Source organism: Leptopilina boulardi, unplaced genomic scaffold, assembly GCF_019393585.1.
Source record: "Leptopilina boulardi isolate dan_hultmark-lab unplaced genomic scaffold, ZJU_Lbou_2.1 LbouV2_139, whole genome shotgun sequence".
NCBI classification, from domain to species: Eukaryota; Metazoa; Arthropoda; class Insecta; order Hymenoptera; family Figitidae; genus Leptopilina; species Leptopilina boulardi.
The window spans coordinates 57,915-130,003 of NW_026137684.1; the positions used below are offsets into that span (position 1 = coordinate 57,915).

Here is a 72,089-nt window from a genome sequence, read left to right on the forward strand (position 1 = left end):
AATAATAAGATCTTTATGGATACAGAATTGTATTTTGCATTTATATTATTAAGATACTTTCTTTAAATATTATTACTATTGTTGTAATATATTTTAATTTCATTTACTTAATTATAAATACCCTACAAGGATACTGACTGAATAAAAATAATCTGGTTATTTACTAAATATTTGGTATATGGTATTAAGAAATTTTTTGATTGTAGTGTACAATACGTACATTCAGTTAAACACCTTGTCATTACCTGCTTTTTGATTCTTATTGACACTAATTTCACAGAAATAATTAGCTGTGAAAAAACGTATTTTATTTTAAATTTCCTGAAAAGATCAACTTTAATTGACCTGGTTACTTATTAGAAAATTTGCGATTTTCTAGGGTTTAAAGTTTTCTGTTCACGGTTAACTTTCCCAAAGAAGTTAACCGATCAAAATTAACCTGGATATCCGGTTAATCTTGATTTACGCACTTGGCATTTTCCTGAAGCGCGGAGATAAAAATGACATTGGGTTTTGTCATCTCCCATAAAATATTGAACGCCGAATTGATGTGAATATTTGATAAATTTGATCATTTTTTATGGAAAATTAAAAAAAAAGATTTTTGGAAAATTTCCCGGGAGACTCCCGATAACTTTTTCACGTGGGTTATACCTGCTTAAACACCCAATTATAATAGTTATTTGTGCAACGCGGGCGCATTCTAGGGGAATCTCGACTTGTCTGATTGCCGCACGAGCGAAGCGAGTGCAGCAAACACACAAGTCGAGATTCCCCTAGAATGCGCCCGCGTTGCACACACTATTTTCTATAACACCATGTGTCAAAACCGAGACATGTAATAGTCTTGTCACAGAAATACTATCAAGCGCGCAAAAGATCTTGGCCGCGGGGGGGTTCGCGGGGTCTCCCCCCGACAAGGTCCAGGGGCAGAGCCCCGGTCAGGGGGTGCGGGGGGCGAAGCCCACCGACCACAAAAAATCCAAATAATACGAATAAAAATGTTCACAATGAATACAAGTTATTAACCACAAAAAATCTCGATAAAAATTGAGGTTAGTCAACATTTGCCCTCAGACCACAAAAAAACCAAATAATAAGAAAAAAACTGTTCACAATGTACACAAGTCATTTCCAAAAGAACATCTCGAGAAAAATTGAGGTTAGGTTAGTGAACATCTGCTGTCAACAACACGTAGAATTAAAACAAAAGTTAGTAAAAAGAGTGGAGTTTAGATTGGTAGCACTGTTGAGGAGGATGGATAGTGGGGACCAACCTGTGCTTAAAAGTAGATTTCTCCTCTTTTAGGTCGTATTATGATAAAAAAACTACTTTTAAGTCGAGGTTTTGATGACATGTGTTATAGAAAATATTTTTTAAAATTGTGATATATTTTGATTTATGGAGTCAAGAAGCATTAAGATACTTTAAAAAATCAAAGACCTAAAATTTTACGAAATAATATTTCCTCTATGAGGAAGCACTAAGAATAATACATAATAATAATAATAATAATAATATGATTAATTGGAAATATTTTCATCCAAAGTCCTTAATTTTTATTAACGTTTTATATATTACAAACAAATATATATTGGGTCGATCCACTTACTTTCTTCTGAAAGTCATTGCGGGAATATTTTTAAAAAATCTAGTTTTAATGTACGTAAGACTTGACGATTTTTTGAGTTCAGTAACCATAATATTGCGGTGAAAATTTTATATCAGTAGTATAGTAAGGGGGCTACGACCCCAGTTACCGACCGAGCAGGGTAATGTAGAACTCTACTTTACCGACGGAGGTAGTTCGGAGCGCCACCGCTAGATGGCGCCACTAGTTAGTTCCATGTGGGAAATTTGATAGGAAATCAGAAGGTTTCCCAACTTTAGACGTGTCGAAATAATAAGGCACTTTATATTTATTTAATTAATATTTAATGCAATGCCAATTACTCTCCTTATACAATCGTGTCAACTCATACACGGTCCCTGACTAGACTAAACGATTACAATTAGCATCGTCGTCGCGTTGACCACCAACCGCGCGCATGCGCATTCGTGCGCTCTAACTTCTGCTCGCGGTATGGACGAGGTGCGGTGAGGTAGAAAGGGGTTGGTTCCCTACATAGCTCCCCCCTAAGTGATAACGGTCGTCGAAAAAATCGTTTTATACATTAATTTAAAAAATTTGAATTTAATTACAGTTAACATTTTTGTAATAATTTTTCGTCGTACATAAATTATTTTGCTAAAGGAAAAAAGGAAGTCATTTTTAAATTTAATACACTGTTTTTTCTGAAATGCAAAGAAAAAAGTTATGTGAATTTAATTTAATTAATGTTAGCACTGGGTTGCAGTTATATAATACTGAGGGTACCTGTATAATTGGTTGTCGACGTACAATATAATTTCTTAATATATATAATCATGAGGCTATATCGAGCCATAATAAAATAGATTATTATTTTTTGTTTATATATCACAAGGCTATATCGAGCCGGAATAAAATCATTATCATTATTTTTTTATATATATATATGCGTAATATCACAGGGCTTTATTTAGCCAATTTAAAATAAATTATCTTTAGTATACAATTAAAAAATATCACGCGAAATTCATTTTGAATTTATATAATTAAAATTAGTCGTTTTTCAGTTCATTTTAGTTTGCTTTTGGTCCAAAAGTGACCTTCTTTTTTCTATTTACGTATGTACGCAAAATTGGTTTATTAATTTGCGGAGTCGCGTTTATAGGACTTTGCGCGGAACTCGACGGTAAATTGCTCGCTTGATTATTCGCATCTCCCACAGGATCATCGTTTATCGTGAAATACGCGGGTTTTAAGTTCTCTACAGAGACTCTTTTCGATTCGCCGTTAACGTCTATTTCGTAGACTCTGTCGGAGACGCGATTTAGAATCTTGTGCGGCCCGGAATAGGGGCATTCTAAACCTTTTTTGATAATCAAAACTTTTCTGAGAAATACATGGGAGCAATTTTCTAAATTTTTATAAAAAAAAATCTTCTTTTTGTGTCTGTGTTCCACTGGCGCTGGTTTGATTTTTCTCATATTCTCGCGGAATTCTTCGAGGAAAAAATGTTTGTCGGGTGAAAAATCGTCTGGTAAAATAAATTCTCCCGGAACTCTAATTGAGGTGCCGTAAAGATACTCGGCGGGCGACGCCCCAGAATCCAGAACATTGTTTCTTAGCCCCAACAAAACGACTGGAAGGGAAATGGTCCAATCCTTGTCAGCGTGACATTTTATCGCGGCTTTAAATGTCCGGTGCCAGCGCTCGATTAGTCCGTTCGCGGCCGGGTGATATGGCGTTGTTCTAATTCTATGTGTTCCCGATAATTGCAACAGGGCCTTGAATAATTGCGATTCGAATTGGAGGCCTTGGTCTGTTGACACGGTTTCCGGTGTTCCGTACCGGGAAATCCAGGCTGAGACAAAAGCTCGACAGATTGTCAAAGATTCGATGTCTTTTAGTGGGACGGCTTCTGGCCAGCGGGAGAAGCGGTCAATCATCGTAAAGCAATAACGAAATCCGTCGCTTATAGGAAGTGGTCCTACTATATCAACGTGTACGTGGCGGAAACGTTCTTCGGGTGCGACAAAATGAGCTGGAAGCAATGAATTGTGACGAGAAATTTTTGATTTTTGGCAACTGAGGCATAATCGACAAAAGGCTTTAATATCAATATGCATAGCGGGCCAAACGAATTTTTTTCGAATTATTCTATCAGTTACTTTTCCGCTCGGGTGCGCAGGATTGTGAAAGGTGTGAATTATTTGTGTTCTAAGAGTTTTCGGAACGAAAGGGCGTAATATATCGCCTGAAATGTCACAATAAACAGGAGTTTGATCAGGACCCCATGATAACTTTTTCAGGTTCAATGACGTGTTTTCCTTTTCTAATAAACCTTTCAACTCCTCATCATTAGTTTGAGCTTGCGATAACTCGTTCAGGTTGAATTCTGCAGGAAAAGCGATTGCTTCGATTCGCGACAGTGCGTCCGCGACCGTATTATCTATGCCGGTTATGTACTCTACGTTGTGTGTAAATTGCGACAGATAAGAAATTTGTCTCTGTTGTCTAGGGGAACTTTTTTCGTTTGATTTTGAGAACATATAGATGAGTGGTTTATGATCTGTGCAAATTTTAAATTCGCGACCTTCGAGGAAATATCGGAAAAATTTAACGGCTTCGAATATCGCGGTTAGTTCGCGATCGTATGTACTGTATTTGTTTTGCGCCGAATTAAATTTTCGCGAGAAAAATGCGAGTGGTTTCCAGGTTTTGTCGAGGAATTGCTCGAGTGCCGCGCCCATACCCAAATCTGAGGCATCCGTCACTAGTCGTGTCGGAGCTTCATTGGCCGGATGGGCGAGTACAGTCGATTTGAGCATTTCCTGTTTAATTTTCTGGAAAGCTTCGTTCGCTTCGGGAGTCCACTCAATCGGACGTCGATCATTTTTCTTAGAATCGCGAAGGTAAATGTAAAGCGGTGACTGAATTTGGGCTGCATGCGGTGTGTTTCGCCTATAAAAATTGATAAGCCCCAAAAAACGTCGTAGCTCGTTAACGTTTTGTGGTTTCGGAAAATCCTCGATAGCTTTGAGCTTTTCCGGTTGCGGTTTTATCCCGTTGGAATCAATTAGGTAACCCAAAAATTCAATTTGTTTCACGCCGAGGACACATTTATCTACATTAACTCGAAGTGCGAATTTTTGCAATCTTTGCAAGACGGTTTTGAGATGCATCTCATGCTCCTCTTTAGTTTCGGACGCGATGAGAATGTCATCGAAATATGCGAATATAAAATCTAAATCCCCTAGTGCACGATTGATGTAACGTTGGAACGTTTGCCCCGCGTTACGAAGGCCAAATGGCATGACAAGGTATTCAAACAGGCCGAATGGCGTGATTACAGCCGTTTTCGGTATATCATCGGGAAAAACTGGAATCTGGTGAAATGCCAGATGTAAATCGATTTTCGAAAAAATTTTTTTATTGCGAAGATTCGATGCAAAATCTTGCAAATAGGGCACTGGATATTTGTCTGGGATTGTGACTTTATTTACCCCTGTATAATCCCCGCATAACCTCCATCCCCCCTCTTTCTTTGGAGCCATGTGCAATGGTGCAGCGAAGGAAGCGCTCGATGGACGGCAAGTGCCGTCGTCGCACATTTCCTTGAATTTCTGCTTGGCGAAAGCGAGTTTTTCAGGCGGAAGACGTCGAGGAGGAAATGCTATTGGAGGGCCATGGGTTTCGATGTGATGATAAACATCATCGAAAATTGTGTTCGGTTTTTGAGGGGGACCCGTGACTTGTGGATACATCGCAAATATGTATGCAAAAGGTGAATCCTTGTCTATTACGCTCACGCCTGTTACCGTTACTTGTTTAAACTTGCACGATGCGTTTAAATTATTTGCAGTATTAATTAACTTTTTTCTTTTCAGGTCGACGTTTAAACCGTAGTGAGATAAAAAATCGGCTCCCAGGATCGGGTAGGGCACGGCCGCTACACAGAAATTCCAGATCAGATTATTTTTTAATCCAAAGTTCAATGTTAATTTTCTCTCTCCGTATGCGTTTATGCGCGAATTATTCGCGGCATAAAGCGCATGACTGGACGGACGTAACTTGGCTTTGGAATCTGCTGGAAGTAACGAGATATCCGATCCTGTGTCTATTAGGAAGGTTAATCCCGAGTCGCGATCTCGGATGTGCAACCTTTTTGAACCGTTTAGAGCACTGCAAACTTCTACGCGCCGCGCGCGTGTTTTTGAATCGTCGGATTCTTTTTTAGCATACTTGCAAGGTTTTCGGCATTTAATTGCGGCTTTTCCGAATTTTTTATGAAAGTAACAAACGGATTCATCGGTATCATTGTTTGAGTTTCGATTATCTTTATATCGTGGTTCGGATCGAGAGCGAAATCGATTTTGTTTCTGCGGAAACGATTTGCGTTGTGCGGTGAGCGCGTCGACTTTAGCGTTTAAATTGTTTATTTTATCGAAAATGGTTTCAGATTCTTTTTCGGTTTTTTGTGATACGGAACACGATGAACATTGGCCGGTTGCCTCCATGAATCGGTCCGCGGCTTCGGCGAGTTTTTGTAAATCAGTTATTTCAGATAATGCTAATGCTGCGCGACAGGTAGTCGGCAATTGATCTAAAAAGACTGTTTTTAGAATTTCATCGCTGCATTTATCCTGACTTAAATTTCGCATGCGACTTAGAATTAGAGAGGGTTTTCCGTCTCCCGTGAGATCTCCCTTCAGTAATTGTCTAAGTCTCGCTTCTGACGAAACCGAAAAAGATGCTATAACGCGTTCTTTAATTTGCGTATATAAATTGGGGCACGGTGGGTCACTGGTAATTAAATCGCTAATTGTCATAGTGACTTCATAATCTAATACTGAAACTACTGCTCCGGCCCTGGCACGTTCCGATGTAAATCGCGCATAATCGAACATCAACTCGGCCTGAGCAAACCATAAGTTTGGATCCGCGCGAAAAAATCCGGGTAATTTTGGTACGCGGTAATTTACTGGTTCCACGCGTGCGACAGGATCGCCTATAATTTCGCCTTCGTTCTCCATGTTCAGGATCAGGCCGTCGCCCGCTCGATTTGGTGGGGGTGAAGTCATTTGTGATTGAGGACTTTTGTATTCGTCATCCGACATCACAAAAATAAATGCCAGCGCGAGTGCAACGATTAGCACTAAGAATATTTTAAAGCAAATTCACTGAGTGTAACCGTTAATTATTTAATTAATTTTAAAAAAATTATAGGGACAATAGATGGATTAATCCCCCATTCCGCTTGTCGAGCAATTTTCCGTCGAATTAATTATTGGTTAAATTTCGCGAATTTCAAAATTAATAATAATATGTCACAAGCGCTTGAGTTTCGTTTAGAATAAATTAAAATTGTTTTATTTGTCGAAAAATAAAATTAAAATTATCTTGAGGCATCTGTTGTGCCATGCGCCATTGAAGATCGTGATTTTTCGAAAAGGGGAAAAAAATACGGTTTTTCGTCATTTAATTATCGGCTGTTGGTGGTTTTTTTCTAAATTGTCTATTCGCATAAGATATTTTACGGTAAATTGATAACTTTGAGAAAGAAAAAAAATTTTTTGCGAAAATTCAAAATGGCTACCATTTGAGCACGTGTAGACGCGCGTGAATTTTATCGATTAATTTAAAGAATTTACGTTAATTTTTCAAATAAATAATTATGGCTTTAAATTTTGACAATTAAAAATAATAAAAAAATCAAATCATACGCTTTTTTACAACGAAGATGTCCCTCGGTGTCGGCGATCCGGGATGGCGTTGATCCTCGGTGCTGGTGATGGCGATTTGACAGGCGTTGTCCTCAAGATTTTTTTTTAACTGCAGGAATTGGAACAGCTGCTTAGTTTCGGGAGGTTCCTCGTGAAAAACTCTCAGGAACTCAGCTGGATTGCAATTTCCTTGCAGGCGTAGTCGAGTCGTTGAATGCGTCAAGGTCAGGAACATAATCAAGTAAGCTGTAAACAGTGTGTGACTTTAGCAGGTTGCAAAAATCAGAAAAATAACTGGATTTGGTTTGACTGGATCCAGGATATTTTGCTTGGTACTTTGTGAGAATTGGATTGCTGCAGGAAGTGGAATTTGAGGTATTTTTGTGAAGATTGTAGACACTCCGAAAAATGGCGGCTTGGCGGGAACAGGTTCCGTGGAATTTTCCCCAAAGCGTTGGCCTCCTGGTTTTCAAGCACTTGGCGGTAGACGAAATATCCAAAGATGCGAAAGAAACTTTTTTTGGTAATGTTTTCGTCGTTGTGGCAAGGCTCGGCACAAGTTTTTTTTGGCTTCTCGGGTGTCGATCGATAATGGCGTCACTTCAACCTCGTGGCAGCTTCCTCGTGGCGAAAATTATTTCCGCGTGGCCGACTATCACGTCGGGGTCACCAATGTGGGAAATTTGATAGGAAATCAGAAGGTTTCCCAACTTTAGACGTGTCGAAATAATAAGGCACTTTATATTTATTTAATTAATATTTAATGCAATGCCAATTACTCTCCTTATACAATCGTGTCAACTCATACACGGTCCCTGACTAGACTAAACGATTACAATTAGCATCGTCGTCGCGTTGACCACCAACCGCGCGCATGCGCATTCGTGCGCTCTAACTTCTGCTCGCGGTATGGACGAGGTGCGGTGAGGTAGAAAGGGGTTGGTTCCCTACATCCAGAGGTCGCCGCTAGATGGCGCCACTTTATTTTGTCGGTACAGTTAAAGTCGCTTGGAAATTTAAAAATCTATTTTATCGACCGAGATAGTTTGGGCTGCCACCAATAGATGGCGCCACTTAATTTTTAAATTTCCCTCCGAATTCCGTGAGCATGTTAGTTTGGGCTGCCACCACTAGATGGCGCCACTTAAATTTTAAATTTCCCACCGAATTCGCTGAGCACTCTAGTACTGGCAGACATTAATAGATGGCGCCACTTGATTTTTGAGTTTCCCACTCAATTCTCCAAGCATTTTAGTACTGGCTGCCACCAATAGATGGCGCTATTTAATTTTGTCAATAAAGTTAAAGTCTCTTGGAAATTTAAAAATCTACTTTATCGACCGAGTTAGTTCGGGCTGCCACCAATAGATGGCGCCACTTAATTTTTAAATTTCCCTCCGAATTCTCCTAGCATGTTAGTTCGGACTGCCACCAATAGATGGCGCCACTTAATTTTTAAATTTCCCTCCGAATTCCCCTAGCATGTTAGTTTGGGCTGCCACCAATAGATGGCGCCACTTAATTTTTAAATTTCCCTTCGAATTCCCTGAGCATGTTAGTTTGGGCTGTTACCAATAGATGGCGCCACTTAATTTTTAAATTTCCCACCGAATCCCCCTACCGATTTAGTACCGGCTACCACCACTAAAAATTTTGCACATGTTTTAATTTGCTGCTGAGTGATCGCACCTTGGTTTTTCAACAACTTTGTTTTGCGAAGTTTGTCTGCGAATTCCCCTTCACTCTCTACGAGTTCAACCGGTGATTCCCCTGCCTTTGACAAAGCGCTCAGAGGTAGGAGAGATGAGTTTCGCGCGACTGAGGAGAAGTAGTAAGGGACGTTGACGTAGTGGGGTGCAGTGAAAGGTGGGGGTATTGGGTATAAGTCGCGGGCCGGGGAAATTCTCAAGCCACTTCTTTTCACAGGTGTAGCAGAGTAGTTCTACGAAGGAGAGTTCTTGTTTTAGGATATTTTTTATTTTTTTTATTTTCAGCTCTATTTTTCTAGGTTTGTCTCTTCTATTTTAGGTTTATCGTTTTGAGGTTATTTTTCAGATTTTTTTAGTTTTATTTTCAGCTCTTATTTTACAGAAATTTTTTTTATTTTTATTTTTTCAGTTTTTTTTTAAATTTAGGTACCGTGTGTTTGTATAGTTTTGGTGTTTGTCTTTTTTTTAGCTTTTTCAGGTTTTTTTTATTCTTTTCTTTTCAGCATTTGTTTCTTTTACTTCAGGTATTTATTTAATTTTTTTTATTAATCTTTTTTCAGCTTTTTTTAAATTTAGGTATCGTGTGTTTGTGTATAGTTTTGGTGTTTGTCTTTTTTCAGCTTTTTTTTTTTATTCTTTTATCTCAGCATTTGTTTCTTTTATTTCAATTTTTTTTAATTTTTCAGCTTTTTTTATTTATTTCTTAGGTTTCTTTAGGATAGGTTTTAAAAATGCCAAAGTGCAAATTATCGAAAAAAATCGCGACAACGAATTGAAATTGGTGATTACAATGAAGTATGTCAGGAATCTGATAACTTTATAAAATCGCCGAACGTCAACTCATCTCTACGATGGCAATGATTGAAGACGAGAAACTTATTAGTGCATTCGAGTGGCAAAACAAGTGTCAGCGCTATAGAAATTTATTCAGAAAATTTTTGCGACGATCTGATTTGTCAACGTCTCAAAAATCAAGATGTTTAAATTTAAATCAAAAGCTTGAATACTTGCGTTACCATTTTGATGCATTAATGAAACGCGGTGAGGGTGTGCAAATATCTAATGATAGAATGAAATGGGTTGATTTTGACGAAGCATTTCATGGTCGGTTATAAACTAGTGCTATTATAAATCTAGATTACAAGGATATTAACGAGTTCCTTGATGATGCCTATGTTTTGTTTAAATTAAATATTGAAAAAGCTTTAAGCAATTATGGTCCATTGAAAGTGTATACAGTGTTAGGCGCGAAATTTGTAAAATTATCGATTGATGGTAAAGAAGAAATGTATGATTTAATGACATTTATCGCGAAAACGGATGAAATTTTGTTAACAACCCATTTAGATGAGTGGTATAACGTTAATGTTAAACAAGTGACTTTGAAAAGAATGGAAGATTTTCAAGAGAAAGATTCTAATTGGAAACTTCAATCTATTCAAAGATTAGAAGTTAACATTAACATGTACAACCCCATGCATGCAAGTTCTTACATTGATTTACCATCTGCTATTAAAAGCAAGCAAGCATGCATTAATATTCACAATACAGATAACCAATGTTTTAAATGGTCAATCTTGTCAGCCTTACATCCAATTGAAAAACATTCGGATCGAGTTGCAAAATACAGACAGTTTCAGGATACACTTAACTTTACCGGAATTGAATTTCCTGTTGCGCTTAATAACATTTCAAAATTTGAAATGTTAAACAACATTTCAGTTAACGTATATGGTCTAATTAAAAGAAGTAACAAATTTACAGTTTCACCTTTACATCTTACATCACAAAAGAGATTAAATCACGTTAATCTATTACGAATTGAAGACCATTACATCGATGAAAATAAAGTTGAGGAAGAAGAAAACGAAAATATACTTATTATCGCATTTAACTGGCACTATGTATGGATTAAGGACTTGTCTAAGCTGGTAAGCACACAATTATCAAAGCATAAAACCAAGAAATACATTTGTGACCGTTGCTTACATTATTTTGGAGAAGAATTGAAGCTAACTGAACATGAAGAAAATTGTAGGAAGATGAATGATACCAGAATTAGACAACCAGTACCAGGAAAAAATTTTCTTGAATTTAAAAACTTTCAAAACAAAGAGCGTGTGCCATTTATTATTTACGCAGATAGTGAGAGCCTTTTGATTCCAGCAGAAAGACCACAAGAAGCAAGCAATACAGAAGTTTTTCAAAATCACAAAACACTTAGTATTGGCTATTACTTAAAATGTGGTTTTAACGATTCACTCTCTGTATATAAAGCTACTCCAAAAGATGAAGATGATCCGGCTAAATGGTTTTCAAAGGAATTAAAGGATTTGGCTGACAATGTTGATGCGCGGTTTAAAAATCCAGTGCCCATGGAAGTACTAAGTGCACAGCAGTTGGTAAATTTTAAAAATGACAAAACATGTCATATTTGTAAAAAGAAAATCGCACATGGGGATGTAAAAGTAAGAGACCATTGTCATCTAACAGGGAAGTATCGTGGAGCAGCTCATCGCGATTGTAACATTAATTATCATGAATCTCAGGTCATACCTGTTGTTTTTCATAATCTTAGTGGTTACGACGCGCATTTTATTATCAAAGCTATAGCTACCGAGTTTGAAGGTGAATTGACTTACTTCCAATAAACAAAGAAAAGTATAAAAAAATGAATAAAAAAATATTAAAAATAGTTTTGTCAAGTTTCGATTCATAGATTCATTTAAATTTATGGCATCATCATTGGACAAATTAGCATCTTATCTCAACGAATATAAAATTGTTAATTCTGTTTTTTCTAATTACAGCGACGACAAAATTCAATTGTTAACGCGAAAAGGAGTTTTTCCTTACGAGTACATTGACTCGAGGGAAAAACTCGATGAGACTCAATTACCACGTAAAGAAAATTTTTATAGCACTTTAAACGATTCAAATATTTCCGATGAAGATTATGTACATGCGCAAAAAGTGTGGAGTGAGTTTAATTGTAAAAATCTCGGTGATTATGTTTATTTATACATGCCAACTGATATATTGTTACTCGCGGATATTTTCGAAAATTTCCGAAATCAGTGTTTATTAGCATACGGTCTTGATCCAGCGCATTATTATACAACGCCTGGACTCACATGGGATGCTATGTTAAGGTATACGAATATAAAATTAGAACTCCTCACAGACATTGATATGGTGATGTTCATTGAACGTGGAATAAGGGGTGGGGTGAGTCAGTGTTGTAATCGTTACGCTAAAGCGAATAATCCTTATATGGAACATTACAATGAGAATGAGGAAACATCTTATATCGTATACTTTGACGCAAACAACTTGTATGGTTGGGCTATAATTCAGTCACTTCCATATGGTGGTTTCGAGTGGGTAGAAAATGTCGATAATAATTTTGATTTTAACGTTCTTGATGATGATGCACCAATTGAATACATTTTGGAAGTTGACTTAGATTATCCCGATGAACTTCATGAAAAACATAGTGATTTTCCGTTTTGCCTTGAACGCTCGAAGCCACCAGGATCAAAAGAACAAAAACTTCTAACTACCCTCCTACCTAAACGAAAGCACGTTCTCCATTACCGTGCTTTAAAACAAGCTATTGCCAGCGGTCTGGTATTAGTTAAAATTCATCGCGTTTTAAAATTCAAACAATCAATGTGGTTAAAAAGTTATATTGATTTTAATACCATGCAGAGGACAAATGCAAACAATTAATTCGAAAAGAATTTATTTAAGTTGATGAACAACGCAGTATTCGGTAAAACAATGGAGAACGTGCGAAAACACGTTGATATTAAACTCGTTACAAAGTGGGAGGGTAGATATGGAGCTGAAGCTTTAATCGCAAAGCCTAACTTTTACAGCAGATCAATTTTTAATGATAATTTAGTTGCTGTTGAACTTAGAAAAATGGAGGTTTTAATGAACAAGCCTCTCTATGTCGGCTTAGCAGTCTTGGATGTTTCCAAAACATTAATCTACGATTTTCATTATAATTATATGTTAAAAAAGTATGACGAAAAAAAATTGAAATTATTGTACACCGACACCGACAGCCTTATTTATGAAATTAAATGCTCAAACATTTATGAAGATATGAAAGCAGATATTCACATGTTTGATACTTCAGATTATCCGATTAATAACGTTTACGGTATTCCGCAAGCCAACAAAAAAATTTTAGGACTTATGAAAGATGAGTGCTGTGGCAAAATTGTCACTGAATTTGTTGGTTTGCGGAGCAAAATGTACAGCGTCCGGGTTGAAGAGAAAGATTTCATAAAGAAGGCCAAAGGTGTAAAAGCTGGAGTTGTTAAGAAAAATATTGTTTTTGATGACTATGTATATTGCCTGCAAAATATTGAAATTCAATCTAGAATCCAGTATTCTATTAGATCAAAACTGCAGAATGTTCAAACATTAAAACAAACAAAAATTGCATTGAGTCCTTATGACGATAAGAGGTATCTATTGACCAACAGTACAGACACCCTTGTATGGGGACATTATAAAATTGTAAAAATTGATAATGATGATATGCCAATGTAAATATATATAAAAAAAAAATTTGTCGGAAAAAGAAAGGGTTCCTTTTAATAAAAGATGTACATTATATTTTATGTTTTTTTTATTCAAAACACCTTAACCTAGTTACATTACTAATTTTAATTTATTTTAACTTTTTTTTAAATTATTTTAACTTTTTTTAACATTGTTTTAACTTTTTTAACATATTTTAACTTTTTTTAAAACTTATTTTAACTTTTTTTAACTTATTTTAACTTTTTTTAACATTATTTTAACATTATTTTAACATTATTTTAACTTATTTTAACTTTAGTTTAACTATTTTTAACTTTTTAAAATCTTTTTTAACTTTCTTTAACGTTACTTTAACTTATTTTAACTTTAGATTAACTTGAAATTACATGTCAGATTTTTTTATCCAAGTATTGTGAGAGTTATCGAATCCAAGCCATTTCACATAGACTTTATTACCACGAGTCTTGAGAACTTTTTCTACAAGGTAAACATCTGAATATTTGACTTTTAAAAGTTCTTCCTCATAGAAACCACCTTCGATAGATTGATTTTGGTAATCCGTAAGTTTGTATGTAACTGGTTTTGTACGTTTAACTTGATTCACAGTGAATATTTCCGTTGACCAGTTCGGAGTATATCCTTTTTCAAAAATACTTTTATTTTTGCTGACTCGAACTCTATCTCCAACTTTGAATTTTGGTCTTCGTAAAGGAATTCTTCTCAGTTTACGGATTCGTCTAATGAGCTCTCTTGTATCTTCTACGGTGACATCTTTAGGTTTCATACCAATAGTACGATGTTTTTTATTATTGTACTGTGATATAAGAGTTGGTAAAAGATTTATCCATTTATAATTACCTTGCAAATTGAATTGAGGCCACATATTATTCTTAAGATTGCGGTTAAATCTTTCAACAATAGATGCTTTCAAATTACTATAAGTTGAATAGAGATTAATATTGAATTCTTGCATTAAACTCTGAAATTCAGAGTTGTAAAATTCTTTACCTCTATCAGTATGCAAATTTTTTGGAATACGTCCTCCTTTTAAAATTAATTTCATGGCTAAAGAAATATCTTTTCCACTTTTACTTTTAACAGGCATAGCCCAGGCATATTTTGAAAATATGTCTATAATTGTTAGCATGTACTTGAATCCTTTATTGGAATAGGAGTAAGGAATCATTTCTATTAAATCTGCTTACCAGGTTTCATCTATACCACGCATTAGAACTTTACGACGAGGATAATTCCTTCTCGCTTGTTTATGCAGTTCAGTTACAACTGTTAACTTTTTATCATTCATCATCATTTTGAGTAAATGTAGTTTCCTTAATTATAATATTCTGTTTGGATTCAAATCGTTTTAGTTTTTCGTTAACTCTATCTTCAACAACTTGTATTAAAATATTCAAATCATCTCGTTTTATCTCGTTTTTAACAATTTGTTGTACAAGTCGCAAATTTACTGCATCATGCAAATCTTCAGCGTCTTGAACGTTACAAAGTCTTTTATTAACAATATCGTAGTCTCCACTTGCAGTAACCTTAAATCCAACTCCAGAAGGCCCAGGACGTCCACGACTTGTAGAGGTAACAAGTCGTGTTAACGAATGTCCAAACACGTCAACACTCATTGTAATACTAAGCACTTCTTCTTTCTGCTCTCTCTTAATATATTATTCTCGGTTCACGAAGTTCTTCTATGATTGACATAATCTCATTCTTATGACTTGGATTACCAGCTTGCTGTGATGCTATGAGTAGTCGTAAACGGTCGACAAGTTCGTTTGGATCATCCCAATAGATGTAATCTGGATTAAATTGTTTGTTTGCAAACATAAATTGAGGTAATATATTTTTATGCTTTTTTTTTCTTCTTCTTTAAAACACCACCACCTCTTTTTGGTGTACTTTTGATAAGCTTTGAAATAATATTAGTGTATTTAGAATTTCTAGTTATGTTTACAGGTGCAGTTGGCATGTAATTTTTTCGATATGCATTTGTAGCATTGAGAATTTCTTTATAATTTTCCAAATCACCTGAACTTATTGTAGCTGTCGACGTTTACATGCCTACCCATGCAAAAGAAAGCTCTAACATTGTCTTGCTTTTCATAAGCAATATCATCAAAAATAAAAATTGAATTTGGTTTAGCATCTTTTGGTGATACTACTTCTTCATGTTCACTAAATGGAAAGTATTCAATTCCATTCACGTTATTGATTACATTTTCTAAAAATTTATACTTTGGTTGTTGAAGAGATTTAGAGTATAGGTAAATATTTTCAAAACTTAAACCATTCGGATGTATGATTAAAGAGAGAAGTGCGTTTGTTTTGCCACAATTCGAGGGACCACAAAGTACAGCTCGAATACTGTCTGAAAATAAAGTGCCATGACGTTTATTCTTTTTTTCATTAGTTTCAACGTCAATACTTGTGACTGGGAGTGTCACAGGTTGTTTAGTAAACTGCATCTTGATAGTAACTGCCCTAAAAACTATAAATACCAGACATTTACAGTCTGTTAGTCAGTCCCACATGTACCATCGTGATATGATTTTGCATCAGAACGTAGAAAAAAAGGTCACCGTCGAGGTAAGGGCTTATTCAACCGTATTATCACTAATTTACCATTTGAGTTACATTTACCTGGTTACCAATTTTGTGGACCTGGTACAAAGTTGGCAAAGCGATTATCTCGAGGTGATCAAGGAATTAATCCATTAGACGCTGCATGCAAATCACATGACATTGCTTATTCACAAAATCGAGAAAATATTAAAGAAAGGAACAAAGCAGATAAAGTATTAGCTGAAAAGGCGTGGGAACGTGTTACGGCTAGAGATTCTACTATAAGTGAAAAGGCATCAGCTTTAGCAATATCTGGAACAATGAAAGCTAAATCAAAATTAGGTATGGGAATGAAGAGGAAGAAGAAGACTTCAATTAAGAAGAAAAGAAAAACCATGTGTAAGAAAAAGAAAGTTGCACTAAGAAGAGTTGTTAATGCTGCCAGAAAAAATATGATGCCTAGTCATACTGCTGGAGAATCCATTAGAGCTGCTTTGATAGGTGCAAGAAAAGCAATAAAGAATGCTGGAGGAAGATCAAAAATCTTATCACCACGCATTCTTCCCGTACCTACTAAAGTTGGTGGTATTTCACCACTAGTTCCAATTTTTGCTGGACTAAGTGCATTGGGAGCTCTTGCTGGTGGAGCTTCGGGAATAATAAAAGCTGTAAATAAATCTAAAACAGCTAAGGAACAATTGGCTGAAGGTCACCGTCACAATAAAGCAATGGAGGAAATATCACTTGGAAAAGGATTACATTTGAAACCATACCGACAAGGACTTGGTCTGCATATTACACCCTTTATTCAAGGGAAAGGAGTGGCGAAGAAAAAGAAACGAACATCAAAGAAGAAAAAAAACTTGCATTGAAGCTACCTCGCCGTCCACTAACTGATTTTGATCTGATGAAGTATGCCAAAACTGTAAAAATACCACATTTTCGTGGAGTTTTTATGCGAAATGAACTACGATTTAAAGGACCTTATCGACATGAGTCAGGAATAATTAATTTAGATAATAAAGAAGGCCTTGGGACTCACTGGGTAGCATATAAAAAATGTAATAATAAAACAATGTATTTTGATAGTTTTGGGAACCTTCCTCCACCAACAGATCTAATAACAATACATTACGCAGTTTAGTTGAATCAAATTTACCCATTGATTTTAAACATGAAGATTCAATTGGTGAATTATTGGGATTTACACCCCGAAAATTATCACCTAATGAAACACATACATCTGATTTACCTGTAGCTATTCTCAAGGTAAATTCAAGTAGAATTGAGTGTAACATTACATCTGGAGCGTATATAAATAATCAAAAAGTTCACACCATCCATGAATTCTTTCCAAGCGTTCCACCAGGATATAAGATTGTGGAAGTGCCGGCACACGTCATTTACCTTCCGATTGTGGTCAAAACAATACATAATATTCAACTCCGCATTGTTGATCAGGATGGTGATTTGATTAATTTTCGAGGAGAAACTATAACAATTCGATTGCATATAAAATCAATATAATGGGAATCGTTTATAATCAAAAAGTTGGTGGTGGAAGCTATAAAAGTCAGCCAACATGCCAAAGAAAAATCAGTCTAAACTTGTCTCACAAGGCATTAACACCTCAGAATCACCTATTCTTGAAAAACCTAGGCCTAAAAGTCATACCACAAGGAAAACGCCAAGACAAATAATCTATATATTTTTTGGGTGTTGTTGCAATAAAAATGGACGAAATTCTCAACATTCCAGCAGCAGTGAATTTTGATGAGTCCATAGCTCATTATGAAATTCATGCTCATCAACCATATGCTTCATCATCTTTTAACAATAGTGATGAAATTCGGATTCCAGTTCAACATCAAGATTTATGTATTTTACGGAGTAAAAATTCATTGCACATATTTGGAAAATTGACTAAAAATGATGGCATTGCTGTTACGGAAAACGTACACTTGACTAGCAATGCAATATGTTTTTTATTTGATGAAGTTCGGTATGAATTAAATGGTATCGAGATTGATCGATGCAAATACGTTGGACATACAACTATTATGAAAAGTTTAGTATCTCTAACTCCACCGCAGCTGAATCTTATAGAAAATGCAGGGTTTTCAAAAATTGAAGCTGATGCAAGAATAACTTTAGAAAATGGATATTTTGATGTTACAATTCCACTGAGCATGATTTTTGGCTTTGCCGAGGATTATAAGAAAATTCTTATGAACGCCAAACATGAACTTGTTTTTACAAGAGCGCGTAATGACACTAATGCTATAATTCAAACAGGACAAGGAGCTGATGAAGAATTTAAAATTTTCATCAATAAACTAGAATGGATGATTCCATATGTTTTACCTGCTGATAATAATAAAATAAAATTATTGAAATTCATCGAAAAAGACCCCTTAATTTCAATAAGTTTTCGATCATGGGAAATGTATGAATATCCTTTAGTTCCTAGAAGTTCAAAAGTCCTATGGCAAATCAAAACTTCCACCCAATTGGAAAAACCACGATATGTAATTGTTGGATTTCAAACAGCGAGAAAAGATAAACGAAAAAAATATGCTTGTCATTTTGATCATTGTAATATTACAAACGTAAAACTCTTTTTAAACTCTCAGTATTATCCTTATGGTAATTTGAATCTAAACTTTGATCAAAATCAGTATGCTTTACTTTATGAAATGTATGCTAATTTTCAAACTTCTTACTATGGAAAAGATTCAAAACCTATATTAACAAAGAATATTTTTAAACAATTATTTCCTTTAATTGTTATGGATTGTTCAAAACAAAATGAGTTTTTGAAACAGGCATCAGTAGTTGTACGATTAGAATTTGAATCAGGATATAACATGCCGGCTGAGACTACTGCATATTGCCTAATCATCCATGATCGCGTTGTACAATATAAACCAATCAGCGGCGTCGTTAAAAAGTTGCTATAGAGGAGAGGGGGTAATCTAAAAAGTGTTGGTGGGGGTATAATTGGGCTATAAATGCAGTACTTTCGGCGAGAAATTCATTTTCTGTTTCAGGATGGAGTTCATCGTAGACGTTCAAGGTTTTAAAAGACCCTACAATGACTTTGTCTTTAAAGAATTGGCAATACTTCCACTTCAGGCTGATGCTCAACCAATCGTCTACCTATTTGAACCTCCGTGTAATTGGAATTCATTGCCAGGACGCTATAAAAGTGAAAATCTTTGGCTTACACATAATTACCATGGAATTCATTGGTCAGCTGGAGACGTTTTATACGATGAACTTTGTCCAATTCTACAAATAATAATTTTAAAACCAATTTATAGATAAATATATTTTTTTTTATTGATGTGAAAATTCATATTTTATAAACATCAATAATTAAAAAATTCACTATCATTTATTTAAATTTGAATTCCATGGCGTTGTATGGTCCTCCCAAGTACTTCATGTATAACTTGTTTAAACTTGCAGCTTCTTGCATCATCTCCAAGGTATTCGACTCATCCTCGAAGAGTTTCACAAATCTGGCTGGTAGAAAAGTGATAAATTCATTATCTATTTCTGTCATAATCCTTCCTCCGAATCTTGTTTGTACTTTGGTTAATTTATTAACCATGTAGCGACCCTTGGGAACCAATTCGGAAAGTGGCTTTGTTGGTAAGGTAGCTTCCATGCGTCCAACAGCATTTACTTTTTCTAAATCCATTCTTTTATAGTTGTCGAAAACAAACCTTGAACAGAAAGATAAAAAACAAAATATATAATATTTAAAAAAAAATAAACGTCGGATACTTTAAATGCTCTTAAAATAGAAAAGAGGTATATCTGAAAATAAATGCTGAAAGAAATACTGAAATAAAAATTGAAAAAAAAATTGTTGAAAATAAAATGCTCAAAATTACTGAAAAAATAAAAAGAATTCTGAAAGAAAAGAATGTTGAAAATAAAAAGGTATTTGAAGAAAAAAGGAATGCTGAAAACAAAAAGAACGCTGAAGAATAATTTTAAAAAATCCTAAAAAATTATAAGTAATTCTGAAAAAAGAACGCTGTAAAATAAAAGGAATTGTAAAAATAAAAAAACGGAATACTGAAAAAAAGGAATTCTGAAAACAATGAACGCTGTAAAATAAAAAACGGTATCCTGAAAAAAAGGAACGCTGAAAAATAAAAATAAGGAACGCTGCAGAAAAAAGAAAAAAAATCCTGAATAAATAAAAGAAATTCAGAAAGGAGAACGCTGTAAAATAAAAGAAATTCTGAAAAGAGAGCGCTGTAAAATAAAAAATTGTGAAAATAAAAAAAAACGGAATGCTGAAAAAAGAATTCTAAAATAAAAAAAATGGAATCCTGAAAATTAAAGAAATGCTGAAAATAAAAGAAATTCTGAAATAAAAGAGACGCTGAAAAATAAAAGGAATTCTGAAATAAAAGAGACGCTGAAAAATAAAAGGAACTCTAAAAAAATAAAAAAGAATGCTTACTTCTATTTGATGCTTAAGGTTTGATTCTGAAACAGAAGTAATATTTTTGAATGTGAACTACCTTATATAGCCATTTCCCCCACTCGGAAGCAACTTACAACTTGCGCACGCAACCTCACCCCTATTGGTTCCAATCCAGAAATAATCTGCGTGCGCATCTCACATTTACTTATGTATGCATCCATTTCTCTGATGATGAAATCTAACCCTGTAAAGCAGTATAAATGTAAAGGTATAAAAAGATTTAAAAAGAGTTTTATTAAATTAATTATTATTATTATTATTATTAATGATTTTTTTTTCTTTTTCAATTTTTCTCCTTTTTTCATCATTTTCATTTCTTCTCCTTAGATTGTGGGAAATGTCAGGGAAAAAATCGGCATCCGAGTCAAACGATGATTGTGGCGATGAATCAGTGTAAGTTGGAGGAGGAGTGCTGGATTCTGATAATTCATCATCATCATCATCACCATTATCCACATCAGAAATCATCACCATTAATTCTGAAACCTAAATATAAATTAATGACATTTTAATTTACATTACTATTTTAATTATATTACTATTTAATTATAAAAGAATAAAAATTACCTCCTCATCACTGATGTTAATAATTAATATGTCCTCATCACTATTATCCTCATCATCACTACTGATAATGACAGTGGACGCTTCACTGTCATAGGCTTCACTGTCATAAATTGTAATATTTAATATGACCTGCTCGTCGGTGTTGCCATTTTGGAGATCGTCCATTTTTTCTTATTCTAAAAAATTAAATTTTTTTTTTAAATCTTAAATAAATGAAATTAATTATTAATTTATATAATACAAAAATCTACTAAGAAGGAAGAAAAAAATGAAAAGAGAGATGGAAGAAAGATACAAAAAATAACCTAAAAGTAAAGAACAGTAGAAAGAATGAAAGAGAAAAATAACCTCCAAAGAAAGAATAAATGAAAATAACCTGAAATTGTAGATTGCATAAAAAAATTAAAATAAACCTGAAAGTAAATTTTAAAAAAATTAAAAAAATAAAATACCTGAAAGTAAAGAGAAAAAGAAAATTTCTGAAAGTAAAGGAAAAAAAATGAAAAAGAAAATATCTGAAAGTAAAGAAAAAAAATAATAATAAAATACCTGAATGTAACGAAAAAAAAAATTAAAAATAAAATAACCTAAAAGTAAAGTAAAAAATGAAAAAGAAAATATCTAAAAGTAAAGAAAAAAATAATAATAAAATACCTGAAAGTATTGAAAAAAAAATAACCTAAAAGCAATGAAAAAATGAAATAACCTGGAACCAAAGAAAAAAATGGAAAATAAAACAACCTGGAAGTTAAGAAAAAAAAGCTGGAATTATGAAAGTAATGAATAAAGAAAAAAAAACGTAAGTAATGAAAAAAAAAGTTGGGAAGAAATAATAATAATAAAGATGGAAAAAATGTGAATAATATATAACATGAAAGTGAGGATTGGAAAATAATTTTCAAAACTAGAAAAAAAAATTCACATGTATTGTTCAAACCTGAAACGTTCTCATGTAATAACGTGAGAGAAATGATGACTCTCGTAAGTCAGCACAACGCTTTTAATGTGAGCTCTTCCCACCACTGTTGTTTATCCCTTTCTTTGCAGTCACCACCCAATAGGACACAACTCCAATCACGCTTATCTTTCATCTCTGTTTAAATATATCTTTTTTAAACGAACGAATAGGGTAACTGCACCAGTGGTGGATCAGTTAAGCCCCTTAACTTTCTTATTTTGACTTTGAAGTTCTGTATAGGTTGCTTTTAGACAAATTCGAGGTTATTCTTTATAGTATTATGGACTAGATAGTTCCAATAGACATTTCCTTCAAGGTTAGACTTGATTTTGACACCTGCGTTTACTTTAATGCTCCATCAAAGATAATTTGTCAATGATCCTATTCTGGATCACTGTTTGCACCAGTCATGGTTATAGATTGCTCCAGTGGTGGATCACTTAAAAAATCATACTAAATAACATTGCATTTCAAAATTACGAGACTGAGACGTTTTGCAACTTTTATAAGGCTTTACGGACAGATTTTCAAATTCACTTTCCTATCCATATCCCCTCCTCTTTCATTTCTATAGGTATAATGTGACTAAATGTTAATTAATCATCTTTTTATTAGAATTTTTGGTAATAAATAAATAGAAACTCTTAAAGCTTCAGTTTCAATGATAAATAACATTTATTAATTCTGGGTATTTTAATTCAACAAAAATTTAACAATTTGAAATCAGGTGTTAACAATTAATAAACATTTGAATTAGTGTTAACTAAAATTTAACTCATAAAATTTTCAATAAAACAATGCGTCAACAGGCTAAAAGTAGGACTGATCCACCACTAGATTTTGTTACCTTTTTGGTTCCAGTCGTGGATCACCCCAAAACAATGGACACGCGCTATTTGCAGACGTAAATATTGTTCTCAGGGCTCTATGGGGATGAAACGAAATGCCTCCTATCGAGAAAAGAATTAAAAATTGTCCTAAAATGGCTCCAAAGCTTTCTATTCCAAAATATACTCTTAACTTACATGCTAAGGAAAACTCTTGTTTTCTGTCACCACTTTAGTAATTGTTGTCCTGCTTTCTTCGCGATGAATTTAAAAATTTCTTTAAATTTTCATCATATGTTTTTGGTTCAGTAAATACAAACTCCGGTTCGTAGGGAATATCTAAATTGAAAATATCTGTATCATTTATATTTTTTTGACTGTCTTGTAAATTATGATGTGTGAAATATTCTGTTTGCATTTCCAGGCTTTCATCCAATATATTGTCAAGTATTTCCTCCTGAGTATTTTGTAGGCTGTTAAAAATTACTGGTTCATATTGAGTTTTCTGTTTGTTTAGATCTGCTTGTTTTTCTTCAATTTTAGATTCTTTCATCTGTGTTGCATCGCACATTGTATGAAAAAGCATTTTAGGTATTTGTGGTGTGTCACATCTTTTCAAATTAGTCAGTTTTGTTTGTGGTCCATTCCTTTTATTGTATGTGGTGTATCCCACCTTGTAGGACGTCGTCGTCAAGTTAATTTTACTGCTTCTGTTGTAATGTTATTTTTTTCCAATTGTTGCTGTTTCTCTTCTATATATATTTTTTGTTCCAGTTGTGATTGTTTTTCATCTATATTTTGTTCCTCTTGTACTTGTGGAACTTTATTTTGGTTAACATCTACTTCAGCTGTATTCTGAAAGAAAACATAAATATTTAAGATTTTTATAATATATCATTTAAATAATGTAACAAGCCAATAAAATTTTATGAAATATTAATTTAAGTATTTAAATTAAATCGATGTTTTTATTTTGTCAAATGTGAGGTTAGAATTGATGTCACAGTTTAGATATTTCTTATTTTTCTTACCTGTAGTGTCACCGGTGTTGGAAAACTTACATACTTTAATTCCATTGGAATTCTTTCCGCTTTTCTTACCCTCGGATCGTCAGCATAAATTAGTTGGCACCAATTGCACACAGAATATATTGAGTTGATTGGTGCAACCGGCTGATCGCATTTCACAAAATTTGGATTCTAAACAAAATTTGTTTACCTTATGCATATATATAAACACATCTATAATATAAAAACTATAAAAAATACTCACCATCTTTAATAAAATTCTTCCAGGTTTTATGTAAAACAAAATTATAGTTTCAAAAATGTCGTTAGATTATTTACACTTATTGGTAAAATGGCTTCCTCGATCGTGACTATTAAAGTCTACGCACAATACGTTCAGGAAAGTTAATACATTAAGGTTTGTTGACTTGTCATATCTGTATCGCGATTTCATTAAGGTCTATACACAATATGTTTATGAAAGTCGTTTCACTTCCAAAGTTATTACATTAAGGATCAACGCATAATGAATTTGTGAGTGTGGTTTATAAGAAATGAAAAAAGACAAATATATTTATATCTGTCCTTTTCTAACGCTTGCATCTCATTGGCGAACAGACTTTCGCGAAGTTATTGTGCGTTGACCCATAGATTTGTCTAATTGTGATTGATTCTAATTAAAGAATCGCGATTTCATTAAGGTCTATACACAATATGTTTAAGAAAGTCGTTTCACTGTTTAAGTAAGTATATTATATTTCTGTTCTCAGTATTTCAATTCAAGAATCTACCATAAAATATTAATTCAAGATCTATACACAACAGAATTGAAAACTTTCACATAAGATAGAAAAAGATGGAAGAAATATCTGTTCTTTTGTATCTTATATAAGAGTTTACCATTTATGTTGTGTATTGGCTCTTGCTCAACTTGCAAACGACTTTTAATCGGTTGACAAATTAAGTAGCTCCATCTAGTGCTGTCAGCTAGAACTAAATGCTCAGGAAATTCGGTGGGAAATTTGAATTTAAAAAATTAAATAGCGCCATCTATTGGTGGCAGCCAGTACTAAAATGCTAGGAGAATTGAGTGGGAAACTCAAAAATTAAGTGGCGCCATCTATTAATGTCTGCCAGTACTAGAGTGCTCAGCGAATTCGGTGGGAAATTTAAAATTTAAGTGGCGCCATCTAGTGGTGGCAGCCCAAACTAACATGCTCACGGAATTCGGAGGAAAATTTAAAAATTAAGTGGCGCCATCTATTGGTGGCAGCTGAAACTAACTCGGTCGATAAAATAGATTTTTAAATTTCCAAGCGACTTTAACTGTACCGACAAAATAAAGTGGCGCCATCTAGCGGCGACCTCTGGAACTAACTAGTGGCGCCATCTAGCGGTGGCGCTCCGAACTACCTCCGTCGGTAAAGTAGAGTTCTACATTACCCTGCTCGGTCGGTAACTGGGGTCGTAGCCCCCTTACTATACTACTTATATCCTTAAATGATATTAATTATTAAAAGTAGGAGGTTCACGACGTAATCTCCTGACCTTAAAATTTGAAATTTTTTAAAAGCGTTATTATTCGAAAACTATTAAACATTAGATATAATATTATTTACCAGAAATATAAATAAGTTTATTCTTCATAAGAAAATAATGTATTTTTCACAAAATATTATTATTTTTAGATAATAATTGATTTTATATAATTTTTTCATGAAAAACTTCCCACATAGCACGACTTCTTGCTATAAGGCTACTGTGAGGACATCTGAAGGGTTTGTAAGGTTACCATGTAAGCCTATAGTAAACATAAGGTGATATTAAAAGTTCCGCCTCACAGTAAGCTTACACTGTAAAGCCAAGGTGAGCTTACACTGTAAGGTCATGGTAAGCTTACACGGTAAGGGCGTAGTAAGCTTACATGGTAAAGTCACTGTATGCTTACGTGGTAAAGTCTCTGTAAGCTTACACGGTAATGTCATGGTAAGCTTACACGGTATGTTCGCAGTAAGCTTACACGGTAATGTTGTGGTAAGCTTGTGGTGATTCAAGCGAAATTGAATTAAAATATTAATTCAAATACATTTTAATAATAACATAAATGGTGAAAAATTGAAAAAGGGAAATAGCTTTATCTGTTTCTTTATTTAAAAATGATATTAAACAGTAACCCATTTTGTTAGCACATCAAATACAGCGTATATTACAAAAATTGTCGTGATTAAAACAATATTATATATGAAAATAAGTAAAAATAAGAACAGAAGAAAAAGTTAAACCACCAAGTCTGTAGTTCGGAAAGACCTGTAACAAAGTATAATAAATTAATTAAACTAAGAGTAATTGATGAATGAAAAGTATTTGAAAAATAAATTCACTTAAAGAAAAAGAATGTGTTTCACAAAAATTTCTCTTTTTTAAAATTTTAATTATAACAGTCAAAAGATGGTATAATTTGTGCCGTATAATGGCTCTTTTTTAATTGAAAAATCAATATTACATATTTCTAATAAAATTTAAATAAAATCATTCTACAAATGACAAAAATAATTTTGAATAAATTCAAAATTAGTTAAAAATTGGATTTTCATTAGATATGTAAGTTAAAAATTAATATTTTCTTTGTCAAACTATAATGATTTTTAGAATTTCGATTGGTTTTTAAGGTGGTTTGACCCCAGAAATGCAGAACTCCGGAAAAAAATAATTCATGAAGGTTTAATTAATTGAAATAATATTATTAATTGTATTTTCTGAAAGAAGAAATATCAATTTCCACGAGAAAAATTTAAAACCTAGAAAATTTATTTGTTTATACAATTTGCATATGATTAAATATTTCTATCATATAGCTAATAGGGAATTTTTTAAAAATGATTTAATTTTAATGTAAAACAGCTTTTTTTCAGAAAATGATTCTCTACAACTTCACCGAGGTCATTTTTAAAAAAAGCAACCTATTTGGAAAATTTGCCTGTTTATTAAAAAAAAATTTTTGGATTTTTGTAAACAAATAGCAAAATTTTCCAAACAAGTCACTTTTTTTAAAAATCGCCACGGTGAAGTTGTATAGAATTATTTTCTGAACAAAATAAGCCGTATTACATTAAAATTAAATCATTTTTAAAAAATTCCCTATTAGCGAAATGATAGAAATTTTTAATCATATGCAAATTATATAAACAAATAAATTTTTTAGGTTTTTAAATTTTTTCTTGAAATTTAATATTTCTTCTTTCAGAAAATACAATTAATAATACCCTGGCGGATTCGATTTGCGTAATGTCTACTTAACTAAGCGGACTTTAGGTAGACATTAGGTAGACATGTAAAAAAACGTATAAAAAAGCTATTAATCGACTTATTATGATAAAAAAAGTTGATAAAAGGGTAAATGAATGTTTATAGAGTAAATTCGTACAAAATTTGTAATTAATAAAGCAATAAATAATTAATAATGAATGGAAATGTGCGCGAGGTACCTGATCAGTTCAGCTGTACAATTATTTTCGTGCTATTTTCATGAAAAGAATATAAATTAACGGCAAAAACAATTGATATTTATAAAAAAGTGTAAAATTGATTTAATTTGAGTGTTTGCAATACGAATTATTAAATAATAATTAAGTTTTTATCAAATGTGAATAGTGTTGTGAACACCTGTGAAAACTAATGAGTTACTACATTACCGATCGCATATGATAATAAAAAGTTCTCGATGAGTGTAACAAAAAAGCTGCAATCATGTCCGTAATTTTGGACGAGAAACAATTATGAAATCAATAATTATTTGTATAACTTTATTCTGCATTTTAAAATTCACTTTTTATTTTCTTTCAAAGCAAAAGCTTGGAAGAAAACAAGCTCGCACTGTATTGTAAAAACTGGTGGCGCCATCTCTCATATGCGATCGGTAATGTAGTAACTCATTAGTTTTCACAGGTTTTCACAACACTATTCACATTTGATAAAAACTTAATTATTATTTAATAATTCGTATTGCAAACAATAAAATTAAATCAATTTTACACTTTTTTATAAATATCAATTGTTTTTGCCGTTAATTTATATTCTTTTCATGAAAATAGCACGAAAATAATTGTACAGCTGAACTGATCAGGTACCTCGCGCACATTTCCATTCATTATTAATTATTTATTGCTTTATTAATTACAAATTTTGTACGAATTTACTCTATAAACATTCATTTACCCTTTTATCAACTTTTTTTTTATCATAATAAGTCGATTAATAGCTTTTTTATACGTTTTTTTACATGTCTACCTAAAGTCCGCTTAGTTAAGTAGACATTACGCAAATCGAATCCGCCAGGGTATTATTTGAATTATTTAAATCTTCATTAATTTTTTTTTTCTGGAGGTCTGCATTTCTGGGGCCAAACCACCTTAAGAAATGTAGGGTCAACCGGGGTAAATCCGAACGCTTTTAGTAAGTTTCAACAATAACATAAGTTTTTTCTTTAAAAAAAAAATACTTCCGGTATTCTGGTGCATGAAGTTGTTACTTTACTTCCATAGAACAATTTTATGGGGTAGAAAAAATTTTTGATAAATTACAATCGCAGGAAACTTAGCGTTCGTATTTACCTCGATACTTTGCAACTTTCCTAAAATATGGGGGTAAATACGAACGCCACTGTATTTCAGAAAAATCTTAGGGAAAATAAATTTAAAGTATTGCAATTGTTAAACTTATATAAAAACTCAACAAAAATACGATAATAAACCTATTATGTAATAATGCATCATATATAAATACAAAAATCAAACAGGTTAAAAATTAAAATGCATTACACAATTAGAACCTTCAATAACTTTATCAAATCATAACGGATTTTTGCAAAACTTGGTACAGAAAGTATTTTGGAGTGATTGAATGTAAATACAAAAATAAAAGTCAAATTTTTTAAATTCAAAATGGCGTACTTTCCTAAAACTTATTTTTAAAAATGATCAAATTTGCTAACCCTGAAACCCCCCGAGTAACAATTTTCGAGCGAATCCAATGAATTTTTTAATTCTCGTCCGCCATTTTGAATTTTGAAAAACTGACTTCAAATTGGTAATTAGCGACCCCAAAAACCGTAGAATACCAAATTTTATTAAGATCCTGAAAAACTTTTTTCAACAAACCATTTGGCAAAAAAATTGAAACACTCCTTCGAGAGAACAGAGATTAAGTTTCTGCTTATTAATTACTAACGAGGATACGTATAGAAAGAAAAACTTTTTTCTATGTACTTTTATAATATTAAAAGGATAAACTTCCGAAAACCCCCCTCTTCCGATTTTAATGAAACTTAGTATACTTACGTAATTTCATGCGCTGATCACGAAAATGATAGTGAAAATTACCGCAAATTTCATTTTTATGGTGAAAACCATAAAAAACACCATAAAATTATGGTTTTTTGCGTTTAACTCGTAAAAAACGCAAAATTAAAAAAATCGTTCTTACAAAAGTTGTAGAGCTTCTAAAAATGAACATTTTATGTCTTATACATTTTTTACCAAAAGTCATTAGTTTTCGAGAAAAATGCAAAATATTTAAAAACGGTGAAAATCACCAACTTCTAGCTATTATCCACAAGAGGCAGATGTCTTATGTGACGGACAATATCTTTTAATAAAAAACCTTCTACTCTTTGCTGTGCAGGGCTACTTCCAGGGGGAGAGGGGGGGAAGACATCTTGGAGGAGGGGGGTCGGGGTGGGTTCCGTACCTTCCAGTACCATTAAGAATGTGAATTTGACTGTCTGTTTTGAAAGAGAGCAACGATACTAGGGATGGCGCGCTTCGCCCGCCTCTGCATTCTTTGCTGTGCAGAGCTACTTCCAGGGGGGGAGGGGGGGAAGACATCTTATATATTATATATACATAATATATGTATAATATAATATAATATCATAATAATATAATATTCAAACGAATCAAATTTAATGTGCGATCTCTCAAAACTATCTTTATAGGAATTCCAGTTTCGTGGTATTAGTAATTTTTGTAGTGTGCTTTTCATGTTTCTGCATTTTTCTCGAAAACTAATGACTTTTGGTAAAAAATGTATAGGACATAAAATGTTCATTTTTAGAAGCTCTACAACTTTTGTAAGAACGATTTTTTTTAATTTTGCGTTTTTTACGAGTTAAACGCAAAAAACCATAATTTTATGGTGTTTTTTATGGTTTTCACCATAAAAATGAAATTTGCGGTAATTTTCACTATCATTTTCGTGATCAGCGCATGAAATTACGTAAGTATACCAAGTTTCATTAAAATCGGAAGGGGGGGGTTTTCGGAAGTGCACCCTATTAAAATAATAGTGTAATCAAATAAAAACAATTTTGTGTGGCTTTGATGTAAAAAAAAATTATTAAAAATACCGTTCGGATTTACCCCAGTTTTCCAATTTTCTTGGGTAAATACGAACGGTCTGATATTATTAATAAAATTTTACAGAAGGCAAAAATCAAATATAGTTTCTGTTCTAGTATTCATAACAAACAATTAACTATAATAATCTTTGAATTCATTCCTTCATTCTGTCCATTCCTTCATTCCGTCCATTCATTCATTCCGTCCGGACCCCTGCTGGGTTTTCGGTGACAGAGAAAAAGAACAAGTTATGGAGAGAGAAAGATATATCTTTATTTTGCAAATGAGGGTTCACTTGACCTGCAATCTTTTAAAGAGGATTAATTAATAACTCTGAGGACCCAGGTAATAATTTCTTTCTGTCTTTATCACGTGAAAAAAAAAACTATAAAGAAAGTCTAAAACTAAATAGGTAACGCATACCTTTCTTTCTTACACCAAGGAACATAACATAAGTACTTCTTCGTTTAACATTGCGTTTCTCTATCTAGACAATTCAAAATGGCATAAGAATATCTTCGTCTAAAATCTTAATCTTCTTCCTTTTTGTTTTGAAAATAAAAATAAATATATATATATATATATATATGTGTGCATACCTGTATTAGAGTCCCTGAAAATTTTAATAAAAAAATTTAAAAATTATTACCTAAGTTCTCAGAGTTAATCCTTATCAACAAAGGTTCTATTGTTTAAGGGTATTTTTCCATGTAATAAATGGGAGAAAAGAAATTATTACCTGGGTCCTCAGAGTTAATTCTCATTGATTATTTAACAAAGGTTCTATTGTCCAAGGGTTGGTTTTTTGTGGTAATTAATCCGGGGTTTTAATACAAGTGTATATATATGTATATATGGTATCTGTAATGAACTACTGATTAATCATATAAGAGTGTCCTTTTGCACTTATTGGCTGATCAGTAGTTACTCATTCATAGTTCTCTCATTCTATTGGATATTGGTAGTTGTATTGGATAAAAGGCAAAATTTGTTATATTGCATTAAAGGCAAAATTGGTTATATTTAATAAATGGCAAAATTTGTTATATTGGAGAGAGTGAGCGAGAGGATTAAAGATATTTAGATTTTCATGAATCAAAAATAAAATTAAACGAAGTATACTATGGCCAACATAAAAGAGTATGTTATTTTGAGTGATGAAGATTTAAAAATTGTTAAAAATAGAAATAAATTGTTAAATGACATGCATATGTACAAATTTGAAGATTTATTAAAAAAAGATTCCAATTATTTTTTCAATATGCAAAGTACTTATACTTTTATAGCCTTAATGAGGGGTGTTTAAATGTGCATGAAATGAAATATTTAATTAGATTGTTCCCTTTTAAACCAACTGTAGTTTTTGTAGTTGTTGATCAACAACCTTTTGGTAGTGTTGAGTGTGGAGTATATGCAATAGCATTTGCAACATCTATATTTTTTAACGTAATGTCAAACAGCGTAAATTATGAAACTGATAATAACAGAATGAGAAACCATTTAAAGTAAATGTTTGAAAATAATCGCTTAAATCATTTTCCGTCAATAAGAACGTCTCACAATAGGAATTCGATAATAGAGAATGATTGGAACCGTCTTTTCATAAATCGAGCTCAGGAACTTAAAAATAATATTTTGAACCCTTGTTCTGTTTTAATACTTTTCCCAGAAATAATATTAACAGAGTTCTATTAACACAATATTTAGAAATTAAACATTCTCTAAATGACACTAGTGAAGAGAAAATAATTCGTACAACTAATAATAATATGAACAAAATTTCACCACTTGAATATTCAGAAATGAAGTATTTTCTGAGTGAAGAAATTGATAAAAAGCTAATTCTAGGAATTAAAGAAAAGGGAAGGCAACGCGCGAAGTTACATATGAACAGAAAATAATTAGACAAGAGAATGGTAGATTGAGAAAACGTAATCGTAATGAAACAGAAACAGAAATACAAAAGAAAGAGCGCAAAAAAAATTTGACTTGCAAAAAAAGAAATTATCTATAGAAACTAAAGATGAAAAGAAAATACACAAGGATAAAAATTTGGCATGTAGGGAAAGAAAAATATCAATGGAAACTCAAGATGAAAAGAAAGTGCGTCAAGAAAATAATTTGTCATGTAAGAAGAACAAATTTTCTACGGAAACGGAAGATGAAAAGAAAGTGCGTCAAGAAAAGAATTTGGCATGTGAAAACGATAACCGAAATAAAAAAGTGTAAGAGATGCAATAATGTCTTAAACTTTTCAATAAAAGTAAGGTTCCACAGAATTATTTAGGTTTGATGAATGTAGAATGTAAGTTTTGTTATGTGTTACATTTTCTGTGTGAGAGACCGTCACATAGATTATTTAGTAGTTGCTGTCATAAGGGAAAAGTAAAGTTAAGCGCCCAAGTAGCACGGAATATTGGTTGATTGTAACATTGATATCAAGTGGGAATATTCCCGTGACATTCAGGCGATATCATAATGTCTTTACGGGGACATTCCTCGGTGATATTCACGTGTGATTCGTATGATATTGAGGGAATATTCCCGTGAAATTTGTGTGATATTGAGTGAATTATTCCTCTGATATTGAGGGAATATTCCAGTGATATTAATAAGATAATTTATAAAATTCTAGCAAAATTTCAATTTTTTTTTATTGATTTATTTGTTTAATTAAATATTCAAAATAAACAACATTTTAGAATTTTCTAAATTACAGGAATATTGTCTCAATATCACAGGGATATTCCCTTAATATCCCAGGAATATTTTCTTAATATTGCGTGAATTTAACGGGAATATTCCCTCAGTACCATACAAATATCACGCGAATTTCACAAGAATATGACCGTAGAATGTCCCCATGAAGCGGACATTATGATATCGCCTGAATGTCACAACAATATTCCCGCTTGATTTCACCTTGACATTCAAGCAATATTCCGTGCTCCTTGGGTGGTAGATTTAATATGAAGATATTTTTTGTAAATTTCTAATATTAAATTTTTTGAAAAAAAAGAAGTGAATAAAGATATGGTTAATGCACACGAGCAACGTAGTCGGCCGCTTGCGGACGACAAAGTTGCTAGTTATAAATAATAAAATGAATTTTTAGCTTCTTTTTCTTGAAATACGAGACAAAATACTGAAAGAGTGTCATCTTTGATTTTCAATCTTTTTTGCAATACTTGTTATCTTTGTTTATGCTGTTGCTAATTAACAAACGAAAAATGGGATAATACTTAGAATCTCTTGAAGAGGATCTGAGGTAAAAATTCTCATATCGAACTTATTTTTAAAAATTTTAATTAAGCTGAAATAATTAGCGTTCGGATTTACCCCCCGTTCGGATTTACCCCGACTGACCCTATAGATAAATTTTTAATTCTTATTATTTCCCTTACGTTTAATGTAAATAAACCTTAGTCCCCTTTTTCTGGAAACTCGATGCCGTTTCTTGCATTTTTCACCAACTTTTTCATCAAAATATGACAATCATTCCGTTCTCCCGCAACTCTTCGCTTTAGTTCATAGTTGAATACTTTGCACTGGTGAAATCCTAAAAAACAGTGAAATTAAAATTTATAAAAAGCATAGACACAGAAAAGTTTATTTATTAACATAGTCTTAGTAAAATTATTGACTTTCTCTTTCCTCTTACTTCTGAGAAGACAATTCGACAGCCAACTGCCGATAATTATATCAATACTTTTTGACGTCTCACTCCTCGACTTCAGTATTGACAGAGCAGCTTCTGTGTACGTGCAAAAAAAAATTAAGAATATTCCAGATAACCTTAGAGTGAAGAGAAATGAAAAAAAGAGGACATGGTATTTTCGCTGATAGTATTTTCATTCGTATGCCTAATTCTATTAATGACAAAATGGCTTACGAATAAAGTTCGCCAGATTTTCTGAATATTTATTTAACTGTCCCGTTTAAAAAAACGAATTAAATGAAGATCAGGAAATAAATAACCGAAATCTATTTTTAGAGTCTTTAGCGCTGTGTTTTTTTTACTAATGAAAATTAACTGAAATTATACATTTTTTAAATTAAATACTTCTTTATGTTTTTTGTTCAAACGTTAGAAAAAATGAACAAACTTTTTAAAAATACAGAGCAATCATTGATTGTGTCAATTTCAGATAATATAGAGAATTTGTGATATACTCACTGGAAACTACTTTGTACACATTTGTTGTGTTAAATTTCTCCTTTCCTTTGTTTTTCCCTTTCAAGCAATAAGACTTTCCCAAGTTAAAAGACATAAGTTGATCCATCATTGCTGACACAGTCAAACTGGAAGTGTTATATAATCCAATATTTTTCAGGGCAATGTACTGTGAAGAATATGCAAATTAAATACCTATACGTTAGGTAAATGTAATGACTTACTTTTGAGCTGACAAATCAAATAATCATAAACATAAAATTCTTTTACCACCCCAAACATCAACTTTAAAATTAAAATTTGTGATTAAGGTTCCAGATAAAATTATGAAAAATTGTTTAATTAAGAATTCAGTTTTATCACTGCCTTATGGTTGAGGGATAGTTGAAAACTGTTACTTATATAGTTCCTTATCTGAATTTAAAAAAAGAAATGAAAGAAAATGCCACTTATAAGAGGCAACAAGCATGTGTAAAAAAATTCAGTATATTTAACTTATTTTACGAAATAAAAGGCTTACTACTTTTGTAAACAATGGGCCATCTGGTGTAAGGGTAGCGTCAACGATTTCTAAATTTTCCTTGGTTTCTAAAGGAAACACTTTCAAATCTTCGTCTTTATGCAGAAATGAGTATGTATCAGATTGCATAGGATTTCTGCTACCTGTTTGAATTGATCGACCCAGTAATTCCACTCCCACTTCTATTTTGTTGGTTTTTTTATACATAATTTTCTGGTACGGGGTTACTGAAAGTAATTTAGTCGATTATATAGAATAATAATAATAATAATAAAATGATTTGAATATTCTCAAATGTCGTTTGATGTTATCAAGAATCAGAATTTTTATAGATATTTTTTCATGTAGATTATATTTCAGATATTTTTCAAGTACTTTTGGCAAAAACTTCTGATTTTTCTGACTTCCCTAAATAATTTTACTTACAATCATCATAATTAAAATTTGCATTTTCATGACCGCTTTCAGCTGACGGATTATCGCTGCTAGTTGATGGTCCAATTGACTGTAGATCGCCACCTTCATGAGTCATTTCATCAAAATGAGTTTTTTTTGGCTGATTATTCTCGCCATCTGCATCAGTCATTGCTTTTGGGTGACTTCTTTTCTTCTGAGAATCATTTGTATTTGTAATCGGTGCCTTATTCTCGTCATTGAAATTTGAGGCTATCACTGGGTAAAATTTATTCTGTCTCAAATAGTTTGCACTTGTTGAAAGCGCATTTCCTTCTTCTTCATCTATTGAAAAAGAAATACATTTTTCGTAGACCATTAAGGTAAAAGGCCCAATTATGAGACAGTGTCCCTATTTATCAGACACTGATATAAATTATATAATAAAAATGTTTATATATTACGATTAGTGAATTTTATTATTTACTTTAATTCTAATGCTTATTGTCATATTATGCAGCTATAAAAATTATTTTAATTAAAAATGTTTCAGCATTAAAAAACATTTATTTATACATAACCTATAAATAATGGCTCATAATTAAGAACATATCTAGATCTGAATGTTCTTATTTATGAGACAGCGCAATAACGCATTTTCATTATGTGACATCTGTAAATTATTATTTAAGTAGACAAAACATAATGTTACAATTTTTCTTTATATACAATTATTATCTTGATTTGCATATTTATTTTTAAGATTTTAATTATTATCAAAAGTCAATCGAATTTATAGTAATTATTAACCCTTTAACGGCGAGATGTGCTGTTTTTCAACATAAATTTCAAACGCCTACAATTTGTAGAAAGAAGCCATAAAATTTTTCAAAAGCCCTTATCTTACTATTTTTGGGGTCGCTCTTTCGAATGGCGTGGTCAAAATTTTCAAAAAATGATATATAACCCTTCTTTTTTTCAAAAATACTAAAAAAAGTCATGTTTTTTGAATGCAATTTTTTTTTAAATAATTTTTTTCTCTCCCATAACATTTTTTAAATAAAACAAAAAGTATCAGAAACGTGTTCCCAATAGTTGTACTTGGAAAATAGTCGTTTATAATTTTTATTTTTTTCGATTTTGGATTTAAAATGGCGCTTGAAGGACAAAAAAATTTCCTAATTTTACTTAAGATCACAAACTTTTTCAAAATTGCTCAAATCTGATTGAAATTTGTTACAAAGAGGTTTTTGGGGTTGCTGATTACGAATCTGAAGTCAGATGCAAAAAATTCAAAATGGCGGACTCAATATGGCGGACGAATTTTTTAAAATTTACTCCGATTTGCTTGAAATTTGATACTCGGGAGTTTTTTGGGTCGCTGATTACGAATCTGAATTCTGTTTCAAAAAATTCAAAATGGCGGATCCAATATGGTGGACAAATTTTGTGAAATTCATAGAAGTCTGTTGAAACTCGTTACTCGGAGGTTTTTGGGGTCGCTGATTACAAATCTGAAGTCAGTTTCAAAAAATTCAAAATGGCGGATCCAATATGGTGGACGAATTTTGTGAAATTCATAGAATTCTGTTGAAACTCGTTACTCGGAGGTTTTTGGGCTAAATCTACTTCGATTTAGCATTTTTTCAAGTCCCCTTTTCGGCGATTTTATGGTTAAGATTTTATGGTAGATCAGTTTTAAACAATTTATTTATATCTGCAGTTCCAGTGGTTAGCTTTTTGATTCTGAAATATATTGTTGTTTGAGAGGGAGCAAAACCTTGCTGGTGAGGAAATAGGTCTGTTATCAAAATTCCGAGCGAAATAAAATCTCGGAAAGTTTACACAAAAAACAACACTTTATTGCTGATCAGCGAACACACAAGATTTACACTTAAGAAGGTGAGAATTTCCTTAGAGTTTCTAGAATTGTCTTGTGTTTCTCAGCTGGCGGCAATGCCGGTCTGAGCACGTTTTCGACGCACTTGAGATTAACCTTTGATTAACTAAAGTTAAGTGATTATTAACTTAGAAAATGAACAGATTAATGCCTTGAGATAGATGAGATCTAACCTCTAGAGATATCTGGTGAGTACTAAAATTTACAGAGATGCGCGGAACGACGACGCCGTGACATGTTAGCGCCCTCACGTGTTAACTTGATGCGTAAATTCAAATTATCGCGCACAACACCAAATTTCACAATATTCAATTCACTCAGAATTGAACATACTCCCCCCCATCGGCAACGGAGTTGACGATCCATTTAGGTTGAGTTGTTGTCCTTGAGAGCTTCTTCCGTCGAGATGGGGAGCACAGCCAACTTGGTGATTGGTCGTTTGAGATGTGTCGTTGCAGTTTTAATTGAAACGACTCTGGTGAGACCGTCCTTGCCAGGGTGTAATGCAGTGACCCTAGCTAAAGGCCATTTTGAGGGAGGGAACCTTTCGTCAGTGAGGAGAACTAGAGAACCAACCTTGATTTGATGTGTTGGATGATGCCACTTGGAGATAGCGAGTTGTTGTTGAAGATAACAGGTGGACCACTTCGCCCAGAAAAATTGAGCTTGTTGTTGAATCAATTTCCACCTTGTTAACCTTGAAGTTTTCAGGTCCAAGAGGGATGGTTCCGGTATTGATGTGAGTGGTTCCCCGATGAGAAAATGTCCTGGTGTGAGAACTGACAAGTCGTCAGGGTCCTCTGTAAGAGGTTCCAATGGTCGGGAGTTGAGAACCGCTTCGATTTGCGTAAGAAGAGTCGTAAATTCCTCGTACGTCAAAATCGTCTCGCCGATCGTCCTTCTGAGATGATACTTGATTGATTTCACGGCAGCTTCCCATTTTCCACCCATGTGTGGAGCTGCTGGAGGGTTGAATTTCCAGGAGGTGCCGTCCTTGATCAGTAGTTGAGAGAGTTCCTTGGCTTCTTGAGATCCGTCCTTGAAGAGTTGCTTGAGAGTAGTGTCCGCGACGATGAAGTTGGTACCACAATCACTGTAGAGTGTTTGACAAATACCTCTCCTTGAGACAAATCGGCGGTAGGCTGCGAGAAATCCGTTGGTGGAATAATCCGTCACTACCTCGAGATGCAGAGCCGATGATGAGAAGCACACAAAGAGACAAATCCATCCCTTTTTCGTTTTAGCTCCACGACCTGTCCAGGATTTGAGGGTGATTGGACCGGCTTAGTCAACCCCAGAAGTGAGAAATGGCCTTGAAGGGGTGATTCTTTCCAAAGGTAGTTGACCCATGAGTTGTTGAGCACGAATTCCTCTTTGTCGAGCACAAGGAATGCACTTGAGAATGAATGACCTTACTGGTTGTCTTCCTCCGATGATCCAGTAGGAATTCCTTAGATGAGCCAAGGTGAGTTGAGTTCCTCCGTGAAGAGTCCTTGAATGAGCATCCGCTATCAGAAGTCGAGTGAGGGGAGAATCCTTGGGTAGAATAGCAGGATGTTTGCTTTCGTGATCCAAACTTGAGTCTTTGAGTCGACCTCCGACTCTGAGAATACCTTGATGATCGATGAATGGATTGAGTTTGGAAAGCGGATGAGACCTTGAGAATTTTGTGCCTCGATTGAGATCCTTGATGTCTGCTGAGAAGTAGGCCACTTGAATATTCTTGATCCAGAATGTCCTTGCAAGATCGAGATCCTTGAGTCCGATTGGGTTGGCCAGAGAAGAGTTGGGAATCCTTTTGAGAATAGCGAGAAATCTGAGGCAAATTGAGGTGATTTTTAACAATGAGTGCAGATCTGAGTATTGATGAATCAGATCCCACAATTGGGGGTGAGAGGTGGTAACAGTAAATGTTAATCCTGGTCTTTCTTCGACTTGAGCTGATGAATCCGACCTTGAGGTTGATGAGGGCCAGTTTTCCTTGATGTCCTTGAGCCATGGTGGACCATTCCACCAGAAGTGATGTTGAGAGAGTTGTTGAATTGATAGGCCCCTTGATGCACAGTCAGCAGGATTTTCTTTTCCTTTGATGAATCTCCATTGACCTTGAGGGACGAGGTCATGGATCGAAGATACCCTGTTGTGTACAAATTCCTTCCAACGAGAGGGGTGGCTGTTGATCCAAGTGAGGGCTACCGATGAGTCTGTCCACAGGAATACTGGAACTTGACATAATTCCAGGGTCCGTTGAACGTAGTTCACAAGTCGTGCCAAGAGTTGAGCAGCCGAGAGTTCCAACCTTGGAATGGTTAGACGTTTGAGGGGAGCAACCTTGGTTTTGGCACAAACAAATGTAACTTTTGATTCTTGGTTTGGTTCCGAGGTTTTGAGAAAAACAACAGCTGCCATTGCGAGTTGTGATGCGTCCGAGAATCCATGAATTTCCGTTGTTGAGGTTGATGTGAGATTGAGCCATCGAGGGATTGAGATCTCGGGGAATTGAGCTAGCTCTTCCTTGAATTTGATCCACCTTGAAGATAGTTTCTCAGATAAAGGGTCGTCCCAACCCAATTTCTCAAGCCACAGTTCCTGCAGCAACATTTTGGCTCGGATGATGACGGGAGAAAGAAATCCTAGGGGATCAAACAATTGAGATACCTCGGATAAGATAGACCTTTTGGATATTCCTTGACCTGGGAGAGATGTTGGCTCAAAGGAGAACTTGAATTCATCTGACCTTGGAAACCATGAGAGACCGAGAACCTTGGTTTGAGTGTGATCGATTAAGTGGGAATTCAAGTCGCCTTTCCTTGTTACAGCGTCGAAGAAATCGGGGTGATTGCTTTGCCATTTAGCTAGAGGGAATCCGCCAGAGTTGAGAAGATCGATGAGATCCTTGGCTATGTCCTTGAGTTCTGACACCTCATCAGAACCACCGTAGATGTCGTCCATGTATCGACCATTGAGAAGTACGGGCACAGCCAGAGGAAACCTGTAACCTTCGTCTTGAATGAGTTGTAAAAGTACCCTTACCGCCAAGAATGGTGCAGATTTTGTTCCGTAGGTGACCGTGGTGAGTTGGTAAGAGATTTCCTTGTTGTGTGTCCATCAGCTTCATATTCCGTAAGAAATGCGAAGTAGCGATCCTTGAGAAGTCCTTGAGTTGAAAATCGTTTGAAGAGCCGATGAAGACACCGTTGAGCCTTGAAGAATGAGTCGCCAAGTTGACTCGGTGATGATGAGATTGGAAGTCGAATGATGTATTTGCCCTTGGAGTCCCTTGAGTAAGTGGCCTTGAAATGCTCCTCGCATTCCAATTCTGGAGTTGTGAGTTGATCCTTTTCCTTGGTAGGTACTTCTTCTTGAGTCCAGAATTTAGTGAGAAGATCTTGAAGATCATCCAGTTGCTGATCCACAATCAGATGATGAGATAAATGTTCCTTGATTGAATTGCCATCGGTTGGTCCCAGAATTACCCAACCAAAGATGGTAAGTTGAGCCATGGGTGTTGAGGAAGGTCCCTTGATGATGTCCGGTTGAATGATTTGAGCATACACGTCCGCTCCAATGATGAGATCAACTTTCATTGGAATGGTGTAATCGGGATCGGCAAGAGGGATGTTTTGAAGATGAGACCATTTGAGAGATGGAAGAGTGGTGGTAGGAAGCGTTGACGACAATTTTGAAAGAACGTATGCGTGGAGAGAAATTGATTTTGAGGAATGGATTGATTTGAGAGTGATTGAAACAACTCTTCGAGTGTTACCTGAATTTGTTGCTCCAATGCCGATGATTGAGATGTTTGAGTGATGCCTTGTTAGATTGAGATGAGATACCGTTGATTCCGAAATGAAAGAGAGTTCAGATCCGGAATCAATAAGCATACGAACTGGATGAGGAGTACCTTGTTGAGTGATGAGAAGAGCACGTGCAGTGGCGAGGAGAACCACTGGCCTTGAGTGAAATCCTTCGCCGTCGAGCTGCGTCCCACGTCAATTGACCTTGGAGCTGTTTGATGTACTTGATCCTTGATCTTGATCCTTGTCCTTTGATGGTTGATTAGTATCCTTGTTGATCTTGGGTGCAGTGGATTGATGGATCATGGTGTGATGTTTACCCTCACACTCTTGACACCTTTTTTCACTCTTACACGCACTAGCACTGTGGGGTCCCAAGCAGTTGAAACAAAGGCGTTCCTTGATGACAAATTGCCTTCTTTCGGTAGGCATCAGATCTCGGAATTTCTCGCATCTGACCAAGAAATGAGATTTACCGCACATTGAGCATGATGATGATGAACATTGTTGTCTTGGGGATTGAGTGGATCCAGCGAATGCCCTTTGAGATGATGAGTTACCTTGAGATTTGCCTGATGTTGATGCTTCGTTCCTTGTTGGTTGAGAATAGCTAGAGATACTCTCAAGAGCACGAGCTCGACCAGTGAGGAAATCCTTGAGTTGAGTGTAGGTGGGGGGATCCAGCCTTGATCCGAGTTTGATCTCCCAACCTTCTCGAGTGTGAGTGTCGAGCCGTTTTGAGATGTGATGCACCAAAACTTGGTCCCATTGGTCCACTGGCAAACCGAGAGTTGAGAGGGCGTTTAACGCTTCCGTGGTTGAGGACAAGAGAGTGTTTAAACCTTGCGCGGACTTTGGGGGGATGATAGTGGTTGAGAAGAGCTGTTCCATGTGTCGAGTGATGAGTAACCTTTTGTTGTCGTACCGAGAAACGACAATGTTCCAGGCAGATTCGAAACTGTCATTGGAAACTGAGAGATTCGAGATGAGTTTGGCCGCTTCACCAGTGAGACTAACCTTAAGGTATTGCATCTTCTCCACAGTTGATATCTTTGGGTCATTTGTGACCAAAGAAGAGAAGAGATCCTTTCATGCATAACATACATTTTAACTCTCCGTCAGTCGCATCAATAAATAAAAGAAGAGTGCTGTGATAGGTACTAAGCATACGCAATTTTAATTTTATGTACATTAGAAGATTTAGAGATAAAAAAAGAAATTCAGGGTGAGGGATTTCCTCACCATGCGACTGCCGAAGGGTTAAGAAGTTTTAATATTGTTTAAAAAATACATGTTACCGGTTAGAGTTTTGTCGTTCATTCTCGTAAACGATGCATTTTCGACAACAGGTGAAGAATTGCCCACAAATTTTTCAAGCTTTATACATTTTAATGCATTTTCCTTTTCTGTATCACTGGATTCTATTAATTTAACGGCTCTTGCATGTCTCGACTTCTTCATTTTTTCTCGATTTTTCTCGTCATCACTCTCAACATCACTTGATAACACATAAAACTCTCGTTTATTCTCAGCTTCCTCCAAAGTTTCTGAAAATCCATTTATAAATTGGATTTGATCAAACTGCTAAAGAATTTTTCATTGCAAAAAAATAAATGCAAATTTTTGACTATAGATATGTTTTAACAATTAGTAGTGAGTTGATTTCTTAAAATTAATAAAAAGGAAAAATAATTTAGGAACGTTCAGGAATGTCACTTTCAGAAGAAACATCCAAATAAACTACGTTTAGAATTTAATTATTTTTATATATCGGTTTAAAAAATTAGAAAAATTATAGTACAAATACTTTGATTTTCATAAAATTTTTAAGATACACTACCGTCCGAAATTGTGTGCACTCTGCTTTTTCAACAACTATAAAACTGTTCAAATCTTCAAAAATATTAAAACTAAAATTTTTTCCTCTTTATTTTATTAAAGCTAGCGAAGAATGTGTACATGAATTGTTTTATATAATTTGAATTGCATAACAAAATACGATTTCAATGAGCCTAAGAACGTTTAAAAATATTAATTTTTGCCAGAGAAATAAAAAAAATAGTAAAAACATTGAAAATTGCGTTTTTCTTAGATATCTAATTGAAAAATTAACACATTCTCTTTGTCAAGGTGTCATTTCTTTCAGAATTTTATTAGCTTTAATAAAATAAAGAGGAAAAAATTTTAGTTTTAATATTTTTGAAGATTTGAACAGTTTTATAGTTGTTGAAAAAGCAGAGTTCGCACAATTTCGGACGGTAGTGTATGTACATACAAAAATTTTTTATTTTTTTTATAGACATTATTATTTATATTTTTAATAAAACTTTGTACTCGAAAAAGTCAAATATTTGTAAAATTACGTAATATTTATATGATTATATTCAGTCAGTTTTAGGAAAATTTTTGAGTAAAATAATTTCAAAAATAAAGTATAAGTTTGGAAAATTTTTTTACTATTTTTAACTCAAAAATATATTATTTCACTTATTTCAAACCACATTTTTTAAGACCTGCTTTGATGTATAGATTTTCAATAAATAAAATTGGTAAAATAATTCACATTTGTACAATGTAAGTATACAAAGATTTCAGTGTTCTTATATGACATAATAAAATCGAAAAAGCGATCCCATACGAGACTTGCATCCATTAAAAAATTAAGAACACCAATTTTTTATGTCACTTATATAAGAATTGTAATTTTGAAAGGAATTACGTACCAAAGAAGCGATAAGTTTTTTTCACACTCCATAGGAGACCGTTGTCAGTCCAGGTTTCATTTGGCTTCGAATTATTTGCTAGCATCTCTCTAAACATTTTGGCACTTTTAACCGGAGGAAAAAAGGTCGCAATCACGTCTCCGTTATCATCTAATTTTGCCCAGTCAAGGCAAATCACTTCAATGGCATTATCTTCAAATTTTATAATGACAAACTTATACTCCGGTTCCTTCGGTTCTTCGTTCATGGTGCCTCTATTAATATGATCATGAGGATCCCAAAAACATTATAAAGTGTTAATTACTTACGTAATATTTATTGTTTGGGGGAAAATAGTATACATTTAATTAACTGAACAGAAAATAATTAAAAAAAGACTGAGTTAAAATCCACAAAATTTATCATCAACGATTCGCAAAAATTAATATTTTTTCAATCAGGAAATAATAAAATTTTTTGTTCACAGAATTTTTTTACAAAATTATTGATAAAAAAATGTCAACAATTTTTTTCAGACAAATGTAAAAAATTATTATATAAAAATATGTTTTTTTTAATAGTTAATAATAAAAGTTAGACTTTAACTTCCCAAAAAGTGCACACACATGTTAAATATTTATTATTATTTATTACTATTTTATCCACTAATAAAATTAAAACGCTACAATTTCTTTTAAATTTTATCGATGAATAAAATTAAAAAACAAAAAATATATACATCACTTCCTGAACATATTTTTAAAAATTATTAAATAAATAAAATATTTAGTTTGTTAGATAGTTTTATAAAAGAATTTTAAATGATTTAAACGTAACTATTGAAAAAATTTTAAGAAAGCTTGAAAAATATTTTGTTACTTTTATCAAGAACGTTATTATATCGACGAGTTTCTCATGAAATTCTCCAGGTGAATAATAATAGCTAATACTGCACATATACTTTACATTTCTGAAATAAGATTAAACTATAAACCTGGTAAAGAGAAAAACTATTAATTTAAAAATATTATAAAAAATACGTATCTCAATCAGAATAAATGATATACTATTACGTACACGTGGTAAACATGGGAAAAGTGTTCCGATAAAATCACGCACAATGTTTGCTGTTTATCTATTTAATATATATCGATTACAAAATAATGAAAATAATAATAAAAAAAATTTTATAATACAATTTTCACAGAAAAGCGATAAAGATATATGCACAATAAATAATTTGACGAAAATACTTACATATTGAGGGTACACGACGAATATTCTTTTCCTGATAACCTCCAAATTGATAAAGAGAACTGATAAATATACAAGAATATTAACTATCCAAAAAGTGAAATTCGAATTTTTTTGAAGCTATCTAATGCTAAAAAACTGTATTACTTATCACTTTTTCACTTGTGTCTGTGTAGGAGACAAAATAGCTGAAGCATGTTCGTTAAAAAACTGTGCAAATGGCTGGCCGCTACTCTATCCCATGCTTCAGGTTTAGCGTCTCACAACTCTACGACGCATACTTAGAATGACGTCATTTCCTCAATATGAATAATAACATAGACCTGAATGATTTTTTAAATCTTTTCATATAAACAATAATAATTTTCACATATATGCTCAGTGTACATTATATTTATTAAGAAATAATCATTATAATATAAAATGAATAGAAAGTTTGTGTTTATGAATATGATTTGACTTGCTCAGTACAGGCAGTAAGAGGAAAACGTGTGCACACCAAGCAGTCTGCAAAGAACAGAGCTCAGCCTAGCTGCCTCGTGTTTTTGCGTTTTTCTATATCGTTTATTCAACTTATAAGTGTGCTGTTTTTTAGAGTTTTATACTGATAATGTTTTAAGTGCTGTTTGGTTAAGCAAGATCAAGTTTTAATATATGCAGAAAAGGTTAATTGTAAGTAACAATATTTGTTTTTGGTATAGCTAACCTCAAAATCATCGCATTGCATTATAACAGAAAATTTCCTGACAGCGAATATTACCTACGTTGAAAGCATAGATGTCACGTAATTCCAAGTGATAATTATATAAGCTATGTTTGTTTCTTTTTTGACAAATATTTATAAAAATACCAAACTGTTATACAATTTTTGATATATTCATTAAAAATTTAAACCCGAATATTTGACTTCCAATTTATTTCATAAAGAAATAATTAATAATTCTATTAATATATAATTATATAATAATATATAATATATAATTCTAATAAAGAATTATCTTTAAAGTTGAAAGTGTGCTCAGGGTGTTGACTAAACACGTGTATCATAATATAAACTTGATGACACATTTAATAACAAACACATACAGATACTGAAAATAGTTTTAGATTATTTATTTGCTGATCTTTCTAAATTGTTTTTAAACAAGACACATTTAATTAAAAATTTGCAAAATCTGGCGAAATTAAATCGAAAGTCATTATTTTCAGTGTGTTTAGTGCAGTTTCCTTTAAAAATAAATTGCTTCTTCTGAAAATTAAATTAATTCTAATGTATTCTTCTTAACAATTCATCTTATCCTTTTATATTTTATTAATTAAATATTTTTTTTCTTTTATAATTATTATTATATAGATTTTTGAAGATTATGTGCAGATCATTAGTTTTTTAAAATTTCTTTACTGTGAGTTTAATTTCAAACGTTTTTGCTTCAATTTTATATAAGGTAAATGTCCCAATTAGGGAACAACTAAGAATTCTGATATGCATAATAATGAAAAAATACAACTTATGTTGTTTTCTTTACAAAAAATTTATTATGAGAAAAAAATTCATTAGTTTTTAAAGGCAAAGTAAGTTTGAATAAATTTTTATAGCCAAAATATGGAAACTTAAAGTGTTTTCGTGAAATAAGATTATTGCACCTATTTGCGAACACTGATTATGTAAAGCTTTTATAGAAATAAAAATTTTGTATCAATTATTACAAATATACACTAAATTAAATAAAACAATATTTTCAACATTATTTTTAGATGATTTTCGTTTTAATTTGCATGTATGTAAAAACTATCCACATATTTTTTCATGTTCCCAAATTGGGACATTTACCTTAAATAACGAAGTTCAAAAACCGTTTTTTCACATGTAACAATCAGGGTACTAATTGGGTTAGCGTATTCCTGTAAATATTTATTTGACTTAATCTTAACTTTTAATAAATAATTATAATTTCTTTTATTTAAATGAACAGAAAATCTTTTAAAAATAATTATTTTTGAACATTTATAGCGAAATGTTTAGAAAGAATTTGAAGAGATTTCAAATTGTATTATGCAGATTTGAATGGATAAATTTGTTTTTCAAACTTCTTAAAAGAATTGATGTTTACAAAATTAACTATAATTAAAATAAATTTCAGTTACCATGGAAAAAGCTTTTAAAAAGCAACCACCAAAAAAATTTGGAGTTTCTTCACGCCGTTTTCGAAAAATTGTTAAAGAACGCTCGGTAGAGGATGCCAAGCTTTTACAATCGCAAACGATAAAATCATCAGCAGCGAGCAAGACCAGTGATGTAGAAAATTGTGATATCCCGTCTGCTTCATCTAATTTCGATTTGCCTACCTGTAGTGATAATAAATATTTATCAAATGTGGGTGATGATGGTGAGATTGATTTACATTTGGCGTCATCATTAATTGCATGCCCTATAGAAAACGAGCCATTAGAAATGCATCCCAATGTGAGTGATGATTTTATTTTAAATTTTGATTCTCACGGCAATGAGATTCTTGATAGTGATAAAGAAAACACGTGTAATGAAGACCTGAGACAGACAGACAGTGATCTCGAAGAAGACGACTCTGAATTTGCAGAATTTTCTCATGCTGATGAGACGTATGTGAAGAGCAGTACTTTTGCAATGAACCTCCGTGAGTGGGCATTAAAGTTTCACATAACTTTAATTGCCCTTACAGCATTGTTATTGTTGCTGAGAGTTTTCGATACAAGTTTACCTCTAGATGCGCGAACCTTGTTAGGTACACTCCGAAAAACCGAAACTATCGAAATGTGTGGCGGCCAGTACTACCACTTTGGTTTGAAAAGAGCTGTAGAAAACATTCTTAATGAAAGGAGACGTAAAGGTTTGCAGGATCAAAATATAAAATTGATGTTCAATGTAGATGGTGTTCCCATTTCCAAAAGCGGATCCAATTTTTTCTGGCTCATCTTATGCTCCGAAATCAACTCTGAGACTGTGTATCCTGTAGGGGCTTTTTATGGGACGAAAAAACCGGTAGATGCAAATGAATTCCTGGAGTCATTTGTTCAAGAAGCAGTCAAAGTTTGTGAGAAGGGAGTGCAAAATCATAAGGTAACAATAGAAGCCCTAATTTGTGACGCTCCAGCGAAGTCGTTTGTTTTATATTTAAAAGGGCATACTGGTTACGATTGTTGCCCCAAATGCCTAATAGGAGGAGAATGTTATAGACCGCCACCAAAGACTAAAGGGAAAAAAAAGAAAGGAAGAGTATGTTTTCCTGGCATAGGACCGTTTTTGCCGAAAACTGATGAGGGTTTTAAACGCAACGAATATAATAATTTCGAAGAAGATGTTGAGATAGTTTTAACGAAACTTCCTAGGTTTGGGTGCGTTAGTTCTATTCCACTGGATTATATGCACTTAATTTTACTTGGGGTCATGAAGAAACTAATTTTTCTTTGGGTTCACGGTAATTCGAAAGTGAAAATTCCTTCAGATGTGATACAGAGAATATCAAAAAGACTTCTTTTATTGCGGAATACAATCCCCGATGAGTTCAACAGAAGACCAAGGACACTATGGGAATACAAATTCTGGAAGGCTACCGAATTCCGTACGTTTTTATTATATGCAGGCGTCATTGTACTAAAAAATTTGGAAGGATTTCCCAGCAAACTATATTCTCACTTTTTGTTACTACATACAGCAGTAACCATCTTAATAAGTGAAACACATATTCGCGATACGAGGAACATTGATTTTGCACATGAAACGTTACAGTTGTTCGTGAAAGACTTTGAAACACTTTATGGAAAAGAGTTCATTTCCTATAATGTGCACAATTTGTTGCACATTTGTGAAGACGTCAAACGATTTGGAGTTTTAGACAATTTTAGCGCTTTCAGATTTGAAAATTACATGGGAACTGCAAAGAAGATGATAAGGAAAGGAGATCAACCATTACAACAACTTGCTCGAAGATATGCAGAGGTTGAAAATGTTCAAATACACTGTTCGGCGATTGACAAGTTTATTTTGGAACACCCTCATAACAGCGGCCCTGTAATTCAAGATTGCATATCCAATCTTCCTGAGCAATATAAAGTCTTTAAAAGCAGAGGATTTACAATAAAATGTGATATGAAGAATAGTTGTGTTATGCTGAAGAACGGAACATTTTTTATGACAGAAAACGTAGGAAAATTTGGGGGTCAAGAAATTCGGTTAATTGGTCATAAGCTTTGTAGTAAAGGCAGCTTGTACGACGAGCCAGATTCAAGGCTTCTAAACATTCACATGTTACTTGAAAATAATGTAGGCGAAAGGTATTGTGTACCATTAACAGATGTCTTGTCAAAAGTATGGAAAATTCCAACATCTAAAGGAATTGTAGTAATTCCATTACTACACAGAAGAGAGCGCAAATAGATGATTTCTGTAATGTGTCATTTTTTCAATTGTTGCCTTTACATTAATCAAATGTTTAAAATTTATTTTTACTTTCATAACATTAAATTAAATTAACTGTTAGCTTTTGAATTGGAACCAATTAAAAATCATATAAAATGATATTTGTAAAAGAACACTTATTTTTATAATCACGTTTTCTGTCAATATTAAAAATTAAGTCATTTTTATTGTATACTAAATGACTGATAGTAGTATTTTGACCAACTCTCAAATATTTGATACATATGTAATATACAAGATTTACTGAAAATGTCGTGCATGTATATGCCTGAATTCCTGGACGATGACATTGAAAATAAATACAAGGTAACGTATATGAATTTAAAAAAATAACTTCAAAAAATTATTTTAAAAAATAAATATACTTCCTTTAATTAATCAAAAGAAAATATTAAATTATTGAAAAAATGAATAATTGATGTTTCAGATGATGGCTGACGTGGATATTCTTTTTAATGACTAGAGAAAAAACATTATGTATTAAGGATAAACAATGGTCGGTTGTCTACAATTCTTTGTTGCTCTGAGTTTTCAGCTATAAAATAGTAATAAACAGAAATAAATTTTTCTGTTTGTTTACAAGAAATATGTAACTCGAGTTGCACATTTCGGAAAAATAGGTGAGGTTTCTTGATAACAAAATTATCTAATTCTTAAATAATAAATATTTTAATATTTAAAATTGAAAAGAAATTCAATTATGAGTTTAAAAAATAATAATAATATATTATAATACAAGAATATTTTCAAGGTTTTTAGGCTTACAAGCTAAAGCAGTTTTAGTACATTCAAAGCACACTTTGAAACTTGTATTTGCTCAGAAGAATTTCAAGAAGGCAATTTGCAATTGGCACAGGAGTCTACGGGTTTAGACAAAAGATTTTAATGGATTAGAATTTTGCAAAAAGGTGGTACATAAAATTGAAATAAGAGTAATGTAATGTGAAAAAAGGAAAACAGTTTGTTTTTTTTCAAAGTTATTAAAGTAAAATAGGAAATAGTAAAAACAAGAAGAATAAAAATAATGAAAAACGATGGCCAAAATATTAAAAAAGTCAATAGACAAGAAAATGTCATAGCGAAAATACATGACGGTTTCGACAATATTTTCTCGATAATATTTATCCGAACAAATTCTTCTTCCTCTAATAAAACACTATTTCCAAAAGGTTTTTTTAAATTTTTTTTCTAAATTACTAACAAAATGTTTAAATATATGTATATTTTACTTCCTGACAAAACATTATATAGGCGTTTGACCACTTTGACTTGCCACCCTTCATTTATACATTACATTAAGTCTTAAAAAATGCAGTTTAAAATAAATAAAATAATATTTTTTTGAGTTGAAGTCTTAAAAAATTATTCTAACTTAATGAGTTCTATCACAAACAGAAATAATGAAGAGTAAATTATAATTTGTAAAACTTGGTTTACTGCTTGATTGCATTTCATTTTAGTAGTCTTAAATATGAAATTGTAAAAACATAACAAACAAATATAACTATTCTCTTTTCTAGTTCAATTTAATCAGATAAAATATATTTTTAAAAATGGAAAACGTTTTTTAAAAATTGTGCAATAACTGGGAATAAATAGAAAAAATTGTTAAGCAAAACAATTATTACCATTGCTATAAAAATTTAATAAACGTTATTATTTATTTAGTACATGAATATAATAAACTATAAAAAAAAATAAAAAACTAATTAATGAATTTTCTAGTTAATTAAAATATTGTCGCTAATGTTAATAACTTTATTTAGCATTTGAATTAATGTATTATAAAAAAACTAACGACAAATCAAAACAACTTTCAATAAGAATTATATTCACTATTCTTAGAAATTATAATTTGAGATTAATGTTGTATTATTTAATATAAACCGCATTATGTACTCTTAAATATTTACGTTAAAAAAATTAATTCATTTCAATAACGGTCTATAAAAAATGTATTTCTTTTTCAATAGATGAAGAAGAAGGCTTTCAACAAGTGCAAACTATTTGAGACAGAATAAATTTTACCCAGTGATAGGGTAAACTGACCCTCAAATTTCAGTGACGAGAATAAGGCACCCACTACAAATACAAATGATTCTCAGAAGAAAAGAAGTCTCCCAAAAACAATAACTGATGCAGATGACATCAATAGAATTAGGCATACGAATGAAAATACTATCAGCGAAAATACCATGTCCTCTTTTTTTCATTTCTCTTCACTCTAAGGTCATCTGGAATATTCTTAATTTTTTTTTGCACGTACACAGAAGCTGCTCTGTCAATACTGAAGTCGAGAAGTGAGACGTCAAAAAGTATTGATATAATTATCGGCAGTTGGCTGTCGAATTGTCTTCTCAGAAGTAAGAGGAAAGAGAAAGTCAATAATTTTACTAAGACTATGTTAATAAATAAACTTTTCTGTGTCTATGCTTTTTATAAATTTTAATTTCACTGTTTTTTAGGATTTCACCAGTGCAAAGTATTCAACTATGAATTAAAGCGAAGAGTTGCGGGACAACGGAATGATTGACATATTTTGACGAAAAAGTTGGTGAAAAATGCAAAAAACGGCATCGAGTTCCCAGAAAAAGGGGACTAAGGTTTATTTACATTAAACGTAAGGGAAAGAATAAGAATGGAATATTTATCTATACATTTCTTAAGGCCCCAGAAATGCAGACCTCCAGAAAAAAATAATTAATGAAGATTTAAATAAATGAAATAATATTATTAATTGTATTTTCTGAAAGAAGAAATATTAAATTTCAAGAAAAAATTTGAAAACCTAAAAAATTTATTTGTTTATATAATTTGCATATGATAAAAAATGTCTATCATATCGCTAATAGGGAATTTTTAAAAATGATTTAATTTTAATGTAATACGACTTATTTTGTTCAGAAAATATTTCTATACAACTTCACCGTGGCGATTTTTAAAAAAAGTGACTTGTTTGGAAAATTTTGCTATTTGTTTACAAAAATCCAAAAATTTTTTTTAATAAACAGCCAAATTTTCCAAATAGGTTGCTTTTTTTAAAAATGACCTCGGTGAAGTTGTAGAGAATCATTTTCTGAAAAAAATAAGCCGTATTACATTAAAATTAAATCATTTTTAAAAAATTCCCTATTAGCGATATGATAGAAATATTTAATCATATGCAAATTGTATAGACAAATAAATTTTCTAGGTTTTAAATTTTTCTCGTGAAAATTGATATTTCTTCTTTCAGAAAATACAATTAATAATATTATTTCAATTAATTAAACCTTCATGAATTATTTTTTTCCGGAGTTCTGCATTTCTGGGGTCAAACCACCTTGAAAACCAATCGAAATTCTAAAAATCATTATAGTTTGACAAAGAAAATATTAATTTTTAACTTACATATCTAATGAAAATCCAATTTTTAACTAATTTTGAATTTGTTCAAAATTATTTTTGTCATTTGTAGAAGAAAGGTGCATGTTTTTTTATTCTTTTTTTTTTATTTTCAAAAATTATTTTGTTTTTATTTTATAAACATATTTTTAATGACAAACAACTCAAATTATTGAAGAACACTAAGAAAACTCATTGTAAACTATTCTTATAAAAATAAAATGCTAAAGTAAAAAAAAATGTTGAAAAAAAATTTTTTTAAAGAAACTTTTACAAGTATTTCATACTTTATATTAATTATATACGGAAATTCTAGTATAATCAATAATTTTTTTATTTAAATTTTATTAGAAATATGTAATATTGATTTTTCAATTAAAAAAGAGCCATTATACGGCACAAATTATACCATCTTTTGACTGTTATAATTAAAATTTTAAAAAAGAGAAATTTTTGTGAAACACATTCTTTTTCTTTAAGTGAATTTATTTTTCAAATACTTTTCATTCATCAATTACTCTTAGTTTAATTAATTTATTATACTTTGTTACAGGTCTTTCCGAACTACAGACTTGGTGGTTTAACTTTTTCTTCTGTTCTTATTTTTACTTATTTTCATATATAATATTGTTTTAATCACGACAATTTTTGTAATATACGCTGTATTTGATGTGCTAACAAAATGGGTTACTGTTAAATATCATTTTTAAATAAAGAAACAGATAAAGCTATTTCCCTTTTTCAATTTTTCACCATTTATGTTATTATTAAAATGTATTTGAATTAATATTTTAATTCAATTTCGCTTGATTCACCACAAGCTTACCACAACATTACCGTGTAAGCTTACCGCGAACTTACCGTGTAAGCTTACCATGACATTACCGTGTAAGCTTACAGAGACTTTACCACGTAAGCTTACAGTGACTTTACCATGTAAGCTTACTACGCCCTTACCGTGTAAGCTTACCATGACCTTACAGTGTAAGCTCACCTTGGCTTTACAGTGTAAGCTTACTGTGAGGTGGAACTTTTAATATCACCTTATGTTTACTATAGGCTTACATGGTAACCTTACAAACCCTACAGATGTCCTCACAGTAGCCTTATAGCAAGAAGTCGTGCTATGTGGGTTGTCACATTTTTCTTTTATTTATAATTTTTATTGCGGACCTCCGAAAAATCTTAGGGTTTTGTAGATATTCTTTTAATAACGTAATTTATCTTCGGTTAAAACATGAACTTCGTTCTTAAAATAATAATTAAAAATTTTTTTGCCTAAAAAGGTTAAAGCAAAGACTTGAAAAATTTTCTATCTATTTCTATTCTCATAAAAAGATGTGATATTGTTTTATTAACTTTAAGTTCCAGAATTAACCCTAACTCAGAGAATCGTCGAGTCTCACATATATTAAAAATAAATTTTTTAAAAATATGCCCGCAACGATTTACAGACTAAAGTCAGTGGATTAACCCATTACAAATACGTAATTTATATCCATTTTCGTAATTATTTTTTATAAAATTAATACTGTTCGTTTTGTCTATGACATCAATAATGAGGTAACATGGTCACACAATTCTTACTGATGGGTTAAATTATTCAGATTCATTAAGTTTCACATTCAGTAAGAGTAAAGATTTGCAATTGCACAGATGTACTCAACATTTTTCATAATCATATGCACACAAACTTGGCTAAGACTTTCGGTTGGTACAGCAATTTCAATTTCTTCCGTTGCTTCTATTTGATGAAGCATTTTAAAGCGTCTTTGAAAAAGAGGCTTTGTTTGCAATTTATAACATATAACAAACTGTTTTTCGGATTGAAAATCTATGACGAAATTAATTATTTTAATGTAAGTACCACAAATTAACTGGCCAAACGAATTATTGGAACGCTTATTCTCTTTTGTAGATGATAGGAATAAACAGTTGTCTTTAACCATTTTGTTAAAAGCGCGAGTTTGAGATGATAACTGTAATTGTTCAATCCATTTCAGATTTACAAGAATTGGTTTACCGAAATAGCGCGAGTTGGAGAATTTAATAGTATGTTTTACGGATGAAGTTCCCTCGTATATACAAAAGTTTTTTACTTCACTAGATGCATTTGGAAATACATTCTTTAGAAGAATATTGTAACTGTACCGAAGATTTATATGACGACAAACCTGCTGATAAACACCTTTAGATGCATGTATTGTTTTCAATAATTTGCCATTTTCGGATTCAAACACATAAGCAGAGTGGGCATATAGTGGTCCCCAATTAAGGACACTCTCAGCAAGGTGCAGTAGAATGTGAACATTAAACGTCATTACACTTTTTGAGTATAACGATTCTATATCAGCAACAAAATCGTGTAACAGAGTATCGGCCCGATTAAGTTCTTCAACAGTAATTTCAGTTTGCAATAAAATATAAAAGGCTTCTACTAACTTTAACCAGTGAAGAACGTAACGTTTGTCAAAGAAACGGTATAATATTAAAGGACTATAATAAAGTATAAAATTCTCCCACTCGCGGGCTTTCCAGAATGCTTTGTCTTTTAGAGATCGCGTCAGACGACATACTTGATGAGGGGCCTTAATAGATTGTAAGAAACTATTTATTTTATCGATATCGAGTTTTTCTATAAAACTGGCCACTTGCTTATTGCTTCCAAACCATATATTTGTAAATTGTTTTCCCAAACCTTCAATTATGTGCATATAGTCCGGTACAAAACCTTTTATAATTTTAAATTTATTCAAATTTATTAAAGGAGAAGCTCTTTTGAAGCCAAAACAGGGGTCCTTTTCTGTTCCTTTTGCAATATGGCTAAGGGAATCATTTTCATTTCTTTTTTTAACAACTGAATCCAATAAAGGGTATTTGTAACTTCCTGAATCAGGCTTATTTTCTGAAGCAACCCATTTCCCAGGATGTAAACACCAGTTGCACCCATACTTGCCATTGAATTGAGTAAGACCTTGCATAGGTGCTCGTGCTACTGTATCGACGCAAGAGACTAGGCAAAATACTTTTATAATTCGTTCCACATTATTCAATTTACATTTAATACCCGTTTCAGAAAATTTATTCATATGGTAACTATCCAATTCTCCGATTTTTTTTTCTCCGAAAACAAAAAGGAGTCGGATTTTAGTGCTGTGAACATAAAGGTGATGAGAAGTGAACACGCAACAAGGAAAATGTGTTGTTTGTAAAATAAATCCAGTAGATGTCAGGAGAATGAACTTTTGGGGTTATTTCAGAATTAAAGTTCCTCCTTGACTTACGTAGTTTGAAAATAAAACTTATGTAGGTTAAATAAATAAATAACAACAGAAACAATATTAACGAGTACAATTATAATTTTATTTAAATATCCAAAATAAATTCAAGTAATTATTATTTTAGAAATAAAATAAATTCTATCTCTTTATTTAATTTGAACAATTATATGTTTTTTATCACAATTAATCTTTTATTATTGCGAATTAAATAACTTAACCTATAAAGTAAACATTTTTGTCTTTCATTATAACGATTATATTATTATAAAGAAATTATAATAATAATATATAAAAATTAATGTTTTTTTTTAAACTTAAAAATATATAAATAGATTGTAATTTCAAAATTTTCCTCCAAAATATTTCCGAAAATAATTTGGAGGCAATAAATAATAGTTTTAAACTTAAAAATATATAAATAGATTGTAATTTCAAAATTTTCCTCCAAAATATTTCCGAAAATAATTTGGAGGCAATGAATAATAGTTTTAAACTTAAAAATATATAAATAGATTGAAATTTCAAAATTTTCCTCCAAAATATTTCCGAAAATAATTTGGAGGCAATGAATAATAGTTTTAAACTTAAAAATATATAAATAGATTGTAATTTCAAAATTTTCCTCCAAAATATTTCCGAAAATAATTTGGAGGAAGTAAATAATTTTTAAACTTAAAGATATATAAATAGATTGCAATTTCAAAATTTTCCTCCAAAATATTTCCGAAAATAATTTGGAGGCAATGAATAAGTTTTAAACTGAAGAATATATAAATAGATTGTAATTTCAAAATTTTCCTCCAAAATATTTCCGAAAATAATTTGGAGGAAGTGAATAATTTTTAAACTTAAAAATATATAAATAGATTGTAATTTCAAAATTTTCCTCCAAAATATTTCCGAAAATAATTTGGAGGCAATGAATAATAGTTTTAAACTTAAAAATATATAAATAGATTGTAATTTCAAAATTTTCCTCCAAAATATTTCCGAAAATAATTTGGAGGCAATGAATAAGTTTTAAACAAAAGAATATTTTTAAACTTAAAAATATATAAATAGATTGTAATTTCAAAATTTTCCTCCAAAATATTTCCGAAAATAATTTGGAGGCAATAAATAATAGTTTTAAACTTAAAAATATATAAATAGATTGTAATTTCAAAATTTTCCTTCAAAATATTTCCGAAAATAATTTGGAGGCAATGAATAATAGTTTTAAACTTAAAAATATATAAATAGATTGTAATTTCAAAATTTTCCTCCAAAATATTTCCGAAAATAATTTGGAGGCAATGAATAAGTTTTAAACTAAAGAATATACAGGGTGATTAATATAGTAATCGCCAAAAAGTACACGGGTACAGAGTAAAAAATTCTAAGACACACTATTGTCTTAGTTTTTTTTGCGTAATGTAAAAATTTTGAGAAATTTTAAATGGCAAATATAGAAAAATTAGGTTGTGTTTGACGTATTTGACCGCCATTTGTATACACATGCCAAACTTCTCTCCAAACGCGTATGAACGCAGTCAGCGTAAAAAAAAATAAAACAGCCAATGGGAAAGGGTTTTTAGAAAAGTTACTAGATTAATGTGTCACAAGAATTTAAAAATGTAAACAAAGTGAAAAAAATATTATATGAAATTGTGTTGTGAATAATAAATGGTGCTTGTTAGAAAAAAAAATTGTGAAATTGTTTATCTGAAAAGTAAGTAAAATTTTGAAATAAAATAACCTTTTTCTATTTTAAACATTTTTCATATTTTTTTGGTTAGAAATATTAATAATTTATTTCTTGATTATTAAAAAAAAATTTATCAAAAATAGTAGGTGACATTTTTTTCTCATTTTCCAATTTTTTTTTATTACCACATCATTCGTCCTAAATCATTTATAGAAAAAATTAAAAAACATTTTTTAAAAATTATTGTAGAAAATTGTCTGTCATAAATTTTGAATTAAAAAACATCTGTAAGCTGCTGCCCTCTCACAGTGAATTTCTTCATCATAACAATTTTTTTGGACTGGAAATAATTTTTTGACAATTTTTCTCTGTAAAAAAAATTAAGTAATCAATTAATTAAATAATTCATTAATTAATGTTTTTTAAAGAAAAAAATTTTCAAAAAAATTATTTCCTCAACGAAAAAATTCTTTTTTGGGCTGGTAATAATTTTCTTAACAATTTTTCTCTGTAAAAAAATTAATGAATCAATTAATTCAATAATTAGTCAATTAATTTTTTTTGCAGAATCAAATTGTCAAAAAAATTATTTCTCCAACGAAAAAACTTTTTTGGGCAGGAAATAATTTTTTTCACCGTTTTTCTCTTTAAAAAAATTTAATTAACTAAATTATACAATAATTTGTCAATTAATTTTTTTTTTACTGAAAAAAATTGTCAAAAAAAATATTTCCCCAACGAAAAAATTCTTTTTTGACTAAGAATAATTTATTTGACAATTCTTTTCTTTAAAAAAATTTAATTAATTAAATCATTCAATAATTAGTCAATTAATTTTTTATACAGAAGAAAATGGTAAAAAAAAATTTTCACCAACGAAACAATTTCTTTTGGGCTGGAAATAATTTTTTTCACTTTTTTTTTCTTTAAAAAAAGTTAAGTAATTAATTAATTCAAAAATTTATTAATTAATTTTTTCCACAGAAAAAAATTTTTAAAAAAATTTATTTCCCCAACGATACAATTTTTTTGGGGCTGGAAATAATTTTTTTTACAATTTTTTTCTTAAAAAAAATTTAATTAACTAAATTATACAATAATTAGTCAATTAAATTTTTTTACAGAAAATAATTGTCAAAAAAATTATTTCCCCAACAAAAAAATTTTTTCGGGCTAAAAATAATTTTTTTCACCATTTTTCTCTTTAAAAAAATTTAATTAACTAAATTATACAATAATTTGTCAATTAATTTAAAAAAAAAAAAAAAATTTCAAAAAAATTATTTCCCCAACGAAACATTTTTTTTGGACTGGAAATAATTTTTTCACAATTTTTTTCTTTAGAAAAATTTAATTAACTAAATTATACAATAATTAGTCGATAAATTTTTTTAAAGAAAAAAATTGTCAAAAAAATTATTTCCCCAACAAAAAAATTTTTTCGGGCTAAAAATAATTTTTTTCACAATTTTTTTCTTTAAAAAAATTTAATTAACTAAATTATACAATAATTAGTCAATTAAATTGTTTTACAGAAAATAATTGTCAAAAAAATTATTTCCCCAACAAAAAAATTTTTTCGGGCTAAAAATAATTTTTTTCACCATTTTTCTCTTTAAAAAAATTTAATTAACTAAATTATACAATAATTAGTCGATGAATTTTTTTTAAAGAAAAAAATTTTCAAAAAAATTATTTCTCAAACGAAACATTTTTTTTGGACTGGAAATAATTATTTCACAATTTTTTTCTTTAGAAAAATTTAATTAACTAAATTAATCAATAATTAGTCCATAAATTTTTTTTAAAGAAAAAAATTGTCAAAAAAATTATTTCCCCAACAAAAAAATTTTTTCGGGCTAAAAATAATTTTTTTCACAATTTTTTTCTTAAGAAAAATTTAATTAACTAAATTAATCAATAATTAGTCGATGAATTTTTTTTAAAGAAAAAAATTGTAAAAAAAATTATTTCCCCAACAAAAAAATTTTTTCGGGCTAAAAATAATTTTTTTCATCATTTTTATCTTTAAAAAAATTTAATTAACTAAATTATACAATAATTTGTGTATTAATTTTTTATAGAGAAAAAAATTGTCAAAAAAATTATTTCCCCAACGAAACATTTTTTTTGGAATGGAAATCATTTTTTCACAATTTTTTTCTTTAGAAAAATTTGATAACTAAATTAATCAATAATTAGTCAATTAAATTTTTTTACAGAAAAAAACTGTCAACAAAATTATTTCCCCAACAAAAAAATTTTTTCGTGCTAAAAATAATTTTTTTCACAATTTTTCTCTTTAAAAAAAATTTAATTAACTAAATTATACAATAATTTGTCAAGTAATTTTTTATACAGAAAAAAATTTTTAAAAAAATTATTTATCTTTTTACAGAAAATAATTGTCAAAAAAATTATTTCCCCAACAAAAAAATTTTTTCGGGCTAAAAATAATTTTTTTCATCATTTTTATCTTTAAAAAAATTTAATTAACTAAATTATACAATAATTTGTGTATTAATTTTTTATAGAGAAAAAAATTGTCAAAAAAATTATTTCCCCAACGAAACATTTTTTTTGGAATGGAAATCATTTTTTCACAATTTTTTTCTTTAGAAAAATTTGATAACTAAATTAATCAATAATTAGTCAATTAAATTTTTTTACAGAAAAAAACTGTCAACAAAATTATTTCCCCAACAAAAAAATTTTTTCGTGCTAAAAATAATTTTTTTCACAATTTTTCTCTTTAAAAAAAATTTAATTAACTAAATTATACAATAATTTGTCAAGTAATTTTTTATACAGAAAAAAATTTTTAAAAAAATTATTTATCTTTTTACAGAAAATAATTGTCAAAAAAATTATTTCCCCAACAAAAAAATTTTTTCGGGCTAAAAATAATTTTTTTCATCATTTTTATCTTTAAAAAAATTTAATTAACTAAATTATACAATAATTAGTCAATTAAATTTTTTTACAGAAAATAATTGTCAAAAAAATTATTTCCCCAACAAAAAAATTTTTTCAGGCTAAAAATAATTTTTTTCACCATTTTTCTCTTTAAAAAAATTTAATTAACTAAATTATACAATAATTTGTCAATTAATTTAAAAAAAAAAAAATTTTCAAAAAAATTATTTCCCCAACGAAACATTTTTTTTGGACTGGAAATAATTTTTTCACAATTTTTTTCTTTAGAAAAATTTAATTAACTAAATTATACAATAATTAGTCGATAAATTTTTTTAAAGAAAAAAATTGTCAAAAAAATTATTTCCCCAACAAAAAAATTTTTTCGGGCTAAAAATAATTTTTTTCACCATTTTTCTCTTTAAAAAAATTTAATTAACTAAATTAATCAATAATTAGTCGATGAATTTTTTTTAAGGCCATGTGGGAAAGTCCCACGTGATCAAGTATGGGAATATAGGGTTTCGTACTTTTCACTATTTTTAAAATAGAATGAATATTTTGGGTTGAAAATGGTGTGAGATGATAGAGGAGGATGTACCCGATCTCGCTGTTCTCAGTTTGGAACATAAATTTGGGTATAAATGTTAAAGACAACTATTAAAAGTTGCACTGTTTCCCATGCAAAGTGACAGGTAACATGGCGGCAAAGCACTGAGCGTCCGGCTGGGCTCACGTAGGTTGGCGTCGCGCGAGTGTGTGAGTGTGTAAGCCTCAGCGACCCGGTAGTGGCTGCTGCGAAAAGTGGAAAGCTTTGGCGGCAACAATTCAAAAACTTCCAATCGTTCATAAATTTTTAAGTCACCAAGATTTCAAAAATACAAATGACAACAATTATTATTTTTCTTGGTCATTCTGATAGTAAAATATAATTTAAATATCATAAATGCAATTTATTGTAATTAAAAAGTAATTTATTCTCAATATATGTACCTGAAAGAAAAGTTAATTTTTGTTATATTTCGCATTTTTGCATATTAATACTCAATTTTTTAAAAACATTAAACACATGCAATTTATCAAGTGCATTAAATTTTCAATCTTTATATCAACAATACATAAATATTCGTTAATTTATATTACATTGTCACATCATAGTTATGTGTTTTTGTAACATTTTCGTAAAAGGTGAAGAATATTTGTGTGGCATTTTTAGGGATGATTTAGAAGTGTGCATTCAAGAATGTAGTTAACTTTTAATATATGTATCTATAAAAATGATAATAAGTGAACAATTATAAAGTGAAAAAAATAGTAAGTATTTAACTCTTTCTTCACATTATCTAACAGCACAAAACAATACTATATAAGACATTTTAAATTTTGTAATTTTTATACACTTATACCCAGTTATTTATTAACAAAACATAATTATGGACAGTTTAGTTTCGTAAAAACTATTATATTTCTGTCTATTTATATGCAATTACAACGATCTCCACCGAAATAATGGTGACCGTAGTGTACATTGATGATATTTCCGCGAACTATTTCTTATTTATTACTAAAACTGTATCGCGGAAACTGTCATTTCATGAAAACTTTTATATTTTTCTTTATATTTATATTTCTTTACGAAAATGGACACCGGAATTATCATGACTGTAGTGTACATTGTTAAAAATTATGTGAACTGTTTTTTTATTTGTATTTACATATCCAACCTCGACAATGTACACCGGAATTATGGTGACCGTAGTGTACGTTGTTGAAAACTCTGCTAAATATTTTTTTTATTTATTGTTAACACTTCATCCTCAGCATTATGGTTTTGTAATAACTTTTTTATGTGTATTTATATCCGATTGCGCGAAAACGTACACCGGAATTATGGTGACCGTAGTGTACGTTGTTGAAAACTCTGCCAAATATTTTTTTTATTTATTGTTAACACTTCATCGTCAGCATTATGGTTTTGTAACAACTTTTTTATGTGTATTTATATCCGATTGCGCGAAAACGTACACCGGAATTATGGTGACCGTAGTGTACGTTGTTGAAAACTCTGCCAAATATTTTTTTATTTATTGTTAACACTTCATCGTCAGTATTATGGTTTTGTAACAACTTTTTTATGTGTATTTATATCCGATTGCGCGAAAACGTACACCGGAATTATGGTGACCGTAGTGTACGTTGTTGAAAACTCTGCCAAATATTTTTTTATTTATTGTTAACACTTCATCGTCAGCATTATGGTTTTGTAACAACTTTTTTATGTGTATTTATATCCGATTGCGCGAAAACGTACACCGGAATTATGGTGACCGTAGTGTACGTTGTTGAAAACTCTGCCAAATATTTTTTTTATTTATTGTTAACACTTCATCGTCAGCATTATGGTTTTGTAACAACTTTTTTATGTGTATTTATATCCGATTGCGCGAAAACGTACACCGGAATTATGGTGACCGTAGTGTACGTTGTTGAAATTTACACTTATTTTTGCTCTCGTTGATGTACACCGGAATTATGCGGCGACCGTAGTGTACGTTGTTGAAAACTCTGCCAAATATTTTTTTTATTTATTGTTAACACTTCATCGTCAGCATTATGGTTTTGTAACAACTTTTTTATGTGTATTTATATCCGATTGCGCGAAAACGTACACCGGAATTATGGTGACCGTAGTGTACGTTGTTGAAATTTACACTTATTTTTGCTCTCGTTGATGTACACCGGAATTATGCGGCGACCGTAGTGTACACTGATGAAAACTCTGCGAACTATTTTTTTTAATTAATAATACTTGATCGTCAACATAGTGGATTAGTTATAACTTTTTTATTTATATCCAATTATTTTATTTATATTTATATCTAATTGATTAATTTTTATTTATATCGACTGCGCGAGGCCGTACACCGGAATTATGGTGACCGTTGTGTATGTTGTTGAAAATCCTGCGAAATATTATTTTATTTATTTATACTTATTTTTGCTCTCGTTTATGTACACCGGAATTATGCGGCGACCGTAGTGTACACTGATGAAAACTCTGCGAACTATTTTTTTTAATTAATAATCCTTGATCATCAACATTGTGGATTCGTTATAAGTTTTTTATTTATATTTATATCCAATTGTTTTATTTATATTTATGTCTAATTGTTTAATTTTTATTTTTATCAAATTGCGCTAAAACGTACACCGGAATTATTGTGACATATTTTTTTTTTATTAATTTATACTTATTTTTGCTCCCGTTGATATACAGATGACAACTTTGCAAAACTTTTTTTTATTTAGAATTAAAGTTTAGACACGGACATGATGGTTTCGAGAAAAAACTTTTGCTTGTTATTTTTTTTATTTTCAATTATGTAATTGTCGAAATAGTTGTATTAAACAATAAATAGTTATATAGTTAAATTATATATTACATATATATATATATATATATATATATATATATAAGTTATAAATTTAAACGGCTTTTATCAATTGGCGAGAATGTTATATAGTGATGTACTTTTATATAATTACTGTAATTTTTCTATTGGGGCCGACGTCTAATATTATTTTATTTATTTATTTTATTCATTTAACATATGTTCCTAGGACTAATGAGTCCTCTAAGGAACAGTATACATTGTTATGTATAGTATACAATTATTTTTTAATTTTTTTGTGTTTGCAAGGAGAAGATCCAATGGTGTAATGGGAGAGGAGAAATAATATGTTTAATATATATAATTTGCAAATTAAGAAACACTTACCGTTTAAATATCATTTAAACACTAGTACCACAATCAATCGCGAAGTTATAAATAAAGAACACTTTTAATTGTTACACTACACGCATTTTTCAACTTTTCAAACTTGACGACGGTTATTTTAAACAATACACACGCATACACACACAAAGAGTGCTAAAAAATTTGTAAATCGTGTATTACAATTAATTACAACACAATTAATTTAAAATGATGAATAACACTTTCCATTGTTGCACTACGCACATTCCACAAATTGTCGAATTTTAGGCTGCGTCTACAACGAAAAAAAAATTGTAGTGTAGTGTGCATTGACATGTGTATTTGTCAAATACACAGGTGTATTTAATATTTGTATATTAAATACACAGGTGTATTAAATATTTGTATATTAAATACACACGTCAACATAAACTACACTACACATTTTTTTTCCAGTTGTAGACGCAACCTTAGCGAAGGTTTTTATAAACAACACAAACCACACATACACAATGTTCAAAATTTTTTAAAAGAACAAAAAAGAAACGTTTTTAACGACGAAACTACCGAAGAAAAAAGAACTGTCAGAAATTCTCGAACTTTGAACCGAAATTGATATTTACATATCACGGCACTTGAAGCAGTTCGAAATTTATTAAAAAAGCACACTAATTACTTATACAAATCACTAAATATACATAAACAATCTACACTGAAACTTCACTTATTTAAAGTCTCACTTATTTTCACCATTTTTCGTCTCACTTATTTTCACTTAGGAACGGCCCATTTTCTAACTTCTCAAAAACTATAATTCCCATTGGTTGTTGCTAAATAAACCAGCCAATCAGATTAATTCCATCATAAATAATGAAACCCGCCTTGAGGTTAAAATAAGTGCGACTTTTGCGAGAATTTGCTCAGGCCGAGTTAAAATAAGTCAAGTTTCAGTGTATTACGTATTCTATAAAGCTTAAAAATATAAAATTGAAAAAATAGGCCTTTCATGGCTTTTGGAAACCTGATATTTTAGTGACCGATGAAAATTTCGATGTTGAATTTCTTCCCTTCGATTGTACAGTCTCAAAAATTGTGGAAACATCACTGCAAAAATTACTGCTTGCAGAAGACTTGTAGAAAATCTAAAATAATGGTGATATACCTGAAATAAAATACAAAACTCGTAGTATTTTTTGAAATTTTCCAAAATGTTAATAATTCCAATTATAACAATAATTTCATTGCAATACTTTAAATTATTCGATAAATTTGAGTTTCACTATATTGAGAATAATTTAAAAAAGAGAAAATTTTTGACTTGTTGAAACAAATTGTTTCAAATTGAATTTTTTTTAAGTTTGATTTATAGAATCACAATTTCAAAATTTAAAAGTAATTTCGGAATTACCCCGCTTTATTCATTTGTAAAATATTTAATTTTTTTTTTATTAACTGTACTTTATTTATAATAACTCGAAAACAAAGAAAGAGATTTTCATACATGGTGTATTATTAAAACAAAGTATCGAGCAAAACTTGAGTCAAAATTTCCCTAATTTGTTCCCAAAACTTGTTTTTACCGTTTTTGTTGAATAAGAAGTTCCTCATTTTCTATGTAAACATTTATCTACAATTGAAAGTTAAAAAAAAATAAGGCTGTCCAGTAATTCGACTATTTAATAAAACTTCTAATTCAAAGTTTGATGCTCCCGAAGGCTAAAGTCTTCCGACAGTTCCGGGGGTGGATAAAGTATACATTAAATTTATATAAACTATTTTCATATTTTATGTACTACAAAGTGTACAAAATATGAAAATGGTTTACTTTTTATTTCCGACATGTAAATAAATAAATGAAAAAAACTTCAATAAGAAATGAAATATTTTACAAACAGAGTTGGAATAATTTTAATCTATTAATATTAGGACAATTTGTTATTCCAAAATTATTCACATTGAGCTTATTTTATGCTGAAGTTGATAATTTCAAAAGTATCGTAATAAGAAAAAAATTCCTGACTATCTTCTAACTATTACCAAACTGTTTTTAACCTTTCTACTCCTTTTTCGGCGTTTTTTAAAAAATTTTTGTTGTAATTTTTGCAATTAATTAATATATTTTAATGTAATTTGAATGTATGAATTAATGAATGAATTCTTAACTAATTAATTAATAATTAATGTAATTTTTCGTTATTGAGATTTTGGCCCAACTTCAAGTTTGAAAACATTATACACATTAACCTGAAAATATACATACAAATTTGGAATAACATTTTTTCCTAATCTCAATCAAAATTTATTGCATAGATTCAAGTGGATTTTTATTTAGACGTAACTTTAATATTTCGCCAGGTTTCGGATTTCTTCATTTTGCACCAAAGGAGTTATAACCGATTGAAAATCGAATAAATCGACAGAGTGCCGATTTTCTTTTTAAGAATTTTTATATTTATGAATGAAAAAATGAAAAGCTGATAAGAAAATCTGAGAATTTATCGCAAATACTTTATATTCGGTGACTTTTGATTTTATTCAGTAATCCCACTTTTTAGTAATTAATTACTTGAAAGTTAAAAGAAGGTTAGGGTTCCAATAAAGTGTCAACTTACAAACTGAGTGTGATTCGGCGAGTCAACTGTTGGAAGTGGTGGATGCTTATGACGGATTGCAGTGACTGGCTTTAGAGTGAAATATTTCCGAATATGAGGTCTAACGAGAGATCCTAAATGCTAATCCAAACTGTGACTCGAGTTAACTGGATGTGCTCTATGTCTAGGATGGCCTGGATGCGTGATGGCCAGGTGGAGACGAATAGTGATTTTGATGATGCGGATGTGACACTTAAATTAAATTATATATTACATTTTAAAGAGAGAAAAAAATAATATATAGTATTTACAGTCATGGATCAAAGTAGCTTTTTTTTTAGAAAAATAAGTGAAAAAGTAAGAAGTTTTACAATAATAAGATTAAAATTACAGTTTATTTAACACATAATGAAACGATGAATTGAATTTTTGATATAGATAAAAATTTCGAACATTTATTTTACAAAAATTTTATAATCTTCGACAAATTAATTATTTTTTTATTGCAAATACTCTTCACTTTTATGAATTAATAATAACTAAATTTCAAAATTCAAATACTTCAGGGTTAACCAATTTCAAATTTTAATCACTTCAATTATTCCCAACTTTTATTAATGAACAATTCAATTATTCAAAAGTTTCAATTAATATTTTAAAAAATAAATAACTACAAAAACATTTAAATAACAGACAAATTCGCTTACCTGACAAGAATGTGCAAAAGTGTGTGATGTGGCGGGTGCATAATATCTATGAAATTTTTAAGACAATCGGTAAATAGCAGGTTATGAATGCCAAAGCATTTTGCCGCTACGCACTGACTACAGGAGCCGCTGATTCTTGCACTTCAATTCCGGAAACGGTGCTATTACGAAAAATCCTGCGACCCATTCGCAATGGCAACCACTCTGAAAATTAATATAAGTTAATTTATACAACTTCGAAATTAATTATAATATATAAATAAATAATAACAAAAATTAAAATTTTTTAAAATAGGGTTGTAATCTTTCAACATTTAAAACTAATTATAATTAATATTTTCAATTAATTAATTTTCTGAAAATTGAAATAAATTTACAAATTATTAGTAATGAATTAATTTTACTAATTTTCATTTTTATTTATAATATGAAATAAAGTGCAGCAAAATTTGAAAAGAAATGCGAGACCTTTTCTAATTTTTCGAGTTCACACATTTCATATTTGCGGTATTACATTTGTAACCAAAATCAATTTCATTTTTATTACAGTACAATTTGTATTTGATTACTTTTTATTTTGAAACATGATGCATTGTTATTCTTTGTTAACTACACGTAACAATCAATTAAGATTTAAAATTTCAAGAATGTGAGACAAGAGTGCGAAAAATTAATAAAACAGTTGAAATAAGGAACAATGTACTTATGTAAGTGATAAAATTACAAAGGTAAAAAGTTGAGTCTCTGATCATTATAAAATAAATAATGAGGAAAATGAAAAACAATAAAATAAACTTACGATTTAAAACATAGCCTCTTAGCGTCGAAGATTTGTCGTGCCTTGCTTTTAGGTCTTCACGTTCTAGATCCCTAGCTTGCGAATCCTTTGGTGGTCCTTCGAATATGCAGGTCTTTCTTAATTGTGACGTGGCAACGAAATCTGACGCTACATGATAATTTGCTGCGCGAGTTCTGCAAAAAAAATATTACTAAATATAATTTCGTTTCACAAATTGTTTTTAGTACAAATTTAAAACGGTTTTTTAAAATTATCAATTGTATTTAAGATATTTAAACGATCCCGGCCATAACGCATCCGGAGAGATCGATTAGCCAACCTTGAGGTTGAATTGCGGTCGATTCATCATAACTGTGAATCTGTGAATCTCATTCAGCACATAATCGAGAAATCCTCCCTCTTCGAAGAAGACATTCGGATCGGGAATATTGCTGCCTTCAATAGTCATTTCCTTGTTTGAACGACAGAAATCCGCGACATTCAAGCTTCGACTGCAGCAGTTCGAATGTAGTTGATAGAATTTATTGCTTCTTCTGGTCTTGCCACAAATTCCGCTCATTTCGCGACTTCAGTCTCGTCCATCTGTTCCTCCTCGCATGTCGGCACCGTGATCATAATTTCTATACGTCCTAAAAGAAAAATGATTTAAGATTGCACAAATCAAAGTTATTTGAACATTGATTATTAAAAAATGGAAAACAAAATTTTCATCTCTCCCAAAGTAACTGTATTTTTACAGTGCGTCACACTTTTTTCAAAATACGCCCATAAAAGCATTAATTTAATTTTACTCGATTAAGAAAAAAAGTAACTAAAAAAGCCTAGTTTGATTTGCTTTTGATTATAAACTTCCAGTTTAAACAATTTTGAATTTTTTCAAATTTGAATTAAAGAAAATTTAAAAAACCTTGTTTAATTTGAAACAATAAACCTGATGTTCTATACAAAATTGAAAACCTTTGTTCAAAGAGATTTAAGAAAATACTGTTTTTGAAATGCGTACTTTTTCATATTCAACCACCAAGCACAGTAAAATGGATTTTTAATAAAAAAAGAAATTTTTACAGTACGACAAAAGCAGAAGCAATTTATTTTTAAAATATTTGCACTATTTTAGATCTAAATGGTTAATATTTCAGTAAAAAATTATTTGAACTCTTTTGATTATTTTAAAACCCAAAAAATGGAAAAACAACGCAGGACGAGGATGACACAACTTTAGAAGCAGAATTTTTCACAATCCGTTAAAAATTTCTCTACAGTTAAAAGAAGCAAATTATTATTGTTTTTAATCAATAACTGTAAAAGACAAATAGGAATAATATGTGAGAAAAACAACAAGCGTTAAACAAATATATAAAATAGATTCTTATCTCGACAGTGAAAGAGAGAGAGTTGACAAGAAAAGCAACAAGTTTCGTCAGTTTTCCGAAATAATATTCAAGAAATACTTACGATTCCAGACGAATTTTCTTGAGTATCACTAATTTTCCAATTAATTTATCCTCTGTTTTACAAACAACACCATAAGTTCCTTCACCAGTTTCTTTATTTGTACAAAGTAATCCACAGATGAGCTTAACATAATTATTTTCACTGTTCTTGTAAGACATTTTTCACGTTCACACACTGTTCACAATTACATAAAATTGAGAAAAATATTAGTGTCTAAAGGAGTTTATTAGTAGAAAAGAAGGAAAAAAGAACTATGAATAACGTAAATATGATCCGATCAAAGTTTCGATGATTCAACGGCACACAGACTCCATGCTGGCACAGACAAGTTAAACAAAATAAACAGCGTGGTTCACGTTGACGAAGCCGGCCGGCCAAGATAATAAGCATGCGCGTCACATGCGCATGTGTACTTCTGTGGCGCGTCGTTTAAATAATCTGTTTTTCAAGACACGATGGAATTGATGCCCGGATATAATAAATTTTATTTATATTTTTGAAAATTAAATTTCACTTTGAATGCATACGTTCGTTACTAGCTTTATTTAAGTTTAAAAATGCTAATGTTAATAATAAAAATTACATATCTTGAAATTTTTATTACTAAAGAAAGACAGAAAAAAGTGTCATCTTTGAGCAATAGAATAAGACAATAAGTTTTTTTTACATAAATTACAAGTTTTTCTAAACTAATAGAAATAGTAAAAATATTTTAATTTTTAAAAATATTTTTTCAAATATACTCAAATGATATTTTACAGTTGGAAACTAATCTCAAGGAAAACTTTCAAGATTGTCTAAAATATTTTCCTCTCGAATTATGATGTGAATTATTTTCTGTGAATTAGATTCTCTGCAAAAATTTCAATGTTGTAAAATGTACAGTATACTGTAATATTACTGTAATATTTTTTTGTTACTTGAATATTTACCACTTTTTTCGAAAGTTTTTCTTTTTCGAAAACAATATAATTATATTAAAATCAATTTCATTAAGATTGGATGTAATGTTTTTGAATCATTTATGTGAAAATACACTTCCGAACCAAATTTTAAAAACATTCACCCCTGACGGATTGGAAATTCCGTGAACCGCTTTTCAGCTGGGAAGATTTTGAGGAGATCCACTTGAAATTTTCGGAATTTTCAAAAATTTTTTACCACTTATTTTTATTTTATTTTTTTTATCAATTTTTTATAATGATAAAGAATTTTCATCGTAATTTTAAATTCATAACTTTAAAATATAGCGCAAACTGACAGCACCAAATATGGTAAATTTGTCATGCACAATCACATTCACTATTAATCACTCTAAATCTTATCTAAATCTCCCCAGCTGGGGAGATTCACGGAATCTCTGATCCGCCAGTTACTATAAAGTATTAATTTTCAGGGGGTTGACCTGCAATAATGAAGAATATATTGTGATAGAAAATAAACGTCTCGCTCTCTGAAAATGGTACCTTTATTATATCCAAAATATTCAATACAAACTGATATTTTTGAAATTTAATGAAGCGTTGAGCAAAAATATATCGTTTTTTGGAAAGTAAAATTACCCCAGTTGACGGAATTTTAATTTATTCTTCACACTTCACTCTGCACATAGAAACTATAAAAAATAAGAAATTTTTATTATTTTCAATTACTATAAATTCCAAAGTTTTTACCTAAGGGAGCGTTCACAAATTAAGTAACGTTTTTTTTTTGAAAATTTTGACACCCCCCTCCCCCATGTAACACGTTATTGCATACATTAGCGCCATTTTTTCTGCTGACCGTAACAAATTGCTTGACCCCCCCTTCCCCAAAAAATGTTACGTAATTTGTGAACGCTTCCTGAGAATATTAATTTTTTAAATTTAAAATTGACAACATTCAATATACTGACAA

At 31.1% G+C, this 72,089-nt stretch overlaps 5 protein-coding genes and 1 long non-coding RNA gene across 6 annotated transcripts; 3 read left to right on the top strand and 3 right to left on the bottom strand.

The window, feature by feature from the left end:
- The first annotated feature begins 9,872 nt into the window (after positions 1-9,872).
- LOC127291526 (uncharacterized) lies at positions 9,873-13,961 on the top strand. Its single transcript, XM_051320711.1, has 7 exons — positions 9,873-9,927; positions 10,159-11,423; positions 11,466-11,641; positions 11,832-12,651; positions 12,775-13,040; positions 13,095-13,502; positions 13,952-13,961. Exons 1-7 carry the CDS (start codon positions 9,873-9,875, stop codon positions 13,959-13,961), a joined length of 3,000 nt encoding a protein of 999 aa, XP_051176668.1.
- Positions 13,962-17,891: 3,930 nt separating this feature from the next.
- LOC127291527 (uncharacterized) lies at positions 17,892-19,118 on the top strand. The gene has a single exon (XM_051320712.1). It carries the CDS (start codon positions 17,892-17,894, stop codon positions 19,116-19,118), a length of 1,227 nt encoding a protein of 408 aa, XP_051176669.1.
- Positions 19,119-26,153: 7,035 nt separating this feature from the next.
- Positions 26,154-34,419, bottom strand: LOC127291524 (uncharacterized). Its single transcript, XR_007844611.1, has 2 exons — positions 33,824-34,419; positions 26,154-26,331 (listed from the first exon to the last, which is right to left on the bottom strand). It is a non-coding gene; the product is annotated as an uncharacterized LOC127291524 (long non-coding RNA).
- A 3,353-nt stretch (positions 34,420-37,772) lies between these two features.
- On the bottom strand, positions 37,773-40,358 carry LOC127291528 (uncharacterized). The gene is made up of 2 exons (XM_051320713.1): positions 38,753-40,358; positions 37,773-38,659 (listed from the first exon to the last, which is right to left on the bottom strand). Exons 1-2 carry the CDS (start codon positions 40,356-40,358, stop codon positions 37,773-37,775), a joined length of 2,493 nt encoding a protein of 830 aa, XP_051176670.1.
- A 77-nt stretch (positions 40,359-40,435) lies between these two features.
- Positions 40,436-41,290, bottom strand: LOC127291529 (uncharacterized). Its single transcript, XM_051320714.1, has one exon. The coding sequence runs from the start codon at positions 41,288-41,290 to the stop codon at positions 40,436-40,438; it is 855 nt and encodes a 284-aa protein (XP_051176671.1).
- Positions 41,291-47,305: 6,015 nt separating this feature from the next.
- LOC127291531 (uncharacterized) lies at positions 47,306-49,685 on the top strand. The gene has a single exon (XM_051320715.1). It carries the CDS (start codon positions 47,306-47,308, stop codon positions 49,571-49,573), a length of 2,268 nt encoding a protein of 755 aa, XP_051176672.1. The 3' UTR covers positions 49,574-49,685.
- The last annotated feature ends 22,404 nt before the right edge of the window (positions 49,686-72,089 follow it).

Bases quoted from the DNA above. Each gene is read 5' to 3' on its own strand.
- LOC127291526 (XM_051320711.1), top strand. From the start codon at position 9,873: ATGGCAATGATTGAAGACGAGAAACTTATTAGTGCATTCGAGTGGCAA. The intron at 12,652-12,774 runs GTATTAGTTAAA...AATTTATTTAAG, and splicing joins AAGCTATTGCCAGCGGTCTG to TTGATGAACAACGCAGTATT. The intron at 13,041-13,094 runs GTTAAAAAAGTA...CGACACCGACAG, and splicing joins GATTTTCATTATAATTATAT to CCTTATTTATGAAATTAAAT.
- LOC127291527 (XM_051320712.1), top strand. From the start codon at position 17,892: ATGGACGAAATTCTCAACATTCCAGCAGCAGTGAATTTTGATGAGTCC.
- LOC127291528 (XM_051320713.1), bottom strand. From the start codon at position 40,358: ATGGACGACATCTACGGTGGTTCTGATGAGGTGTCAGAACTCAAGGAC. The intron at 38,660-38,752 runs GTCAACTACCTT...AATCCTGGACAG, and splicing joins TCGTGCTCAACAACTCATGG to GTCGTGGAGCTAAAACGAAA.
- LOC127291529 (XM_051320714.1), bottom strand. From the start codon at position 41,290: ATGCTTATTGATTCCGGATCTGAACTCTCTTTCATTTCGGAATCAACG.
- LOC127291531 (XM_051320715.1), top strand. From the start codon at position 47,306: ATGGAAAAAGCTTTTAAAAAGCAACCACCAAAAAAATTTGGAGTTTCT.